Source organism: Vicia villosa, unplaced genomic scaffold (genome assembly GCF_029867415.1).
Source record: "Vicia villosa cultivar HV-30 ecotype Madison, WI unplaced genomic scaffold, Vvil1.0 ctg.002328F_1_1, whole genome shotgun sequence".
In the NCBI taxonomy this organism is placed as follows: Eukaryota; Viridiplantae; Streptophyta; class Magnoliopsida; order Fabales; family Fabaceae; genus Vicia; species Vicia villosa.
Genome location: NW_026705898.1, coordinates 242360 through 314448, shown reverse-complemented (window position 1 = coordinate 314448; position 72089 = coordinate 242360). Strand labels below are relative to the sequence as shown.

Sequence of the window (72089 nt, the reverse complement as noted above, 5' to 3'; positions counted from 1 at the left end):
CACCCTAAATCTCTTGTTGGTAGTAGATGGAATCATATAGAAGAGATAAGCTTGTTTTGTTACCTTAATGGTTTAAGATGTGATGAATACTAAGCCGTGAGAATAATCACTCACTATGTTGTGTGAACTTATGAAGAAGTGAATATGAAAGAGTGCAACATGGTGGATGACGACTTAAGACGGGTAATCAGAGTCGCGCAGCGAAAGTGTGATGTGGAGTAGTGTTATGAGTACCACTCGTGGGGAGTGAGGAATTAACATGTCAGGAGCTTACATAGAGAATATGTATTGATCTATATGTTGGATTTAGAATCCAGTGGATGTAAGGATGTCGTGTCGAAGAATTATAACTCTTTTGAATAATTGCCGAGATGATGAATATGTTATTACGGTTGTACGTAGTTAACGAGTATGTATTCGGCGAAATTAAAACGAAGAGTTGATGCTATATGATGTTGTAATAATTTTGCGCTGTTATTGAGGCGATGTTGTAGATTCCAGATATAATGAGGAATTACACTCTATGAAGGACGAAGTTGATTTGATTCTTAGTAGAGAGTGTGACTCAGTTTGAGCTATTTTGTAAGAGACAGTATATTGATGCTAATAAGTGTGACTATAATTACTTGTTTGTGTACTCGTTCTGATGGTTAAGATGTTTTAGTAGATGTAGTAACTCTGGAAATTGTTTTGAGTGCGAGTAAGTATTACTGAGTGGTAAATTGGTACCATGAATGATGAAGAATGATTCTTGAACGAATAAGTAAAGAGAGTCGGGATCGGGTAAAGCTCAGAAGTCTAATTGGTATAGATGATTGTGATGAGTAGTCATAGTAGTGCAGAAAAAACAGAATGTAAAGTGTTGGATAATCGATGGCTTGACTTAAGAGGAGTCAGATAATTGGAATTCAATGGTATAGGAATATGAGTATTGAGTTTCTTGAAGGAAGCGGTTGGTGAAAAGTGTAAGTATTATTTTATCGCTCAGATGGAAGAGTATGTCTAAGGTTGGTATGTTTGGTAGATGGTATGCATTACTGCAGTGTTGATCAGTGTGATCATACTATAGATTGTGTAATTGTATTACTCGGCTGTTGAGCGTATTGTATAGGTTGTACCTCAATGTTCTGTTGTTGTTAACCTTTTTGGAGCTATAGCGAGTGGTATACGTTTGGATAGTCAAATGCGACGTACGGATTGGGATTTGAATGTATGAAACATGTTTCCTGTTGGTTATGTCAGATGGATTTTGAGGATTGACCGTTGGTAATGTTAATTGGGAGCTGGAGAGTCAGGTGGAGGACTCTTATACGAGCTGGTTACTTGAGGTATGTTTTCGAGGACGAAAACTCTTTTAGTGGGGGAGAGTTGTAACACCCGTATATTTTAATTTTTAATTTAAATGGAAATTTAATTAATAATTAGAATTATATGTGGTTTGGGGGATTTAATTGGAAGAAAGATGGTTTATAGTATTGGGTCAAGTGTGGTATTAGTAAAGAGGGGGTGCTATGTTAGTAAAGCCCTTTACTAATTAAAATGTTATTTTTTATAAAATAATAAGGAATTGAGAATAAGAGAAAGGAACGTGAAAAGAGTTTGGAGCACGAAGAACGTGGAAGAGGAGCAATGGAGAGAGAGACCAATCAAGAACTCTTGGCTAAGGTAAGGGGGGACTCTCCGGTTATCATCTATTATCGTGTTCTTAGATAATAATATTGATTAGGGATGTTGTTGAGTCAATTGGATTATATGTTAGGTTTGAGGAGGTTATGAATTGATGAAAATTGCATGGATTATTGATTGATTTATGTGTTGTTTTGATGTGTGATGATGAATAATGATGCAATTGATGATTAATTGCCTGTATATGATGTTTAGAGTCAGTTTTGGACTCAAATTGGGTGAGATCGCAGAGTCTGAACGCAGACCCGTAATTCTGCAAAACCGCCAGGTCGCGCCGCGAACCTCTGTTTGCGCCGCGAACCGTTGGGCAGAATTCCAAGAAGTTGTGATACGCTCAGGTCGCGCCGCGTCCATGTGTTGGCGCCGCGAAGGCGTACTTGTTTTCTCGTATCGTGCCGCGTGCATATGTTGGCTCTGCGAACGTGTTTGTGTGGTTCGGGTCGCGCCGCGAGTCTTGGTTGCGCCGCGTGCTGTAGCGATAATTGTTTTTCTTGAAAAGTTAAATGATGTGTAACTTTCGAACCATAGGTCTGTTTTTAGTGCCGTTTCGAGCATGATGAATCTTATGAGATAACCTACGTGTTTAAATGATGAAATGAGGTGTGAATCCAATTATTTTTAAATATGATTTTATTTCTTGGTGTATGATGTATTGTACATATATGTGATGAGGTATGTAAAATACATGCTATGTTGAAATATTAATCATGTGACGATTTGTTTAATTGGATGATGTATTATCGACCTATATGATGAAATGTGACAATATAAGATGTTGTTTTTAAAAACATTATGATGTGATGATTTGTTAAGAGTTGTATGATGATGACTGATTTGCTTTGGAATGATGTGGATACATGTGTGTTCTTATTATTGATGATGATGATTGATTGTATTTGAATGATGCTAATGTATATGAACATACTCTGATGATGATGATGATGATGATGATGAAATGGGTATTAGATGATGTTACTCATTAGACATGACGATGGTATAAGTATGTTGTATGTGTTGCATTCATTCATGTTCATTGATGATACTGTATCCATAAGGGTGTGTTGGATCAGTGAAGGGCATGATTCCCATTGTGTGGAATCTGTGCTGGCAGGGCCGTATCTTGATGATGTTGGATCGGTCATGGGTTATTCCCATTTGATGATGTTGGTACCACATGCATAGTGTCAGTTCATACATATGCATACCTTTATAACATGATTGGAAGTATTCCAGTGTTATAAATATTGATGATGTGTTGATTGCGTGTTTTGTTGAATTAATGTTGAATATAATTGTCTGTGTGAGAGATGTGTCCTGTTGATGTTTGTGTAAACGATGGATGTTCCAGATAATCTGAATATGATGAAATTGGGTGAATAATATAACTATGATGTGTTGTTATTTAAGATGCAATAACATTTGTTAACTGTGATGAGACTCACCCTTACTGTTGACATTTTCAGATTGAGGATAGCTGCTTTCGACTTGGTGAGGATTAGCTCATAAGTCGGTTTAGTTGTTGTGTCGGTGTCATGCTCTGATAGATGTAACACTGGGGACGCGATGCTTTGAGTTTCGATTATAACTCTATTGTTTATTTTATTTGAAGTCTGATACATTAACGATGTAATGTTGACTCGATGATTTGATTCCGCTGTGTAAACATGATTTTTATCTAATGAGTTATAATTTCAGATGTTTCAGTGAATGCATGACATATGCCGAACGTGTGTTTTCTTTTATTTTTGAATTGTGACACCCTTTGCATGTTTACTCTGATTTAATTTTGTTAATTGCCATGGGGTATTAGAGGGGTGTTACAATAGTGGTATCAGAGCAGGTCGGTCCGTCCGGCCAATTGTTGAGTCAGTTGAGTTGCGCGACAGTTGTATATTGTCGGCATTTTATTCCTTGGTACACGACATGTGAGTGAATCACTGTCGGTACTTGGTTGTTTGTTGCAGGTGTTGGATTGAAACAAGTAGGGGAGAAGCTTCGCTTCTCAGTTATGTTTCAGTTGTAAGATGATTGATTCAGTAGGCTGTTGTTGGCAACAGTGCAAGCGTTGTTGGAGTTTGTTGTTTTCCGAATAGAAGGTGACTTGGAATTAAGACTTGACTGTTAATTGAGTTGAAACATCTTGAAGGAAGATGATTAGAGGTAATTGACAGTTATTGTAAGAGAAGGAAATTGGAGAGTTGCGATGTGTCAGCTCTACTGGTGTACTGCGAATATGTCAGTTGAGTAGCTTTACGTCTCGGAAGAGATTCAGCTGCAAGTTTGCAAAGAGGATTGCTGTCGTAATGTTCCAAAAATCGCACTTCGGCGATAGGATGTGTTGCTCAAGTCATAAGAATGTTTGGAAGTGAAGAGATATGATAAAGGGCTGTCTGGAATGTGATCGAATTGAAGAGAATGAGTTCTCGAGTGAGATTTTCGTAAGCGAAATGCAGGAAAATTGCTGAATAGCTGCGGAACTTCGAAAATTCATAACTGGAGTTCTGGACATCCGAATTGAGTTCCGTTTGAAGCGTCGGAAAGCTAACGAGATGAACTTGTTATAAAAATAGTTGCAGCAGCTGTAACGTATTTAATAGCGATTGAATGACGTTGGTAAGAGGTGAAGTTACGGTTACTCTTGTTCTTATAACTAGACTTGTTTATTGGTACTGCACGGGATGTCAGTGTCAGTGGTTAATGGATCAGAGGAATAATTAGAAGGTTTGTTGAGGAGTAATTTTAAGAATTGAATTTACCAATTGAGGAGTTTTGGATATATAGTATAGAGTGTCGCTGCATGATGTCAGTGTTGCATTTTTCGGGCAATGATTGGAAAATTCATATCTTGAGTTTCGAGTGTCGGATTAATGTGCCGTTTGAACCTACGAGGAGGAAGGATTGTGTTCTAATTTATGGAAGATTTATAAATACAGTGGAGTGACCCTATGAGGAGAGGTTCTGAAGTCGGTTATGGAAGCGTTAAACTTGTTGAATAAGAATGCCTACTACCGTGATTGTTTGAAACAAAAATTGAGTGGAACATGTTGTTGATGAATAGGTTGATGAGATGTTAGGTAATAAAGATGGTTTGAGTGCCGATGAATTTTAGTGAAGAGTGCATTAGTAGTAAAGGTGAAGTAAACTTTAGAACCCTTGGAATCGTATTTGTGATGGCAAAGTAACGATAAGTATAAAAGAAGAATTGTAGGGAATTTCTAACATTTGTTGACGTGAGGAAGACTTTGTTGAGATTCCGAGTGGGATGATATTAGACGTGAAGGATGTAATAGAATTTGGATTAAAACCACGAGTTATGAATGTTGTCTTGGTCTTGCAGGTTAATTGTATGGTTCAAAATTCGAAGTGTTTAGTGATCATAAGAGTTGAAGTACCTCTTTGATCAGAAAGGGCTTAATATGAGGCAGTAGAGATGATTAGAATATATTTTTTTTTAGCATTAGGATTTTGGTTTGAATTACCATCCTAATGAGGAAAATGTTGTGCTATTGTGTTGCGTAAGAAGTCTTTAAAATGTCGGTGCTAATGATGAATGAGTTGGATTTAATTGGACAATTTAGAGACTTGAGTTAGTATTTGAAGGCACTCCTAGTAGTGTTAGATTGAGTATGCTAGAAGATGACTAGTGGTATTCTTGACGAGATTAGGGAAGGTCAGAAAGATGATGTTGAGTTGATCGATAGGTTGACTTTGAATTACCAAAGTAAAGGCGGTGAATTCAGAATCGACGAAAATGATGTAATGAGGTTGAGTGATTGGATTTGTGTAACTGATGTTTTGAGCTTCAGAAGGATATTCTAGAAGGACACCATAGTGAATTATTGGACTATGACGATGTTAATGAGTTTGGGTGCAAACTCGGAAAGGGACACTATTATGTAGTAACGACGGTTATGCTTAAATATGATTTTCAACTAATATTGACAAATTTAGGACTTGATCACCCTAAATCTCTTGTTGGTAGTAGATGGAATCATATAGAAGAGATAAGCTTGTTTTGTTACCTTAATGGTTTAAGATGTGATGAATACTAAGCCGTGAGAATAATCACTCACTATGTTGTGTGAACTTATGAAGAAGTGAATATGAAAGAGTGCAACATGGTGGATGACGACTTAAGACGGGTAATCAGAGTCGCGCAGCGAAAGTGTGATGTGGAGTAGTGTTATGAGTACCACTCGTGGGGAGTGAGGAATTAACATGTCAGGAGCTTACATAGAGAATATGTATTGATCTATATGTTGGATTTAGAATCCAGTGGATGTAAGGATGTCGTGTCGAAGAATTATAACTCTTTTGAATAATTGCCGAGATGATGAATATGTTATTACGGTTGTACGTAGTTAACGAGTATGTATTCGGCGAAATTAAAACGAAGAGTTGATGCTATATGATGTTGTAATAATTTTGCGCTGTTATTGAGGCGATGTTGTAGATTCCAGATATAATGAGGAATTACACTCTATGAAGGACGAAGTTGATTTGATTCTTAGTAGAGAGTGTGACTCAGTTTGAGCTATTTTGTAAGAGACAGTATATTGATGCTAATAAGTGTGACTATAATTACTTGTTTGTGTACTCGTTCTGATGGTTAAGATGTTTTAGTAGATGTAGTAACTCTGGAAATTGTTTTGAGTGCGAGTAAGTATTACTGAGTGGTAAATTGGTACCATGAATGATGAAGAATGATTCTTGAACGAATAAGTAAAGAGAGTCGGGATCGGGTAAAGCTCAGAAGTCTAATTGGTATAGATGATTGTGATGAGTAGTCATAGTAGTGCGGAAAAAACAGAATGTAAAGTGTTGGATAATCGATGGCTTGACTTAAGAGGAGTCAGATAATTGGAATTCAATGGTATAGGAATATGAGTATTGAGTTTCTTGAAGGAAGCGGTTGGTGAAAAGTGTAAGTATTATTTTATCGCTCAGATGGAAGAGTATGTCTAAGGTTGGTATGTTTGGTAGATGGTATGCATTACTGCAGTGTTGATCAGTGTGATCATACTATAGATTGTGTAATTGTATTACTCGGCTGTTGAGCGTATTGTATAGGTTGTACCTCAATGTTCTGTTGTTGTTAACCTTTTTGGAGCTATAGCGAGTGGTATACGTTTGGATAGTCAAATGCGACGTACGGATTGGGATTTGAATGTATGAAACATGTTTCCTGTTGGTTATGTCAGATGGATTTTGAGGATTGACCGTTGGTAATGTTAATTGGGAGCTGGAGAGTCAGGTGGAGGACTCTTATACGAGCTGGTTACTTGAGGTATGTTTTCGAGGACGAAAACTCTTTTAGTGGGGGAGAGTTGTAACACCCGTATATTTTAATTTTTAATTTAAATGGAAATTTAATTAATAATTAGAATTATATGTGGTTTGGGGGATTTAATTGGAAGAAAGATGGTTTATAGTATTGGGTCAAGTGTGGTATTAGTAAAGAGGGGGTGCTATGTTAGTAAAGCCCTTTACTAATTAAAATGTTATTTTTTATAAAATAATAAGGAATTGAGAATAAGAGAAAGGAACGTGAAAAGAGTTTGGAGCACGAAGAACGTGGAAGAGGAGCAATGGAGAGAGAGACCAATCAAGAACTCTTGGCTAAGGTAAGGGGGGACTCTCCGGTTATCATCTATTATCGTGTTCTTAGATAATAATATTGATTAGGGATGTTGTTGAGTCAATTGGATTATATGTTAGGTTTGAGGAGGTTATGAATTGATGAAAATTGCATGGATTATTGATTGATTTATGTGTTGTTTTGATGTGTGATGATGAATAATGATGCAATTGATGATTAACTGCCTGTATATGATGTTTAGAGTCAGTTTTGGACTCAAATTGGGTGAGATCGCAGAGTCTAAACGCAGACCCGTAATTCTGCAAAACCGCCAGGTCGCGCCGCGAACCTCTGCTTGCGCCGCGAACCGTTGGGCAGAATTCCAAGAAGTTGTGATACGCTCAGGTCGCGCCGTGTCCATGTGTTGGCGCCGCGAAGGCGTACTTGTTTTCTCGTATCGCGCCGCGTGCATATGTTGGCGCCGCGAACGTGTTTGTGTGGTTCGGGTCGCGCCGCGAGTCTTGGTTGCGCCGCGTGCTGTAGCGATAATTGTCTTTCTTGAAAAGTTAAATGATGTGTAACTTTCGAACCGTAGGTCTGTTTTTAGTGCCGTTTCGAGCACGATGAATCTTATGAGATAACCTACGTGTTTAAATGATGAAATGAGGTGTGAATCCAATTATTTTTAAATATGATTTTATTTCTTGGTGTATGATGTATTGTACATATATGTGATGAGGTATGTAAAATACATGCTATGTTGAAATATTAATCATGTGACGATTTGTTTAATTGGATGATGTATTGTCGACCTATATGATGAAATGTGACAATATAAGATGTTGTTTTGAAAAACATTATAATGTGATGATTTGTTAAGAGTTGTATGATGATGACTGATTTGCTTTGGAATGATGTGGATACATGTGTGTTCTTATTATTGATGATGATGATTGATTGTATTTGAATGATGCTAATGTATATGAACATACTCTGATGATGATGATGATGATGATGAAATGGGTATTAGATGATGTTACTCATTAGACATGACGATGGTATAAGTATGTTGTATGTGTTGCATTCATTCATGTTCATTGATGATACTGTATCCATTAGGGTGTGTTGGATCATTGAAGGGCATGATTCCCATTGTGTGGAATCTGTGCTGGCAGGGCCGTATCTTGATGATGTTGGATCGGTCATGGGTTATTCCCATTTGATGATGTTGGTACCACATGCATAGTGTCAGTTCATACATATGCATACCTTTATAACATGATTGGAAGTATTCCAGTGTTATAAATATTGATGATGTGTTGATTGCGTGTTTTGTTGAATTAATGTTGAATATAATTGTCTGTGTGAGAGATGTGTCCTGTTGATGTTTGTGTAAACGATGGATGTTCCAGATAATCTGAATATGATGAAATTGGGTGAATAATATAACTATGATGTGTTGTTATTTAAGATGCAATAACATTTGTTAACTGTGATGAGACTCACCCTTACTGTTGACATTTTCAGATTGAGGATAGCTGCTTTCGACTTGGTGAGGATTAGCTCATAAGTCGGTTTAGTTGTTGTGTCGGTGTCATGCTCTGATAGATGTAACACTGGGGATGCGATGCTTTGAGTTTCGATTATAACTCTATTGTTTATTTTATTTGAAGTCTGATACATTAACGATGTAATGTTGACTCGATGATTTGATTCCGCTGTGTAAACATGATTTTTATCTAATGAGTTATAATTTTAGATGTTTCAGTGAATGCATGACATATGCCGAACGTGTGTTTTCTTTTATTTTTGAATTGTGACACCCTTTGCATGTTTACTCTGATTTAATTTTGTTAATTGCCATGGGGTATTAGAGGGGTGTTACACTACACTAATCTAATGCCACGTTGCTCGCAGAAAATCCAGGGATGCCATCTGTCTTCGTGCGGTTACATAAACTACTTCGAAATTCAAATCATCCCGCCTGAATCCTCCTTCGACGCGTGGCAACATAATTATAATCGAGAATGCCACGAAAATACGCTAAGCTTCAGTACTTTGCATATCTCGCAAAAACGTCTAAGTTTCAAAGATCATTCTTCTCGAAATTAGCTTCGGTGCTCACTATTTTGCTTCAACTTAAACATCATTCTCGAAGCATGGCCGTCAGTAGCCATTCTCTATCTTCAAGGATGTTCATCAGTAATCCATCTTCTTCGAACTTCGAACCTTCAAAGGACATTTCTTTCAAAACAAAATCTTCAACTAACAAATTGCCCCCAATAAATGCCTGTTTCGAAAGACAAGAGAAATAGGCGTTTCTTGCTGTAACAAGATTTCGTTTTAGAGTTCCAAGATCATTGACTGACGTCATAATCATTTATGACTCTGTTTCCAAAACGTCTTGTCATTTTCAAAGATGTCTACTCATAACTTACATTCCCACGTTCTGGTCTTACTTTATGATGATTACTCCTACATACTAGGAGTAAAGCTAATAACTATTCGACCGCCGTTGGATTAAATCAACGTATGCCGCGTGTCTCTTGGTTTTTACCCAAAAGACTTGAAAAGGCTTCCGTTAAACCTTTAAATACCTAAACTCATATGCTCAGATAACTTTCTTCATTCTTTCTACGGAAAAGAAACGTCTCTGGTTCCATTCAAACCCATTTCTCAGATCAAGCTTACTCATGGCATCTTCCTCAAATGTTCTCCAACCAGCTTTGAAACTTCAGAAATCTACACAGACGGGGGATCAAGAATACATACCAAACCCAAATACCGCAGAAGTGCGCGCCATTTATGCTTCTCAGGTAATCATTCCCTTTGAACTTTCTGGAAAAACTCATGCCTTCATGGGTCCTTTACTAGGAGAAACTAACTCCTCTCTGAATAAATTCTTTCCTGCTTATTATAAAACTAGGCCTTTAGTCAGTAAGAACAAAATAGATGAAGATGGCCGTCCTATCTTAGCAGATCCTGATAGTGCAGAAGACACTTCGACCGTAAACCCTTTAGCCCTAGAGAAAATTAGGTTAAACTATATAACCAATTTTTTGAGAGTTTTTAGGTCAATTCCTTTAGCAAAAGACCCTGAACTGTACTATGCCTGGCTAACAAGAGTAGAGAAACACAAGGCTTCTTTCTGGAAACAATTGGGTATTTATGATTTAATCCAACTGTCCAAAACTGGTTTAGAATACAACCAAACCATGTTAGTAGCATCAGTTCATTTCTGGGATGCTTCCCATAACACTTTTCATCTCCCGTGTGGAATGGTCACCCCCACTCTTTTCGACATAGCTGCTATCACGGGGCTTTGACCAACCGGAGAGACCTTTGACCCTAATGTCATGGATACTGATACCATTAATTTCAGCGAAGCAACAGTTACTTACACTGCGTTCATTCAACAATATCATGACGAAAACAATGAAGTAGTCTCGGACGAAGAGCATATTGCTTTCTTAGCCTTATGGCTTTCGAGGTGCGTTTTCTGCTCTAGGTCCATACAAGTAGCAAAGAGGTATCTTTGTATGGCCAATCAACTACATGCTGGAACGCAACTGAACCTAAGCCATTTAATTCTAGGGTTTCTCTATGAGAACCTAGGTTAAGCAACAGGCCTTGTTAAGAATTATGAATCAGGATCTCTACTCTTTGCTGGTCCTTTCTGTTTTTTGCAACTGTGGCTTAATGCTACTTTCGAAGCTCACCTCCCATTTCGAGGCACTGTCAACGAAGAAGATCCAAACATCAAAAATCGAGCTGTAGAAGGAACCAGGATGGCTTCGCTAACTCCTAAAGAAGATACTGGGAAGCTTCGTGAACACTTTCTAGCATATATCATGATGTTTGCTCAGTGTGATCTGTCATACCCTAATTTTTGACCCCCCTGAGATGACATATCTTCAGGCTTTTCATCAGGTCAAAGCAAGTGCCCAAAGCAGTCACTTCTTCATCTGGCATTTAATCGAGGATGTTCAAAGACAAGAAAACTCAGGCAAAGGATCAATCAATAGAAGGATTGGTCTCTAACACAATCATAGGACTCAAAATCTTCATTTTTATATTCACCTATGATTGATTAGACACCCAGTCATCTGAGTACAGGTTTACTCAGGTCACCAGACTAGGGTTTTTGAGCCTATCAAGGACTGAAATCAGGGATCACCTTTGGGAAATCCTAAAAAGCTCCAGGACATCTATTAAAGACTTCAATCATCTTCAAATGATACATACAATAAGATCCATTGGACATCACACCTCAATTCAAGATCCACAGTCACCAATTTCATCTGGTCGACAATTAGGGTTTTTGACCTAATTCATCTGGATAGTTGACTTTTAATCAGGGCATGGATCCAAAACTCAAGACATGATTCAAGAACCTCTACTACCTCAATATAACCCATTTACATCACTCATTTGAGGAGAAGATCTTGATTCCACACAAAAATCCAAAATCTCACTTTATTTGGAAAAAGTCAACTGTATGGGATCACCTTTGACTTTTAAGATTTTTGGTCAAACCATGACTTTCAAAGATCAATATCATCAATATATGGATATTAAAGTCATTTGACCAAAGAAATTCAAGAAGAATCATCAAGGAGCAAAAAGTCGGGAATTAAGGTTTTTAAGGGCATTGTGGGAACTCAAAATTTCACCTACACAACTCAAAAAACTTCCAACATGAAAGTTGTAGATCTTGCAAAATAAAACAACATCTTACAATGCAACTTTTTTCAAGAAATCAATCATTTAAGAGATTTGGAATTTTCAAGCTTTAGGTTATAAAAACTTAGAAATTTTTCTAAGTGCTTTTAACCTAGTTTTCATCCAACTTTGAGCTCATTTTTCACAAATTTCCCAAATGATTCTGAAGAAACTCCAAACTAATGATTTGAAGTAGATTTTTAGGGCTTTCCAAATTGTGCTCAACCTTCCCCAAATTCATTTTGAGCTAGGAGTTATGCTTGTTCAAAGTTGGCCTCATGAAGTAAAATTATAGGTCATGCATCATTTTTGAACTTTGCAATTTTGTGCACATGACCTCACTTATGGATGCTACACGACCCATAACACATTTGAAAACATGCCATGCATTCATTTTCACCATGACATGAGAATTGAGGAAGATTCCCAAAACAAGAACATGTGATTATGTAATGATTACATTTGGGAATTTATGGCAAATTGATGAATCACCTAAGGAATCTTCTCACCAACCAATTAGAGCTCACTCTGCATCAGAAATGTTCCCTAAGATCAGATAGGATCAATGGATGGGGAGCTGGCTCGAAAATGCAATGATCACTCTTGGATATTCCTTGAAATTTCTTCATGGCTAAGAAACCAAACTCACTTCACTGAGCAAGCTCACTATACACAATTGCTCTGAATCAATTGCCTATAAATAGAGGGCTCTTTCTCATTCAGAAAACACACCAAAGCAACCATAATCCTTGCTTTCTCTTTCTCTTCTCATGCTTATGGTTTTTCAAAGTTCTTTGGCAAGAAGAATCGTTTTCTTCAAACCAGAGCTTCTCTTTGGAAAGTAAGCATTCTAACATCTCAAGGGGGTTCATTTGAGGTGATCCAAGCACCTAGATCACTTCTGTAAGTGGAGGAACGCCATTGTTGCTTTCACTTTGGAGCATTTGCAGTTGGAGGACCACAGAGCAATTCAGAAGGTTCCAAGCAAGGCCAAGCATCCAGGCACATTCCTTAGGGTGTAGTGAAGCTAGGGCTGGCAATGAACCAAACTAACTTGAAAATAGTTCGAAACTCGATTCGAAAATTAAATCGTTGAACTAGGTTCATGAACCAAAGTAGCTGAGTATGAGCTAAAAACTAAGTTCGTTAAATAAATGAGTTGAACTTGAACTATACATGGTTCGACTCGTTAGGTTCATGAGTCAACTCGATTGTATATTTGCTCTAAATCTTAGTATCATATTTTATCTTAATCTAACAGTTTTAATTGATAATTTATATTCTTTAGTGAGTAAAATATTTCTACAAATAATTATACAAATAAAATTAACATCGTATAAATTCTAATCTTATAACTTTTATTTTATTTCTATATTTTTTAATTAAAAAATATTAATTTAAAATGTCATATATATATATAAATAGACTTTAAAAAATTACTTTTAAGTTCGTGAAATAAGCGAGTTGAACCTAACAAGTTGAATCGAGATTTTCGTGAACTTCTAACAAGTCGAGTTTAACCTGAAAAAAAAGTTCGAGATAAACTCGAACTCAAACTCAAATTCGGCCAATTCTTAGCGAGTCGAGTTTGAGCTGAAAAAAAAGTTCGTCATGAACTCAAGCTCGGACTCGAACTCGGCCAATTCTTAACGAGTCGAACTGAGCTGAGGCGAGTTCGACTCAACTCGACTCATTTCCAGCCCTAAGTGAAGCTATTCAGATGGTCGCAGCTCATCTGTAACTGCAGATTCGTCATCCTCCATGTTCACTTGAAGCTCAAATTGAAGGAGTCGGGTAGAGCAATTCAGAAGGTTTGAGGTCACAACAAGCATCCAGTTAGCATCAGTGAGTCCCAAGGAAGCTTTTAGGATCAGTCATACAAGCCCAGGTGCTCTCTAACATCCTCACGATCTCCATTTTCAGAGGTAAGTTTCTCAACTCCACCTCTTTAATTTGTGTATCTTTTTGGTTAAAACTCAACACCATTTCATTCAGCATCATAAGAGGATTAAAAACCCTCTATCATCAGTCATTTATGCTTTAGTATAGCCATTTAATTTAAATTTCAAATTTTAGGGTTCTTCACGTATTTTAGATAATTCAGTAGATGTAGTTAATATAAATTCATATTAGTTACATATTTGGAATCGTGAGTGAATTTAGAGCAAGTTTGGTCTTTACATCTTTGCAAATGGTTGAGAGTTGAGAGAGTTCAGAATTTCAAAATATAGAAGCTTGAGGTTGAAGATGACCATGGTGGTGGCGCGCAAAATTCAAATCCAAGGCTAGAGTTTATTTTATTTTGAATGGTAGTTGTTTCATAAACGACTAAAACGTGATAGCCCAGTGGTAAAGAGTGTTTGTGTCTTGCGCGTGCCCGAGGTCTGGGGTTCGAATCCCCCTCGCCCCAGACCTTTTGATTTTATTTTCTTTTTTGTTCTATGCACTTGAATAACATATGTATTGCATTGGAGTCATTCCTTTGACACCAAGCGCGCGTTGGCCCAGTGGTGTTGTTTTGAGTAATTGATTGCAAGGGCGTGGGTTCAAGCCATGGTGAGACCAAAACATTTTTTTACCACTATTTTCTTTAATTTCTCTTCACAATTTTAACTAATTCATTCACATATCAAATTAAATCATTTTCACTTCATTTTTCATACACTTGTTAATTAATATATATATTTTATGAATAATCAAAAAAATCACAAAAATATTATTTATTTTATATATTTTTATTAGGTTAAAAATAGTGTTATTTTAAGTGTTTTAAATATATTCATATATATGTTTTTTATTAAAATTTCAAAACCTAATATCTCATAAATATTTTAGTGGTAAAACCCTAATTATTTAGGTCTTAATTAGGTATAGATTTTTATCTTTACCTTAATTAAGTTGACTTTTGTCAATTTTCAAAACTGTTTTCAATCTCCGATTAAACAGATGATTAAGGTTTTCAAACAACAAAGCCTTATATCATTCCAATCTTCTTCCAACTGTTTTCATAAACAGTAAATCATTTTTAAGTGGGCCTCTAATAGAGTGTAAGTCCCAACACCTTTTTCTTTTCATAGTTTGTTTTTCAAAACTGTATTTACAAAATCTTCTTTCTGTTTTCAAAATATTCTTCTGGTATTTGAAGGGCATTATTCCCGGTGAAACTCTTCAGATACCTATGTGACCTATGTCCATCTTCACTTCTTCTGTTTTCAAAAAAAACATTAACTGTTTATCATATATATTCAACTGTTATCCATCAACTGCTGGTGAGGCTCTGTACATACTTCTTCAAAGGCCTCCACTCCATCCAGGTTAGGCTTTACAAGCTTTCAATTTACAGTCTTCGTTTAAATTACTGTCAAATATAAACTGTGCATATATTTGTTTAGAACTATGTTTGAGTGTAAACCTTAGGACAGTTAAACTATATATATATATATATATATATATATATATATATATATATATATATATATATATATATATATATATATATATATATATATATATATATATTATAGGAATATGGCCTAGGATTGAGAATGTCTTCCCGGTGAAGGCTCTTTCCTAATTAGAGATTTGTAGTTCAAACCCCCAAGATGAATTATTCCCGGTGAAACATCTTGGCAAAAACCTTAGAATCCAAAAAAATAGGACACATCCACCCAAGAGGAATTATTCCCGGTGAAACCTCTTACCCATTTGCTTAGAGCCAAAATAAGTTCAAAACCACGTAGCTTTCTCTTGTGCTATAACAAGGACCCTCGATTAGCCTCCTCTTGGGCTTTGTACAAGGACCCACAGGCTTCTTAAAAGCATTTCCAGCTTCCTCTTGAGCTTGTATACAAGGACCCATCAGGTTTCTTATAAACATAGGAACAGGTCTTTAGTCACCTTTTAACATACCCTGGTGAGTTTCTTCCAATTTAAACCAGACTTTAAACAAGCTAAGTTTGTCTCAATTTTACATTGAGTACACCTTTTGGAATGAGAGACATGGACAGTCTTTGTCACCCTTATCTTCATTAATCTTCCTTAGCAGAGTCTAGGATCCATACTTGTTTACCCTCAATAAGTGTCAGCCTTCATCTTGGGCTTTAAACAAGAAGTCTCATTAGATAATCTTTCTGCCATCATTTTAACAAATCCCCTGGAAAGGGTTAGCCTCCAAAGTCAATTAATAAAAATCTGTTTAAAAGAACAAAACCCCTGGAAAGGGTTAGCCTCCAAGTTCAGTCAATAAACAGTTAAAACCCCTGGAAAGGGTTAGCTTCCAAAAATCATTCTTTTCAAAAGATAAATTCTCCAGCAGTTAAAACCCCTGGAAAGGGTTAGCTTCCAAAAAACCTCATTCTTAAAAAAGATAAACTCACCAGCTGAGTCAAAATCCCTGGAAAGGGTTAGCTTCCAAAAAAAAATCAGTCTTTTAATAAATAAATCCTTCAGTAGAGTCAGAACCCAACAAAAATAGTTAGCCTCAACCTTGGGCTTCATACAAGGCACCAAAACAATAAAACTCCCCTGTTAATAGTCAGCCTCAACCTTGGGCATTGTACAAGGCAGATAATAGAGTCTCCCCAGTGAGTCCTTCATCATTCAGGTAGCCACAACCTTGGGCTTTGTACAAGGCAGATAAACCATACTTCATGTGTCAAAGATTCCTAACATCTAGAATCTTTTCCCTATTAGAGTCATTCATACTCAGTCAGCCACAACCTTGGGCCTTGTACAAGGCAGAAAAATAATATTTTTCCTAGCTAGAGTCAGCCTCAATTCTGGGCTTTGTACAGAATACAAAAATTCCTTGTAATTAACCCCCAGTGGAGTCATCTCCCAGAGTCAATAAATAATACATTTAATCAAAAAGCCTCAAGCTTGGGCCTCATACAAGCCAGTTAAAAATCAAATCTTTTATACAATAGATAGACATAGCTTATCTCTATAGAGAGATCTTTCTCCTATCTCACCACATTCAAACAAACAAACATTACATTTCATTTTAATTTAATTTTAATCAAGTCTCCCACTTAGGATTTTGAAAGGCATGAGCTGGCAGTAAAACCCAGACATGTGGTAACTTTCCCTAATTTGGATGAGCATCTTTCTTTCATTTAAGAGGCATTTGACTGTTATACTTGCACATACACAAGTAAGGTCCCCCTCTTGAATGAAATGAATTCAGTTATTCTGTCACTCTTTTAATGTTTGTGGTGGAATAGTAGAAATACCTCTCTGTAAAGATAAATTCATGTCTCTTTACTGTAAACAGAGATTTAATTCAAGCTTCAACCTTGAGCTTCAAGCAAGGCACCCAAAAATAATTAATAATTAATTAGTTCCCCGAACTACATTAAGCTCTGACTTCCATTAGGGATATGTAGACATGAGGTTCACAAGGAATCTCAACGAGCTAATAAAACACCAAAAAATAGTCTGTCTGTCTGTCTGTCTTTCTTTTATTCAATTCAATTCCTTCTCCTAATACAAAGGAGAAACTCTCCCAATAATCATTAGCAGCACAAACACATTTAGACACAGAGAAGGTTCCTGTAGAGTACTACAGATATGTAGGGTGCTTAAACTCTTCCCTATGTATAACCGACCCCCCGGACTCCAGAATTTCTAGTCTAGGTGAATCCCCACACTTAGCAAACTCCTAGGGTTTAGTTGAGATCTTTTTTCCCCTTTCCTAATCGTAGGACAAATAAGAAAGTTCGTGTGATATCGTAGGAAGAACTGAAACAAAATTCATCCCACCACGGGCGCATTCTCCTTCCAAATTTCGCGTGAAGGGTCTAGCGTGCCATCCTCCCAAGTGAAACGGGGAGGTAAAAAAAACGACAACCACATGATCAATTCAGCCCTTCAATGGCTCCATTCGTACAAAGGACAGTGGGTCCTGAATGGTTCACTCGAAGGTTTCCAGCGACGTCCCCAGACCAACAGACTGAATCTGTAATTATTTGGGAAGCTTTTCTTACCCCAAGGCTGTTCTATCACCGTCTTCGACCCTCCAAAAGCCAATGTGTTCTTCTCTGCTACCAACCAAATTTGGTGTCGAGACAATTTGGATTGGTTCAAATAAAACCCAAATGTCTATATGAGAAAAGGAACCATATGTGCTTACACACTTTGTATCTAACTGAAGATGAGTGTGAATCAAAAATCGCCAGATACACCGGTGTTACCAATCTCTCTCCTATTCCTTTCGAACCTGCCTTTTATTCTACTCCAGATTTTCAAAAATGGTGGACAGATTACTACACCATGCAAATCTTCGATGCTGAGAGCCTTACTCGCGAACTAACTGAAGCTTTTGATGATGTGCAGGAAAAATTTCACAAAGGTACTTCAACTCATATTAAAGAAATACAAGCCTTTCAAAAATTCTTTGAAACCATTTACAGGCCTGATGATCTTAGTCGGACCGTTCGTGAAGCTGCAATCATTTTGCGCGAAAAGTTTTCTACTAAACTGGATAAGTTGAAACTGCCCTCGTCTGTTCGACCAAAACTGCATTATGAAGTGGCTTTCAAACTTAATCCTCCGAAATTCCCTCCACTGCCAAGTGCTGATTTTGGTGTGGCTTTAAGCCCTCCTTTCCCAGACTAGTTCGTGTGTGGGAATGCTTTTAAAATTCTTCAGGAAAGCACTAAAAAACGCGCTGAATGAGTGGTCCCGACTAAGCATACCCTGGATACTTTCAAAGGACACCTTCATATAGATCTTGAACATGTTCGTGTCTTGACTCCAATACCTGAAGGTTTGGGTTTAGACAACTTTCGACTAACTTTTCTTTCTTTTGGCTGAAATACTGATTCCAGTTTCAACTACAGTCGTAGCTCGAAAGAGAAAGATCAAAGAAGCCGCTGCACAAAAGGATTCTGGAGTTTCGAAGAGAAACAAGGCAAGTAGGAGTGATTCTACCACGACCGGCAAGAAACCCACGGTATACACTCATTTTATATTCCAATTGGTATATTTCTGTGGATGGTACTTACTTTGCTCAATTCATATTCTTCAGACTTCGAAACCTCCGGTGCACTCGAAGCGAAAAGATCCTCAAACCGTTGTTTCAGATGATGAAGACAAATCTCCTCCTCGCACCAGGCAAGGACACAAGAAAAGACAGAAGACTGTCACTCCTTCAGGCAAAGAAAAGGGGTCTGGTTCTTCGAAAATTCCTTCACCGGTTGATAAGGTATCTTCTGAAGAATCACCTTTGAAAGGTGGTAGTAACGTTCTTGTTGTAGAGAGTCACAACTCGAGTCCAGATAACATCCCAACCAAGGTATTTGAATCTCATAACATAATCATTTCTATAAATTTTAACTTAAACAATTAAACATTTTACCTTATGATTGTAGGATGATGCTGGCACAGCCACTTCTAATCTCAAATCCTTCAACCTTACCATCGACCTTGATAGTCTCCAAGGTAAGTGTACATTTTTTCTTACGACAAACAGATTTCTTGCAATCTACCCATCATAATGTGTCCTAATTACTTAATGCAGCCAAATCTCACGTGCTTTCACTAGTTGTCGAAGATGCTCAGCCTTTAGCGACCATCATTCCTAATATGCTAGTCGAAGAAAGCCACTCAACTGATGATTCTCCACCTACTCACCAGAGCGAAAAAGCAGATCAACAATATTCAGGTAGCCACAATGCAGCTGGTCATCTACCTGGTAGTGAGGATTCTTTATCTGAACAAGATGTTATGGAAGAAACCTCCAAGCTAGCCACAGTAGTTCCTCATGAAACTACACCTTTTGGGACCATAATTTCTCATGAAACTATTTCGACGGCTACCCCAGCAAAGCCCACTCCTTCAGAATTGGAGCAGCTTAAACAAACTAATCCTCTCAACTTCCTCAAGGCTATGATGAATACTGATAACATTTCGCCTTCTGAGCTCGAAACTTCTCCAGCTGTCCAGCCAGAATCTGGTGACAAAGAGGATACTTCTGTACTTCTTCATCAGATAAAGGAAAAGTTCTTCGAAACCAACCTCGTCGAAATTCTTAGCAAGGATCCTACCAAAAGTCATGGCTTGAATCAACTTCTAAAAAAGGTGGATCTGCTTCTGGTTTCGAAAGAAGTCTCAGAGGTGATTGTTTTGCTGGGTTCTCTGATCGAACAACTTCAATCAAACATTCTTCGACGTCGCAATATTGAGGAGCAACTTACTACGAAGGTGTCTTCTCATAATTCATCTTGGAAAGCCGCCACTGATGCGTCGAAGAAAGGTGATGCTCTCAAACTTAAACGCTCAGAGAAACAACAAGAGTACGATGAATGTGAGCGGAATATCCAATCCTGGAAACAAGAGATTGTCCAGCTTGAAGAAAAGATAAAGGAGGCTGAATCTCGTAAGGCAACCATTCAACAGTCCAGTGTGCAGGAATTGACTGAAGTTGCGCGTTTAGGAATCCAGCATTTCGAAGCTGCACAAAAACTAGTTCCCGAAATTGACGAACCGAAGAAACAACGGGCCTTGATTGAACTTCGCATGTCTTCCTTGGAGATTCAGTATTCGAAGATAAAAGACACTCTTCCTAGAGATTTTAATTAGTCCTTTTGAATCTTATAATGACTTTTCTGTAATGCACATTGATTTGTCTTGTAATCGAATTCCACTAGGAATATATCTATGTAGACCTTTTGTTTGCCAGTTTACATATTCTATTCCACTTTGCAACGATTATGTGTAACACTTTAGCAATTCTTCAAATCTTGCCAAAATATATTTAATTGTCACAGTAATCTTAATAAATTCCAGCACGTGACCTGACTATCCTTCGCACTCCTTCTAGTCTAGACTTGACGTTTCCACTCCCTTAACCGTAACCATCATTTAAGTGATGACGTCACTTCCTTCAAAATGTCTCTTTTAAGACGTACGTGCACCAGTTTCTCATGATTACATTTCAACTTCCTAGGGCAGGAAACGGCGGAAGCCATAACTCCTCTTTGGAATACCAAACGCAGTCCAATCAATCATTATAATTAAACCGTCCCTCTATTGCCCCAGGTCTATATAAAGGATTAACATCACACTTCTTCTTTCACACTTGCTTGAAACCTTGTTTCTCTTCCTCTATTTCTCAAAACACAGAGTCTAAAAGACAACTCTTTTCAACTTTTTCTTCTCCTCATGGCGCAACCTCTTACTTATAACAACATTAGAGCTTGCATAAAGAAAGAGTTCAAACTTTCCGAAGAAGAAAAATTCATCAGCATCAGCGCTCTCTTTCCCAATCAAGAACTTGATTTCTATTATGAAATCCTGGAGGGACCAGTTTATCCCAACATGCTGGCTGATTTCTGGATGTTTGCGTCCCTACGCATAGATCCAAAAGGCAGAACTACTATAGTCTCTGAAGTTCGACGTGCCCAAATCAGAATCACTCCTTCCACCATCTCTAACTTGATGAGATGCAACAATTCTGGTGAAACCTTTGATGATAATAGCTTCAACATGACGACTCATCTTCTGTTGAGGACTCTGATGGACAACGACCCTTATAGTGCCAAGGTCATCAGGGTTTGGCATCAACTTCTCGTGGGTAACTTTCAACCACGAAACCATGATCAAAACAACATCATGGTGGAGGACTTGGAGTTTATCCTCTGTGCCCTTCGTGGGAAGAAAATCAACTTCCCTTTAATGATTTTCAAAGGGCTTGTCGAAGCCGTTTCCATGGCTGTTGCCCGTCAAGGGGTTGTGACCTGTCTTCCATATGGAAGGCTCTTGTCTTACATATTCCTTAAAAAGGGAATAGTGAGAAGGATGCGCAACTCCGGATCCATGAACATGTTCGAGGCAGAGAGCTTGCCCCTGTTACCTTTGGAAGGTTTGGACCAGAGGATCAACTAGGAGGTAGTTTAGTCTAGGTTTTTATTTGCTTTAGTTTCTTTTTGTAACCTTCCATGTTTTGGAAACCAAATCTCTTGTAACGAATGTACTCCCTTAATTATTAATGGAAGATGTTAAGTTGATTTCTTCGTCTCTTCTTTTATTTGGCCATACATATTTGTTTAGACAACAAAGCCATTTTGGTGTTAATTCAACCATTTTGGCTTACGTAGTATACTTCAATATCTACGTTTTTGCAATCTTTACTTCGTGCATGCTTGGTTTGTATCTCTTTAGATACTTCCCGTTTACTCTTAGGATCCTGCGATCTTCTGCTAACTCTTCTATCTCGTAAGCATTATTCGAAAATACTTTCAAGATTCGAAAGGGTCCCTCCCAGTGAGGGGACCATTTACCAAGTGCTTGATTCCTTCGATCTATGGGTAATATAACTTTCCAGACTAAGTCATTATTGCTAAAAGTTTTACCTTTCGCCTTCTTGTTGTATGCTCTGGACACTCTTTCTTTTTGTCTTTGTATCATCTCCAATGCTCGAAGTCTGTCTTCGTCCAGGTCTACTAATTCATTCATCATCAATTCCCAATACATGTTAGGAGGGATTTCTGCCTGTCTTTGTATCTGAACTGACTGCAAATATATCTCAACTGGGAGTACTGCGTCATGCCCAAATGTCAATTGGAATGGCGTAGTGTTTGTAGCTTCTTTTGGAGATGTTCGACAAGCCCAAAGCGCTTGGTCTAAGGTTTTGTGCCAACTCTTAGGCTTTTTCCCCACATGTTTCTTTATGAGACAGATTATTATTTTGTTTGCTACTTCGACTTGTCCATTTGCTTGAGCATAGTAAGGTGTAGAAGTGAACAATTTGAAACCCATCTCTTTGGCGAAGTCTTGCATTTTCCGCCCAGTGAACACTGATCCTTGATCTGTGGTTATACTTTCTGGGATTCCAAATCTGTATATGATGTGTTTTTGAATAAACTCAATCACAGCCTCTTGGTCCACATTCGCTAGTGGTATCGCTTCGACCCATTTTGTGAAGTAGTCTATTCCTACTAGTATGTATCTTTGACCCTTAGAGGATTTAGGGTGAATTTCTCCAATTAAGTCTAGTGCCCAACCTCTGAAAGGCCATGGTTTTATTATTGGACTTAACTCATTTGCTGGAGCGTGTTGAATACCTGCATGTTCTTGACATTCTTGACACCCTTTTGCGAATTCTATGCAATCTTTTAACATAGAAGGCCAATACATTCCATATCTAAACAAAAGCCATTTCATTTTGTGCCCTGCTTGATGTGCCCCACATGCTTCACTATGTACATTTGAGAGAGCCAAATATGCTTCTGCTTCACCCAAGCATTTTAACAAGACCCCTTCAGGAGTTTTCTTGAACAATTCGTTCCCCATCAGAAAATATGACAAGGCTCTATATTTCACCTTTCTATCTGTGTCTGTCGAAGGATTTTTTAGATAGTTCATAATTGGACTCCTCCAATCTGTGTCTGCTAAAGAGTCTATATTTAACACTTCGAATTCTTCTTTGCTGGCAAAGCCTAATTGTGAATTCTCCAGGTCACTTGGGGAAAGTTTGGTAGCCATTGCTTTCCCTCTGACTTCAATCAGTTCTTCTAGTTTTTCTTTCGATACCCTATATCCTGAGGCTAACTGTGCCAAATCATTTGCTTCTTGATTCTTGGTTTTCGAAACGTGATTTAACTCCACATATTCGAATTTTTTAAGCAGCCTATTTGCTATGACAAAGTACATGATCAAGTTTTCTTTGATGCATTTGTACTCCTTTGTTAGTTGCTTAATCACTAGTTCGGAGTCTCCTTTAATTTGGACTCTGGTTGCCCCCAATTCTAACAAAGCTTCAAGTCCAGCAATCAGTGCTTCATATTCAGCTTCGTTGTTGGAGCATAGAGGACCTTCAATCTTGTACTTAAGCTTTGTTGGAATTCCATCAGGAGAAATTATCAATATTCCAACACCAGTTCCCTCTCTATGAGTCGAACCATCGAAGTATAGCTTCCAAGGCTTCAAATCTACATATTGTTGAGGGTTCTCAACCACTGCATGGTCAACAATGAAATCTGATACAATCTGGCCTTTCATTGCCTTGAGAGGTTGAAATATCAATGAGTACTCAGTAAGGGCTAAAGCCCATTTGCCAATTCGACTATGCAATATTGGCTTTGATAACATATGTTTGATAACATCACAATGAGACGAAACATAAACATCAACTGGCTTTATATAATACTTGAGTTTGATACAAGAGAAATATAAACAAAGGCAAAGTTTTTCTATTGCTCTATACCTAGTCTCTGCATCATTGAGTACTCTACTTAAATAATAAATGGCTCTTTCGATGCCATTTTCATCTTCTTGTGCTTACATACTGCCTATTGTACTATCTGAAGCTGAAATATACAGGCGCGTGTGCTTCTTCCCATTTGGGGGAGATAAGATTGGTGGATAGATCAAGTATTGCTTGATTTTATCAAAAGCTTCTTGATGTTCAGCACGCCATTCAAATTTTCCTTCTCTGAGACGAAGTAGAGGGGAGAAAGCTTGCGTGCGTCCACTCAAATTAGAGATGAATCTTCTCAAGAAATTTATTTTCCCCAGCAAGGACTGCAGTTCTTTCTTCGTGGATGGAGGCTTAGTTTCCATAATTGCCTTCGTTTTATTCTGGTTAATTTCTATTCCCTTTTTATGAACCACAAAGCCCAGGAAATCTCCAGCCTGCACAAAGAAAGCACACTTAAGGGGATTCATCTTTAAGCCATGTTTTCGCATTCTCTCGAATGATTGGCTTAGATGATCGAGATGATCGTAATCTGAGACAGATTTCACAACGATATCATCTATGTATACTTGCATGAATGTTTCTATAAAATCATGAAATATTGAATTCATTGCTCTCTGGTAGGTTGCCCCAGCATTCTTTGAACCGAAAGGCATTACAACCCACTCATAGGTGCCTATTGCCCATGGGCAACGAAAAGCTGTTTTAGACACATCTTCTTCTGCAATGAAAATCTGATTATAACCAGAGTATCCATCCAACATACTTAGATATTCGAAGTCTGCGGCTGAATCTACTAACATTTCTGCCACAGGCATGGGATATTCATCCTTAGGAGTTGCTGCATTCAGATCACGAAAATCTATGTATACTCTTAGTGAACCATTCTTTTTAATAACTGGTACAATCCATTCGACATACCTTGTGGTTCTGATGAACTTACACCGTAGGAGTCTTTCGACTTCTGCTTTAATCTTCGAATGAATTTCTGGTGCGAACCTTCTAGGAGTTTGCTTGATGGGCTTTTTTCCTTCCTTTATGGGTAACTTCAATCGACCAAATCGCGCCCTAAACCAGGCATCTCATCGTAATCCCATGCAAAGCAATCTTTGTTCTCCTTCAACAACGCGACCACTTTTGACTTCAGCGTTGGCGCTAGTTTCGCACTGACGTATGTTACCCTCTTTTGATCTCCATCTCCGAGATTTACTTCTTCGAGTGGATCTTGGGCTAACATTTTGATATTTGATCCCATTGGGTCCTTCTCGAAACCCAAAGGCTCTTCGTCGTAGATTGCATCCAATCTTTGACCTATCTCTTCTCCTGAAATCTCTTCGACTCGGACTAAATCTTCAGGCAGGTGAGGGATCGTATCTATCCCCAAATCTGGGGTTTCTTCCTTTTTTAGACCTTCATTAAACAACATGTTTGACAATTCGGCTTCAAGAGCCGTCTTTCTTTTATTCTCGGCTACGTAAGCCGAAATCTTTTCGAAAAATGATGACTCAGACATCATCAACTTCGTCATCCCAGCCTGTTGGCCGTATTGTTGGATCATGCTCTGTTGGTGGGGTATCTTCTGGGCCATCCATTATTTCTCTATTCCACTGGAATCCATTTGGGTGCAAAGATAAGTAATACAATGCGTTCTTATTCGGGGTATATATATCTTCCGCAGCATGGCAAGGCCCTATGTTTGCCAAATTCCTATCGAAGTTAGTCTTATTAACCTGGTTAACTTCAGCCATGTAGTAACTTTGGTCTCCCTCAATATTCTCCACTATGCCATCTTCTCTCCAAATAGTTAACCTTTGATGCATTGTCGAAGGCACAGCAGCAACCCCATGGATCCATTCCCTTCCGAGCAAGAGATTGTAATTTGCTTTTGCAGGTATGACCATAAACATAGTTGGCCTTGTAACTGATCCCACCGTGAGATTTACTTGGACAACTCCCAAGGTTTGCCCTATTTTGCCTTCATAGTTAGACAAAACCATATTATGTGGCCTTATATCAGTATCAAACATACCAATTCTTTTCAGCATGTATTGGGGCATTAGATTCACTGCTGCTCCTCCATCTACCAGGACTTTATTAATTCCAACATTCTCAATCTTAGCCCTTATGTAGAGTGGCTTCAAATGGTTTCGCATACCTTCATCTGGCCTTTCGAAGAAGGCATTCTGCTCCTCAACTGCACCGTTGTTCAGAACATAGTAACACACAGGTCTGTGTTTTGCCATCTCCTCGACGTCAGCCTCCTCACAATCTTCAACTTCAGTTTCTTGATTAAACTCGTGAGGGAGTACAGATACAACATTGCAGTTGAGGTTTATAGATGATACTCCATCAGAGTCAAAATCATTTGTCATTCTATCATCCTCTTTCCAAAGGCTTGAATGCATCCTCTCCTATTCTTTCTCGTTCTCAGAATCGAACAGCTTGCGCTCCAACGGAGGTTTGCTTGACTTTGCCCCCTGCATTGGGATTTGATTGCTACTTGTCTCTCCAGCCTCTCTTGGTTTGAACTCCCTTTGGGCTTTCTTCATCCTCTGGTGTCTTCTCCATTGGGATCTGGACATAGGATTTTTGCCCTTGTAATTTTTCAACCTGTACATCTCTCGATTAGAAGTCTGGAATTGTTTTCTATATGCCGTTGCAGTTCTTCCACCCTGGTCCCAACTTCGCCATTTGTTGGTTCTGGCACCAGCTTGCATCCATCCATCCCTAGGTATGTCTGCAGGAACCTTGAATGTAACCCTTCGAGCTCTAGGATGTGGGCTGTCAGGCCTTCTCGATGGGGTTCGATCATCGAACCCAAACAAGTTAGGACGCAGTCCCTGGGTCTCCCGACCCATATAAAGATACCCCCTTTCGAATGATCCTGCTAGCAGTTCGTCATAGACTGCACCACATCTAGGGCATAGTGCAACTTCCGAATTGTCGCTGTGACACCTGACCAAAAAACCAACCAAGCTTTCTTCAAACCTTGGGTACACTTTCAACAGCAGGTTTCCTCCTCTCCAAGGTTGCTCTAACCTTTCTCGCAAAGCCCTCTCGAAATTGGCATGGATCCTCCGATTTGTCATAATTGAACATCTTGGGCACATCACCCTTTTTCCTCCATTATTTATATGACAATTCCAAAGATAATCCTTCAAACTGTTTCCCCTTGGCGGAATCTCAAGGTTTGCTTTCTCCCACACCAACCATTTTTCTAGTTCTTCGATTTCAGATAAGGGACGTCTAGCATTGACCATGTTAACAACCGCCGGAGGGACTTCAGAAATCTGTATCTGTTGAAGCTTCATCGTGAGGTCTTCAGTGGCCTCACTTGTTTCTCCTTTCGGATCTTCAGTCATTTCAACATCGAAGGATTCTTCAACATCAGTATTGAGGATCGGATTGTCACTTAGGCTTTCAGTAGCCTGCTTTCCATCTGGAATTGTCTTTGATCCAGCAGCATGAATTTCAGATACTTCCACCATGTTGACGTCAAATGGTTCACATAAGTTAGTGTCAGCCACGTTCAAAGGATCGGCGTCAACCTTCACAGGGTTCTTGCTCTTGTCAGTGAATTTCAAACGTCCATCCTTGATAGCATTCTGGATTAGATCCCTGAAAATAAAACATTGTGAGGTTTTATGGCCTAAGAAACCATGATATTTACAAAAACCTCTCTTCTTTCGTTGTTCTAACGGAGGAATTTTAGAATTTGGAGGCACTATCATTTGGCCATCTTTTACTAGTAAATCAAATATTTCGTCACACTTAGTGACATCAAACGTGTAAGTTTTCTTGGGAAATCTATCACTTTTATCATTATCTACTGGATTTCTTCCATTAGAAGGGGTGAGTAATTTGCAAGCATAGGGTGGCGCTTCCTTTAACTCGGCGAGATCTATTTCGACCTCTTCCATGTCGCATGAGTCTTCGAAAGGTTCGCCATCAACTTCGTCTGCTTCGACGTATGCTACTCTTTCCTTCTTATAACTCTTACTAGCTCTGGCCTTTTCTGCCTTTAACCGTTCGACTTGTCGAACTCTATCTGCCAACTGGGCCATATCTCTCAGGTATTCAGTATCCAGTTTCTTTCGAATTGAATAATCTAGGCCACCTGCAGCCATTTCAACTAATTCATGCTCCGGGACAGTCGTGAAGCATCTTGATTTCAACAAACGGAACCTGTTTAAGTAATCGTCAATAGACTCCAAGAATTTCATCTTGATGCTAGCCAGTTCTTTCAAACTTATCTTGGTTTGACCCATGTAAAATTGTTCATGGAATAATCTCTCCAAGTGGGCCCATGCATCTATAGAATTTGGAGGTAAGGTGGTAAACCACACAAACGCATTTTTTGTCAGCGAACTAAGGAAGTATTTAATCCTTAAATCCTCATTCCCTGCTAAGTCTCCGGCTTCTGTCAGATACCTGGCAATATGTTCCACCGTTGATTCATTCGTGTCCCCTGAAAACTTAGTAAATTTTGGCACTTTGGTGCCCCTTGGCAACTCTGTTTGCATGATATAATCTGCTATGGGAGATGTATAATTTGGACGTCGAAGTCCAGTACTGAGGCCATTATTGGCCATAACTCTCTCTATCATAGCAGTTAAGTTATTTTCTGTGGCTAGGTTTTCTCTCCTGACTCTCTGAACTACTTCGTCTGGGTGTTCGTTCCTACCTACTACCCTTAATCTGGGTCTCTCCTCCTCGAACTCTTGTTGAGCAGGGATAATTCTTCGGTTCGAAGCTTCTAGATCTATTACCCGATCCCTTTCGACCGTTGTTGTTCTCTGTGGAGGGATTACGCCAGCAGTGGTTGCACTAGGTGGAGGCACTGCATTTTGGACACGTTCTAGAATGGGGTCTCCTTCTCGATAAGAGAATTGGTTATTTCTCCGCCTGGGTTGTGGAACACCCATGAATTCTGCCATTCGATTCATTTGGGATGATATATTTTGAAAGGTTTCCACATTCTCCCGATTTGTATTAGCAATATTTGTTGCTAAAGGATTTAAGATTGACGATAATTCTCTGGCCAGGGTTCCTAACATATCGTGATTACTTGCATCCATCTCTTGTCGGAATGCTGCTTGATTACTTGTGGTAAAATTGGGTATTTGGGCAGAGAAGCTAGTATTTTGTGCGCTACGACCTACTGAACCAGCATTTGGCGAAAATTTCGCGGGGTTAGTTGTAGTGTATGTAGGTCCTGCTCCTCGTGTACCTGTCATGTATGGATATGGCATGCCATATTGACTGTTTGGTCTCCATTCGAACGCAGATGATCCAGGGGAGAATAATTGGTTTGCAGCATTCGTCGAAGCAAGTTGCATCTCGCTTGCACTTGAGGATGGAGGTGCGGTAGTCGATACTGAAACTGGAATAGTCCCTGTCGTTGTTGTATTGTTTTCAGGTATAGCCTGGGAACTATCCATGGGTCTTGATCCATTTGGACCTGGTATGTTCCGCGCTCCTTGAGTAGAAGTCGAAACATGCGCAGAATTTGCCGCTCCTGTTCCTGACCCTTGTGGGGGATCTTGATCTCCCCCCGTACTGGTCGTAACAACCATTTTCTTGTTGTACCTTCGTTTGGGAATCGGTTGTGCACTGTTTGTTAATTTACCGTTCCTAAGGTTCATACAAGGTCTTGATATTTTCTAGACAAAACAAAACAATCGATTAATAACAATCTGTTTGACACCGTCCCACTGGGCGTGCCAATTTGTTTACGGTGATTTTCGGTAAACAACCGCTAGTCTTCCAAACTATAATAAATATGATTTGGTTACTCGCAGGATCGACTAGATTGATCCTAGGACATAGTCAAATAGGTTGTTATTCATGATAGTTTGAATTATGTCTATGATTGGTGTGTCTCGAAATAAGAAATACTTAATCAAATAAATAAAGATTAGCAATCACCTTGTTATACACGTAAATATAACACCAGCGAAAGTTAAAGATAAAACATAAGACAAAACTTGTAAAAATGCAAGAATCTTAAAGTGCAGAAAAGTTAAGTGCTTCGAAGATAAATGACATGAAAATAAAGAGTGCAGGAATTTAAATGACAGAAAGTAAAAAGAAAGCGTAATAATATCGAAAGATACTTAAATAAAGGAAATACACATGTATTTAAATTGGTGTTGGTGTCATACGTACATTTCTCAGCGAACTCTTTCTCTTAACACTTGATACTTGAGCAATATGTGAGTGATTTGTACAAAATGAACACACGGAATCCTAACATTAAGATCCTTATTTATACTAGTTTCGACCCTAACGGTCCTACGCTAATCTAATGCCACGTTGTTCGCAGAAAATCAAATCATCCCGCGGTTACATAAACTACTTCGAAATTCAAATCATCCCGCCTGAATCCTCCTTCGACGCGTGGCAACATAATTATAATCGAGAATGCCACGAAAATACACTAAGCTTCAGTACTTTGCATATCTCGCAAAAACGTCTAAGTTCCAAAGATCATTCTTCTCGAAATTAGCTTCGGTGCTCACTATTTTGCTTTAACTTAAACATCATTCTCGAAGCATGGCCATCAGTAGCCATTCTCTATCTTCAAGGATGATCATCAGTAATCCATCTTCTTCGAACTTCGAACCTTCGAAGGACATTTCTTTCAAAACGAAATCTTCAGCTAACAATTTCATTGAATAACAAGGTTGTTGTGGCAACATTTCTGGCAAAAAGGGGGAGTAGTGTATGTCATAGTGTATGTTGGTGTATGTCATAGTATATGTCACCCAAGAACAAGTAAATTTTTTGTGGATGGTGTTGTTGAATGAAGTCTAATTTTGCAGTTTATTTCTGTTAGTAGTGCTGATACATGATGGAAGTATTGAGCTGTGTGTGTGATGGTATGGTAGTTGTAGCAGTAAAAAGTACTAAAATTTTACAATGTGTTTCATGTTTGAGTCCTTCATCATCATTTGCAGCTTTTGATGTGAAAAAATTACCATTTTAAACTTTATCCAAATGATTTTGTAGATGTGCCTGAAGTGGTGGTGCGACATCAACTTCAAAATTATGTTAGAAATGTTCGAAGTGACCCAAAATTTGCAAAGTTAAAAGGGCTTTCAGATCTTTGTGCAAAACTTGTGGAAAAAAATAAGTGCAACACATTTGTTATGGTTTATAAGCTTCTGAAGTTGGCTTTAGTCTTGCTGGTAGCAACTGCAAGCGTGGAACGTGTTTTTTCAGCCATGAAATTTTTGAAGAGTCAGTTATGTAATAAAATGAGTGATCAATGGTTAAATGATCGTCTTGTAACTTTTATAGAAAGAGGTGTTCTTGGAACAATTAACAATGATGTTATTTTAGCTCATTTTCAAGAAATGGATGGTAGACGATTTTCATTGTAATGTATTGCGTTTAACAATATTATTTTTTATTCTTAATATGATTTAGTTTGTAGTTTCTTTCTTGTTTAGCCCCACCAATATGTAATGTCTGGATCCGCCCCTGAGTGAAACATAGTTGGTTTAAAATATAACACAATGTTCCGTAGGTATATCTACGAAACATTCTGCTTTTAAGATTTTTCGGAGATATATCTACAGGAGATTCCCTGAACTGAATTAATTTGAATTTTTCCAACGTTTACCATTTTAAACTACTTCTGTAGATGTAGCTCCGAAAAAAACCAAATTTTGACAAAAAAAAGGTACTTCCTGATGTGTATCTCAGGAAGCAGAGGCGTTAATGTAATTGCGCCAAGTGCCTAAGAGGATCAAGGGGTGGATTGAGATATTTTCAAAATGAATTAAGTGTGTGTTTGGTTCTACGGTGAAAAAATTGATTTTGAGTGAATTGATTATGTAAAATTGATTCTGGATAAAAGTGAGTTAAAGGTAAAGTGATTTATGTTTGGAGAAAATTTTGCAAAAGTGAGTTGAATAATAAATTCCAGTGTAAAAACCACGTTTGATCAAAAGCTACAAATCCAAGTTTCAAGTAGAATCAATTCAGAAAAATATAATCAATTTTACTCGAGATCAACTAAACACGTCAAAATCAATTCTAGACGTCCAGAATCAATTCTAGATGCCTCAAACGTGAAAAGAAACATAGACTACTCTATTTTAACATTTATGTTCTTGAATCTTAATAGATGGTTATGAATGGTTCAATTTTAACATGGTGAAGAAAATTCTAAATATTCTATGTTCATGTTGTTTTAAAATTTCTTTAGATTATGAACCAATCAATATTAATAAATCAACATACATGTTATAAAAATATTATAATACAATAGTAATGTTAATATTTCATTCAAATAAACTATAAATGATATTTTTCAATAAATTTAGAAGAAATGTTTAAAGTAGATATGTGTCTTCCCTTACTTGACAAGAAATCCAAGTATAGTATTTTTAAACCATTCGACAAAGTTTAAGAAAATTATACCAAATTGTTATTGCAAACCGGTACCTAGGAGTCTAGGACTGTTGAAACAAAATGCAAAGTGTTATGAACATATTTATGAGGCTAGAGAAATAGAGAGAAACTACACTAAAAAAAATTAACAAATTTAAAATTAATTTTTTTATTCATATCATATTTATCGATCACATATTTATGACATAATTATAAACTAATTTTATTATTTAGATCTTTCTAAAAGGTAGTGACTTATTACTATTACTTATAATGGATTTATAGACTCGGACCTAACTCATTACAAAAAGCTAAACCAAATTGAATATTAGGATGATTTAAAAAGAAATAAACAATACTTGCAAGATTGTCGAAAAAAAAAACAAGGAAAAGAAAATATAAAAACTAAAAAGATCTTTGGAGAAACAAAAGCAAACAAACAATTTAGAATCCGTTTGTTTTAAATTATAGGAAAATAGTTTTTATATTCATCAACATGCCTATATAAAGCTAACCACACAGACAAATACAACCTTAATCTATAACAAAGTCATACATACATAAGCAAACAAACAAACCACACAGAATGTCTATAGCATCTTTGTGTTCTAACATCAAATTATCAATGGCAGTCAACAAATTTGCAAAACTCTTGATCAATAAAGTTTTTGCAGAGAGTGGGAACTTTATAATTAAAAGAATAATTCACCATTGAGTTCACACATTTCAATATTAGGCCATTGGTAAGTTCCATATGTCACTATTCAAAACATCAACCCACTCTTCAATATCTACTTTTGAACGCAATAGTCTTCCAACTCTTTTCACATCTATTGGTAATCCTCCACACTTTCTTGCAATCTCTCTGCCAACTGCTTCAAAGTTTGGGATTGTAGTTTCACAAAAGTTTCCACCTCCAAATGCATGTTTGGAAAGTAAACACCAACTATCTTCATCTGATAGAAGATCTAACTTAAAAATAGGAAATGTGGTTCCAGCAGCTGCCACTCTTTTGTTGCGTGTTGTGATGATCACTCTGCTTCCAATTTTTCCACTATACAATGGAGATACAAGTTCATCCCAATCAGAATATTTGTCATTACATAAGTCATCTAACACAATAAAAAACCTCTTGTCCCTTAAATTTTTCTGTAACTCAACTCGAAGTAAGTCAAGATTATTGGTTTCCCATGGTGTTTTAGTGACTGATTCAAGGAGAGTTTTGGTTACTCTAAGGATATTGAAGTCCTCTGATACACAGGCCCATGCTCTGCAATCAAAGTGTTGTTGAACTTTTTCATCATTGTAAACAAGTTGTGCAAGTGTTGTTTTTCCAATACCTCCCATGCCTACAATTGCAACTACCCCCATATTAGTATTGCTTTCTGCTAGCAACATGTTCATTACTTTCTCTTGGTCATCTTTTCTACCAACCATGACAGATTCATTGAATATACGACTTGTAGATGTTCTATGAGAAACTATGACACTTTTAGTTTGCAAACTAATAATATCTTTGTGTTGTGCAAACAGTTTCAGGATTTCACACATGTCTTTTAATTGTGAATTGATCTCACCATAGATATTTTTAAAAGGAGAAGAAAGGATGTTCCACACCTGATTAGTTTTGCTTGCAGCTTGTGTGTTCTCCATCTTGCATCGAAGGGAATCATAGGTTATTTGGTTGAGCAAATCTTCAGCACCGTAGACAGCATCTTTCAAGCTCTCAAGCCATTCTTTGACAGAAGGAGTGTTGATCTGCTTCTCCTCTGCAACCTCTAGCACAGGTTGAAGAATGAGTAGTGTTACTCTTAATTTTTTCATGAGTGAGGCATCGAGTTTGGTGTTTGTGACGTAATCAAGAAACTCTTTGGAAGCAAGTTTGTCAACTAAGGTTTGAACAATTGCAGAGAGGAAAGCAGTTCCTATTGCAGCCATGTTGTATTAGCAAAAGTTTGAAGGAAATGAAGATCTATGCAAATTGATAGCAAAGAGTGGTATGTGAATGGTTGACAGTGGTAATAGTAAAGCGAGACTCACATGTGATTAGTGATTCAATAATTGATGGAAAGCAATAATTGGTATTAGTACGTACAATGCATGGTCCATGCAATAATGTAGTGACAAGTGAGCATTAAAGCAATGCATATGGTGTAGCTACCAGAGGTACTGAAATAATTATGTTGTTATTTTCACCAACTTCTTTGCTTCAAAACTGATGGGAGCTTAGTCACACTGTTCTCAATTGGGTACTTAAGCATTTATTAGGAATTTGTTTGACTCAATATTATAATACAAATAATTGAATATTTCTTTCTTACGCATATCAATGATATCATATGGTTTAGTTTAGTTTATAATGAAAATGGATAGCACCTTTTTTATGAATGGTTGGCAATGCATATAGTAAAGAGAGATTAAGATGTGAATAAATAGTACTCACGACAAGATTGTAAGAGGTATTGAAGATATTAGTGTGAAAATAATATGGCAAATGAAAAAAACATGTATAGTGACATAATGAAAGTAAATGTGAGATAGTTGGAATAGTATGAAAACAAGTTGCCACAATAATTCAAATATGGACAAATGAATTATGTTGAGTCACATGATGAGGCCCACTCCTTATTGACTCAAGAAGACCAAATGCAAGCCATGTTGATTCCAGGAAATTCGTATTTTCTAATGTGGAGTTAGGCTAGCAATATAAAAGATAACATTGATAAAACATATTAAATGCTAATTTTGAGAACAGATAATAACAAAATTCAAGCTTAGGAAGATTCTTCACATAGTGACAACTCGAGCTTAGGAAGATCTTTGAGAGACAATTTGTGTGTGACTGCAATGAGTATAGGCCATTGCAGAAAAGATTTACTATAATTGCACATGATTAAAATAGAAAGCAATATTTACATGGTGAAGTCAAATAAATTATGCACTGCATTCATTAGAAGAAAAACAAGGTTCATAATTTTATAGATCAAAACATGGTAACAAAACAATGGTCATTATGCATCTTGCCAATATCCTAACAGAGCCAGACTCCACTTCTCCATGAGTATTTTCTCCCGATAAATCAAATCTTAAAGGTTTAAAGGGCTGACAAGTTGTTTTGATTAGAAACCGTTAACTTTATTCTTCTTAGGACTTAAGTTAAAAAAGAGTTGACATCCCAAATATATTTTTAATTTTGGAACATGTATTGAAAATGTTCAATATATGATATGAATAAAAAGGTGAAAGCAGAATGAACATAATAGAAGAAATTAGTACTTGGGTTTTGTATTCCATGACAACAGCAACTGCAGAATAAAGGAACACGTTGTATCTTGAATGTGTTTTATTCCAACAATCACACTTCAAGAAAGAATTGTTGCCATAACTTCTGAGAGTTAACATGTATCATTGATAAAGAGTACAGATGCAAATTTGAGTCATTGTTTTCTCAGTATGATAATCATTACATGAAAATAAAAAAAAAAACTCATACATCACTGTGGAACTTGAACATATTAAGGATCTCTTAGATTGTGCATACAACGAACCACACACCTTATAATTTGAAAACTGTAAACATGATCCAAAAATAGAACAAATAGGAATCCCCAAAGAAAACCTCAAATGACAAACAATTTATTGAATGAGGAGGTTAGAAGCTTTTTTAATTGATACTCCCTCCGTCTCATAATAAGTGTCTCATTTGCATTTTTTCTTTGTCTCAAATTAATTGTCCATTTACAATTCCAATACATCAATCATTAATATTTTTCCACTATTATACCCCTATTTATTAACTTTCACGTTATTCAACTACAATTTATAGGGGTATTCTAGTAAATGACATTAACTTTTTTACTAAACCCAACACATCCAATCATTTTCTTAAAAACCGCGCATTGCTCAAATAGGACATTTATTATGAGACGGAGGGAGTAAGAACATGAAGCACCAGTGGTCTAGTGGTAGAATAGTACCCTGCCACGGTACAGACCCGGGTTCGATTCCCGGCTGGTGCAAATATGAAGGGAGCTGTGTTATAAACATCACTCTAAGGTTTAATTATCCTATCATAAGAGTCGATACGGGACTCCCAAAATGATGTCATACAACATTGTTCCACTCCTCCAATTGTTGTCTCAACTCAGTCTTATGGACTTCAGTTTCTTATTGTTAACCTTACTTTTCTTCATTTTGTTGGTGTTGTTTCACATTTTGCTATTGGAACTCACGTGCTACCTCTAGAAGTTGAGCTAATTGTGAGTTGAAATTTTTATGAAGTGTAGAACCAGAAGAGGTTTAGGTTGGTCTACGTGATACCATAGTAGTGAGTTGTTTGAAAATGGAGTTAGGTTGTAGGAAATTTACAGTGTTGCTCCACGGTGAATGTCGATGTTCACGTATGTACGTAAGCATAACTTAAAAAGTCAAATTAGTATCAAGGTAGGATCTAATTAGTTAAGTTGAAATATTATGAGCTTTGTGGTCTTTCATATCAGTTCACAATCTACCAAACGTCGAGCCAAATTTACAAAACTCTTGATCAAGATGAATCACCACAAGTGTCATCCTCAACCAAATCAAGACTTCATGCAATAAAGTTTTCCAAACTCATTGATCAATTAGCACTGGAATTGAAACCAGAGTTAGAGTCAGAAACTCGGTCTTTATCATGGTTTCAAAGCTGTTTTGGCCTCTTCCACTTCACCAACAAAGCTTTTGAAAAACTTTTAGTGGACAGTGAATATCCAATGAGTCAATTGAAGGTTAATTCCATTGAAGAGTATCTAAACTATACCATGAGTTTGTTGGAGCTTTTGAATTCCATTTCATATTCTCTTTCTCATCTTGGCCAAGCTATGCTTTTTCTAACTAATGTATTTGAAAGCAATTAAATTGGGAGATGCACAAAACTAACTGAATGCGTAGATAAAAATGAAACGGTCATTTTCTTCTCTGAAATAACAACCTGTATCAATGAGTAAGAGCACAAGAACGGAATAACTACTAACTAGATTACATAATAGTATATAGTCATGTTCAAAGTAATACTCACTGTAGTATGATTCAAATGATAAATTCAAAAATACTGATACATGAATGTCTTCACATGGTTATTATTGCACATGGTTCAGATTGAAAGAAAACATATAAATATTTGTATGGTACATTAAGATAAAATTAACCACTGCATTCATCAGAAAATGTAAGTGCAACAGAATGATAAAACAGATAGATACACAATAGATTGCAGTGTCGGAGAAGAGGACAGACAATAACTTTCTTGAGCAATCAAATGTTGTTCTTCTTTTCATCTCAGTCTTCTAGCAATCTATGTCAAATCATTGCATGAAGAATTAAAAATCTCATTTGATAACTGTGGAACTTGACAATATTAATGAACACAAGTATATATACCTTATAAAACAAATACAGTAAAAAGTAATATTCATACCTGAAACAGGAATGGAATTCTTCATTCTCTTAGCTTCTCAATGGCCATGACTCATATTGTGACTTGCTCATTTATTCTTATGACTGGGATGTGAGAAATTTTGGACCAATGTTCCTTCCTTTTATACCTTTGTTCTAACAATGGGCAATTAGAAATGCACAGTACCTCAAGAGAGGTAGGAAGACTGTTTTCTGGGAATGACTTTAGTCTTGTACACTCATAAAAATCAAGTGATTTCAGCGAGGAGGGGAAGGCTTTTTCTGGCAATGATACAAGCCCTGGACAATCAGCAAAGAGATTACGGATATATAGAGACACAAGGGAAATGGGCAACAACGGCTCTTTGAGCAATATGTTCACAATATCATCACCCATAATTTGCAATGATGAAAGAGCAGTGAGACATTGGAAACCCCACTCTGTTACCGGCTTTGTTATCCTCACAGAATCTACCACAATTGATTGTAAATTGGGAGGTAGGAAAACTCCTTCACATAATGATAAATTCAATTTTGGAAGATTGCGGAGAAATATCTTTTCAAGAGCAGTGAGGGTGCCCATCCGTTGAGGTAGTGATCTAAGTTCCTCGCAATCACGGACATGAAAAGATTGGAGGGTTGAAGAGCTACAGGAAGAAGTTTCTGAAATAAAAATAGATTCCAAACTGTTACAATCATAGATGGAAAAATTCTGGAGCATAGGAAAACAATTCAATGGGACGGAGGTAAGTGCATTGCAGTCTTCTAATGTAAGAGTCCCAAGGGATGTGTAATTGCTCCACATTTCAGGAGGAAAGAATGCTAAGTTCTCACAATTTGTAATAGAAAGTGATTGCAAAGAAGTGGGTAAGCCATTCGTTGGAATCGTAGTGAGAGAACTAATACCATTGAGATCCAATTCTCGAAGAGAGGTGCTGTTTATAATCATTTTAGGTACAGATTTTAGCATATGACGGCTCCATATGTCTATTGTTTGCAGCAGACATGGAGAATCACTCTCGAGCAATGAGTATTGGTTCCTTTCAGTATTGCTTATTGAGTCTGAATCTTCCACAATACGAATCTTTTTTATTGAGGAGAGCCAATGTGGAGTAGGTGGTGTTGCCAAGAGATGATCACAATCATATATTTCAATCTCTTCTAAGGAAGGAAGATGACTAGGTAAATGTCCTTTCAATTTGGGACACCTTACTAACCTCAGAGTTTTGAGACGAGGAAAAGGAAACATGTTGTCTGGAAAAGGACACCACTCCTTCCAATTTCCCATGAACGAAAATTCCAAATTCTCAAGGGATTGAAATGGTTGGAACGAAGAATTGGAACCTCCTGCTGCCATGCCATAGAGCTCTTGCCCAATTGCCACAATAGATGTCATTCTAGCAATCTTCAAGTCCTTGAGAGAAGGTAGCTGCCCTAGTGGTGGAAGTGTCATGCAATTCACACAAGTACTAATGCTGAGAGACACCATGTTAGAAAACGAAGGATCTCCAAACCAACTTGGAAAACTTGTCCCACCATATGATCCAATGCGCAGTTTTTCTAGGTTTGTAGATGGTTCTAACATATCAAGCACATTTTTTTCATTAAGTGTGTCATCGGTTTCCTTGCCCCACTGTAGCGTCAGTTCATCAATATGTTCTTTGCTCTTCAAGTTGGTACCACTTACCTCCATGACATCATTGACATTTTGCAGGTTCTTGATGAGTAACTTTCCCCGTAGCTTAGGAAACTTCCCAAGCTCTCTAACACTTAAACCAATATTTTTCTTGCCTACTACAAAAACAGTTAGAGTTTGAAGGTTTTCTAGTTCAGCAATTTGCTTCGGCATCTCTATTATGCTTGTCATATCAATATAAAGATGACGCAAATTACTTAATTTTCCAACATTTTTAGGAAATTCTGTGAGTTTTGAGCAGCAAGATAAAATCAAGGTTTGCAAGTAGTAGAGGTTGCATATGGTGTCAGGCAAGCTTGCGATATTCGTGTAAGAGAGATCTAGATAGCGCAACTGCACTAAGTTGCCAATTGTAACGGGTAGCATGGTGATGTTTCTATATCTTGATAACGATAACACCCGCAACCTTCCAAATGTGGGTAGCAAATAATTGACCGTATTTCTTGATAAATTATATTCTAACCATCCAAAGTCAATGGCAAGGAAGCTTCTCAAGCGTTTGAATTTGTCGAAAGTCTTAAACTTCTTTACAATATCATATGTTTCTTTATTATATGACAAGTGGCGAACATTTTCATAGCTCTTAGCACCAAATTCAAGTCTGTAACAACTTTTTTCAGATACGACCGTAGCTAAATCATTAACAAGGTCATGCAAGACAAATTTATGTCCTCTAGAATCATCATGCAATTGTTGAATCAATGATCTGGATAACAATTCAGTAAAACACTCATCACCTACTTCTTCCATAGTTTTTTTGTCATGAGAATGATCAAGGAAGCCTTCTGCCATCCACAACAAAACCAATTGCTTCCTATCAAGTGGATAGTCCTTTGGAAAAATAGAGCAATAGGAAAAACATCTTTTCAATTGAGAGGAAAGGTATTGATAACTCAGGCGCAATGCAGGCAGAATATTATCATCCTTTAAGTTCCATATGTCGTTGTTCAGAACTTCAATCCACTCTTCAGTATCTACTTTTGAACGCAACAGTCCTCCAAGTGATTTCGCAACTATTGGCAATCCACCACACTTTTTTGCAATCTTCCTGCCAATTGGTTCTAGGTTTCGGCATTGAGTTTCAGAAAAGTCACCACTTCCAAATGCACGTTTGGAGAGTAAAGACCAAATGTCTTCTTCTGATAGAGGATCTAACTCAAAAATAGGAAATGTGCGTGCAGCATCTGCCACTTTTTTGTGGCGTGTTGTGATGATCACCCTGCTTCCATTTTTTCCATAAATCAACGGAGATACAAGTTCATCCCAATCAGAACAACTGTCATTCCATAAGTCATCCAACACAATGAAAAATCTCCTATCCCTTAAATTTTTCTTTAACTCAACTCGAAGTAAATCAAGATTGTCGGTTCCTGATGGTGTTTTAGTGACAGATTCAAGGAGAGTTTTGGTTACATTAAGGATATCAAAATCCTCTGATACACAAGCCCATGCTGTGAGATCAAAGTGGTTTTGAACTTTTTCATCATTACAAACAAGTTGTGCAAGTGTTGTTTTTCCGAGGCCTCCCATGCCTACAATTGCAACTATGCCCATATTAGTATTGCTTTCTGATAGCAACATGTTTATTACTTTATCTAGGTCATCTTTCCTACCAACCATGACAGATTCATCGAACATAGGATTTGAAGGTGTTCTATGAAAAACTCTGACACTTTTAGTTTGCAAACTAAGTATATCTTTGTTATCAGCAAAAAGTTTGAGGGTTTCACACATATCTTTCATCTGGGAATTGATCTCTCCATAGATGTTTTTAAAAGGAGAAGAAAGGAAGTTCCACACCTGATTAGTTTTGCTTGCAGGTTGCGTGTTCTCCATCTTGCATCGAAGGGAATCATAGCTAATTTGGTTAAGCAGATCTTCAGCATCATAGACAGCATCTTTCAAGCCATCAAGCCAGTCTTTGACAGAAGGAGTGTTGATCTGCTTCTCCTCCGCAGCATCTAGCACAGGTTGAAGAGTGAGTAGTGTTAGCCTTAACTGTTTCAAGAGTGAGACATCGAGCTTGGTGCTTTTTATGTAATCAAGAAACTCTTTGGAAACAAGTTTGTCAAGTAAGGTCTGAACAGTTGCAGAGAGGAAAGCACTTCCTATCATAGTTGCAGCCATATTGTATTAGCAAAAGTTCGAAGGAAATGAAGATCTGTTAGCTACAAGAAAAGAGTAAAGACTCGTGTGTGAATGGGTAGCACCTCTTTTTTGAGTGGTTGGCAATGCATATAGTATGGAAACAAGTTGCAGCAATAATTCAAATATGGACAAATGAATTATGTTGAGTCACAAGATGAGGCCCACTTTTGTTGACTAAACTCCTTGGATGAGTCAAGAAAACCAAATGCAAGCCATGGTGATTCCAGGAAATTGGAGTTAGGCTTGCAATATAAAAGATAACATTGATTTCATGCAATTAATAACCAATCAGAGCCTAATAAAATAAATCAATTTAAAAAATATATATAAGCAAAAAGATTTGTACTTGCATGCATATTATAATAAGCATTGGATACCTAACAGCAAGTTTCATCTTTGATAAAATCTGGTGAGTTGATAAAATCTGATGAATAGTGCAGACTGTGCTTAAAAATAATACAAACTTATTACTTTCTTATTTTAGTCTTTGTTCAAAACGTATTAAATGCTACTTTTGAGAACAACAGATAATAAGAAAATTCATATGATTAAGTAACAGAGGAAATATAAACTGGCTTGGACGACTGCACAGACTTATAGGATATTATCGATGCATTGAATATCATATAAGTCAGAAACAACTGGATGAGGGATGCTTGAATAGAAAGTCACAAAATAGCACATGACAAAGAAAATCTTGATTTGGATGGTGGAATGGTGAGGGAAGATGATTTGAACAAAGGTCGAGAGACAGCACTGTTGAGTTATTGTAGTGCGATGACGATGAGTGACTGCGAAGGGAGTGAATATTGTTAACATTCTCTCTGTTACTTGTTTAAGAGATTTGAAATCTGTGCATGCTCCACGAGGGCCTTATCATTGACATACCTTTGATGTTTGATATGTAGATGTAAGGTTCAAGAATCAGTCTTTTTTTCCATAAAAGTCATGAGTTTTTGTCCTAAATTGTTAGATGTTAATAGGCACAAGGGTGATGGGAAGCAACATGTTAACAATATTATCATTAACGATCAATTCTCAAGCTTGAAATAGTAGTGAGCCTTTCGAGATTCAGGTATAGGATGCATAGTTATTTTCATCGATCTAAAATAAATTGATTGTAATTTTGGAGCAGGGAAAGATTCTATACATAGTGACAACTCAAATATATTTTTACTTTAGGAACATGTATTGAAAATGTTCAACCATATGATATGAATAAAAAGGTGAAACCAGAATGAACAATTATAGAAGAAATTAGTACTTGGGTTTTGTATTCCATGACAATCACACTACAAGAAAGAATTGTTGCCATAACTTCTGAGAGTTAACATGTATCATTGATAAAAAGTACATATGCAAGTTTGAGTCATGGTTTTCTCAGTATGATAATCATTGCATGAAAATAAAAAAATCTCATACATCACTGTGGAACTTGATCATATTAAGGATCTCTTAGATTGTGCATACAACGAACCACACACCTTATAATTTGAAAACGGTAAACATCAAGCACCAGTGGTCTAGTGGTAGAATAGTACCCTGCCACGGTACAGACCCGGGTTCGATTTGTGGTGTTTGGTAACATCAACTTTCCTATCTTGGGATGAAAAATGGGTCTGAGCTCCTTTCATTTTGTGCAAAACATGTTATGCCATAGAACTCTAAGATGAGCAAAATTCTTATTTAACATTTACTCCGCAGGTCTTTGAGAGAAGGTAATAGTCCAACAATATGCATTGGCATCTCCATTATCTTCATAGCTGCTATCAAGGTGATGTTAATTAATTAGCTTTCCAATATGGATCAGTAATTCAACGAGAATCCCGCAGTCGCACAAAATGAAGGTTTGCAAATAGTAAATGTCACATATTGTGTCAGTAAATATTTGAACTCAAAAGCCCTATTGGAAATGTCAAATGTGGCACACTTTTTTGTAATATTCTTCCCAATTGCTTCTAGGTTTGGGCCACTAGTTCCAAATTGAACTCAACTTACAGTTTTCAAACCAAGAATGTGTATAAGTTGTAATTCCAATTTGAACTCAAAATAGTCTTCTTCTCCACCTTGCATTTCTCACAACTGTAACCGACTAGCAAATTTTCAGCAGCAGAGATTGTTTGAATTTGGGATTGAAAAACTAGTTCAATTCAACATCATCAAGAACCGACTGAAGAGTGAAGAGTATCTTCAACACTGTTGTTATGTAATCGGTGAATCAACACTTTTATTCATTTTTATTTGTTTCAAAAACATTTTTAGTTTCAATATGTTCTCCTAAATTTATTTATTTTATTTCTCACTCATCTCCTCTATCATATAAGAACATATTTTTCCAATAATACTATTAGAGAATTTCTTATTGCACATATAGGGGCGAACAACATCCTATGAAATTTCAAAAATGACCTGGAAAATCGGAAATGTATTTCCAGTACGCATATTTTTTTTGTTAAATTTTAGTTAGTTCCGAAGATACATTAACTATTAGCAAATACAATTTTTGCAAGTTACAAATTAATCAATTACAATAAATTTTGAATACAATCAGGGCCGGTCCTTTGAATTTGGGTGCCATGGGCGAATTAAAAGAGTGGTGTCCCAAAAATTGTTTTTAACAATAAATACATAAGGATAAAAGAAATGATTTGATAAAAACACATTTTCATTTGACATTGTGCAAAATGAATACAAGTATGAATCTTTGAATCAATGTTTATACTACATCAAAATATAAATCACTATAAAGAGACTTATTCTTCTTCTTGATCCGATCTTTTTTTCTATAAAAATTTTTACCAAACTTTTAAAATTATTTAAATATCGTCCTCTTAGTATTTTTTATTGCAAAATCATTAATAATTTGCTCATACTCAAGGTTCTTCAAAAAATTATTTTCAATTGAAATCAACGCGGCACTATTTAATTTATCTTGTGACATAGTAGATCTCAAATAAGATTTTAATAATTTTAATTCAGAAAAACTTCTTTCAGCAGATGCAACACTGATAGGAATAGTCAATATTATTCTATAAGTTATGCGTGCATTAGGAAAACAATTAAAAGTATTTAAAGAACTCAATATCATATAGCTTGATTTTGATTCAATTGTTAAAACTTTTCTAATAACTTTAAATCTTCAAACAAAATTCCACCATCAAGATCAAGAGAATCGTCATGTTTTAAACAAGTTTCACGATGTTTACAACATGCTTTCAAGTCCCTACTAGATAATGATCTAAGTCTTTCAATACTAAACAAGAATTCAAAAATATTTTCATATGTGCTATACTGCTCAAATCGTCTATCAAGTGAATCAATTGTTTGATCTACAATATATAAGAAATAGTTATTTCGGAAAGACTCTTCAGCAGACTCAAGATTCAGTTGCGTGACCTGAGATGGATTTTCATCATAGTGTTGTTTTTAGGGGATTTTCATCATAATATTAATTGATTTTATTTTAGGGGAATAGATTGATTTTATTCTACTTTATATTTTATTTATGGGAAATTACATTTTTTTATTAATTTTGACATTGTAGTGCCCCTATAATTTTGTTATTCAGTATTTTTCAAATATAAAATTCTAGCAAGTATTTTTATATTAGGGATAAAAAAAATTTTGGTGCCCTAAAATTATGGGGCCCTGGGCTCCCGCCCCACGAGCCCGTGCTCAGGGCCACCTCTGAATACAATCAGTAACCAAAATCAAAGGGAATCTACTATCAAGCCTTTACTAATCAATTGGCCAAACATCTCAATATACCCTTTTCTCAACATTTTATTACACACACAAAAGAGCAAATGATGTTATATTAAGTAACCGAGTTCTTAGGATAAACTTTAACACAGGATAAGCACATTTGACCACAGCCAAATTTCTATCATGTTTTAAATATGAAATTTCAATGTTGTTTGTTGTTCTATACATCAACATGCCTATAAAAGCCAACCACACACACAACTTTCTATCCTTATTCTCACTCTTTCTCTCTTCCCACAAACAAAAAAAAAATATTTTTTTCCTACTTTTCCTTCTTCAGGGTTGCAATTCCGGTTGCAGCACAGTAATAAATTTTCCATCCTATCAGTCGAATTCTGAAACTACTGTTTTGATTAGCTCCGAATTTTTTCCAGAAGTTCTGAAAAAAATCGTAGATTCCTCAAAATCGCAAATTCCTCTTTTTTCTATTTTATTTGATTTAATTTCTATTTTCATATTTTCAAAAAAATCTAAAAAAATTTGTAGTTTAGTGTTCTTATTTTATTTGATTTATAATCCGGTTTTTATATATTTTTTATTTTATTTTAATCACTTTTCTATTTTTTCATTTGTTTTCTTAACCGTAACATTGCGTTGGTTTATGAACAGATTTTCTATGGATTGACCAAGTGGATGGTACCCCAATTGTTTTTTTGGCCAAAAACCTTTTGGTATTTGGCCAAATCAAGATTATTCATATTTGACCAAAAATCTTATGGTATTTGGTCAAATCAAGGTTATTCGTAATTTTGTCCATAATTTAATTTTCTAAACCACAATTCTTTTCTTATGTTATTATTAGTACTATTACTAATATTTTTTATTCTTATTATTATCTTATTTTTGCAGGTACCTTCTTTGGCCAAAGGGGAGTAGGTGTCAATTCTTCCCTACACTTATTTGTTTGCTTCATTGCCCTTGAAAACCTTGGTAAAATCTTTTTTTTTCAACCATTAACCCTAAAATATATATAATAGGTAGATGTTGTCCATTTTCATGAATTAGGGTTAGGAGTTTATCACATAATTATTTTTAGGCTAATTTATTTATTTTTAGGCTAATTAATTTATTTTTAGGTTAATTAATTTATTTTTAAGCTAATAATTATTTTTAGGCTAATTAATTTATTTTTAGACTAATAATTATTTTAGGTTTATTAATTTAATTTTAGGTTTATTAATTTTTAACCTCGTTTTCATTTTTAGGTTATAATTTATTTCGCCTTAAACTAATTTTAGGCTAACCTTTAAGATTTAGGATTTATCACCATTAACACCGTGTTTGCCTTCAAACATTGAATTTCTTTGCGATTCTCTTCTCACCTCATACTCCCTTGATTGTCACATGCCTTTAATTTTAATTATCTATTTTATTTAAATTTCATGTTTTATTTAAATTATTTGCTTTTATTTTAATTTATTTTATTTAAATTATCTACCTTTATTTAATTTTTGCTTTTATTTAATTTCTGCCTTTATTTAATTTTTGCTTTTATTTAATTTCTGCTTTAATTTCTGCCTTTATTTTATGCTATTTATTTAATTATTTATTTTTCTGCCATTTAAATTCTAGAAAATGTGTATAGGTTTGCAAAAGGTTTTTTTGTAATAGTTAGGTTTTATTTTCGCACTCCATTCTTTCTCTATTATGTATCTGCCCCAAAGTCTTGTAATAGTTGTAAGTTTATTTTCTGCCTTTAAATTCTCGTATGATATAACTATTATTTAACTGCATGGTTAGTAATCCTAGGGAGTGAAAACTATGAATTGAATGTAGAATCACTAACTTATACAAGATAAAATATCCGAATGTAACCACATGATTGTGCCACACACACACCTTTAGGGTTACTCCTCTTGTTGCCATATTTTTGCATGTTGCCTCTAATTATACTAAAAATAGTTAAGTCCCTCGGATATAGGGATACCTTAGCTTGCTGCCTTCGATTCAAAATCACCATGTCCCTCCGATAAAAGATCATGGTCCCTTCGAGTTGCTTACGATAAATACGATCTCGTCCCTCGATTAAATGGTGATAGTCCCTTCGATTGCTAAGGTATCCTTACCGTTGCTGATATCATCCTTATCCTTAGAAGTACCTTTGGGGAAGGGTAGTTACCTAGTCAAACTCCATGCAAGCCTTTAAACCTAAGGACATTTGCGTGACTTGCTTGTGTGTGCTACTAACCCTTCTATTTCCTTGCAGGATTTGCTTGTAGGACATTTCGTCCTTATTACCTTATGCTTTACTTAATGCATTGCATCTGCATGACATCATGGCATCATAACATTGCATGTTAACCAACCCTTTCAAGGATCTTAGGAATTTAGGGCGCACAATTTCAGGTGCCCTTGTCAAAGGACTAAATTCTCATCAAGGGGCAAGAGGATTTATTTTCCTCTGGCCATATGTCTTCCAATTCAGAGACTCTACACCTATCAAGGGACAAGAGGATTTATTTTCCTCTTGCCGTATGCCTTCCAGTTCAGAGACATCATACCTATCAAGGGGCAAGAGGATTTATTTTCCTATAACCATGTACCTTCAAATTCAGAGATATCCCGAATCAGAGGCTATGACCCACTCGATATGGTGAGCTTGATTCCCATAGAAGAACATCCAAGAATCAAAATTCTTCAAACAAAGATGCGATCAAATCATTTTCTGATGTTGCTAACTAAAATCCTAAAGATCCTTGAAAACGCTGCATTTGCATTCATAACATTGCATAGCAGGTTTCTCACAACAGGTATCACATCCTCTCTTGTTGTTTACTTCAGCACAAATGGATTTCGAGCAATCAGTCAAACACCTTCAGGCTCAGAACATCCGATCCCAAACTTTGATTCTGAACTCAGCCAAGGGGCAAGAAAAACTGAAGGCACTCCTATTCCTGGGTTCAATTACAATGCGAGATGTGCTTGTTATTCGAACAATCATGATCATGATACAAAGGATTGTGGACCATTGAAGCACATGATTCAAGACTTAATCGATGACAAGATCATCGATTACAATTCACCTGGGGAACCTGATATGGCTGATGTTGTGCACAACCAGAAAGGTCATAATGAACACAATCTATTGGGGCAGTTCTGATCTCTACACCAGTTCCACAACAACAACGTAAGCCAGATGTACCTAAGAGTCAATTCACCAAGATTAATATGTCGTCGGCTCAAGCGTTACAACATCTGTTGAAGATCAAATTGATTACTCTGAGGGGTGCTCCTAAGAATTCTAACACCTCCACTCCTGGCTATAAACTCAACGCGAGGTGCGCGTACCATTCCAACAGCCCTGGACATTACACAAACAATTGCTGGACATTGAAGAATAAGATTCAAGATCTGATCAATGACGGAGAAATCAAATTCAACCCTCCTGAAACTCCTGTGGTGATCACCGCTCCTATGCCTAGTCATGACAAGACTGATTGACGTCTAGACGGACGAACTTTTGGATCATTAGATCTACTTTCATTTACAAGTTTCTTTTCTGTTTGTTTAAACATTTGACTCATGATAGACATTATTTGTTTTAATAATCATCATCAGTGCATTGCATATGTTTGTCTTGAATAAATTATTTCGCTATCACTCATTTTAAATTATGTCTTTACTTTGCATATGTTTTGCGATATTCAACTCCTGCTAAGCTGTAAGCCTCTTGAGGGAGGATGACGAAAACGATACCGCAACCTCATACAATATGCTTTTGAACAGACTATGTTGACGATGTACAGGCATTGTTTCAATTCCTAAACAGTGGAGATATAAGGATGTTAATCCCTCGTCAACCCCTTTGAGCCTAAGAAGTAGAAGTTTTTTCTCATACAAATTAAACCCTTAATCACAACCTGGGGCAGGGTAGTTACTCAGTTAAATCAATTGTACTAGCTGTTGTTTATACAAATAATGATGGGTTCCCGCAACCAGTAAGTCATGCAGTCAATATCCACCAAAAAGAAAAAGCTGTTAAGTCAAAACCTACGAAGGAGACTTATCGAAAAGTCGAAATATCCCGCTGACTGTAATCACAAAATAAATAGTTCAAGCAAAAGTTAGGGATAACAAAAATCAAAGTAAAAAAAGAGGTCACTACAAATCCTCCACAAAAGCAAAAATAATTACAAAGAAGTACGACTGACTGCCCAAATAAACTTTTGGTGCTTCAACCATCATCAAATATCAATGTTACAACCTCAAGCTTTGCTAAGGCTTAAACGCAGAGTTAACCGAGCATAGGATCGAAGAACATCACGAAGATTGGGATGGGTATAAATAAATCTTTGAGCCATTATCCTTTGCTTCTTAAACCGTGAACCAAGCCACGTTACAACCCTTGAAAGTCCTAACTGAAGCGTGGTTAGTTCGAAAGCATACTATCACCAAAAAGGTATCCTGACTACTTAAGGTTTGCCATAACTGCTAAGTTGATATCTTGTTTTTACAAAAATCACGTTTTATAGACATCACGCTTTTACATCTCCTGTTTTAATGTTTTTCAAAAAAACTCAAGATAGGCGTATGCATTGCATCTCATGAATTCATTATTAAACATATTCTGCTACTAATTTCAAATGTTAGCATCAAAAATAATTTGCGCAGGGTATGACTAATGACTCAAAGTTATCCCGACCAACAAAGATTACTCCAAGAAGCAATGTCTCCTACGTATACAAAGGGGCATGGCATGTTTTGCCCAATCAATCTGGGGCAATCAAGTCAAGATTCCAAGAATCTCTCAAATGCCAAACAGTCAAAGGCATACATCCCTAGTGGGTTTCAAACTATTTCCCGATCAATCTGGGGCAATCAAGTCAAGATTCCGAGAATCTCTTAAGGATGCCAAAACAATCAGGGGCATGCATCCAAGTAGATCTGAAGCTACTTCCCAATCAACATGGGACATTGTCCTGGGCCTATGATTACTAGGGGCATGTCGCCCATAGTGCACATCTCATAAAGTCCTCGCGAGGCGAATCTTTCTAAAGTCCCTACTAGCAGGGGCAAATCTATGCAAGTCCAGTTTGACATCTTGATCAATACTCAGTGGTGTGTCCTACTCATTATAAGTCCAGGAATAGCAAGAGCTATAAATCACTGGGGGCAATATTCGAAGCATTCATGCCTTCCCACAAAGTCGATTTCATAGGATCATATCCCCACAGAGTAATCATTAAGAAGATATCTTCAAATGTTCTCGTCCCAACAAAGACTTAGTTCCTCAACTAAGTTTACATCTTTGACACTGCTGGTTCTCCGATACCTTTCTCTTCTTCAAACAGGGTTATTCATATCTCTTATCCCCGGTTAGGGTGCATCAAGATCAATCATTCAAATGGCTCTCATCCCCATGCTGAAATCATAAATCCCCAGCTGAGCATCCTCGAGCATGAAGCGGGAGTTCCTACTCAAACAGAAGACTCGTACTCTGTATTCTCAACAACAATCAGGGATTTATTTCTCCCGCCAGACGACGCTACGATCTACTGTTATCATCGACAATATGTTGCATACATACATCATTCATAATCAATCATTACACAAATACATACCTTGCATCATGACATTGCATGCTTCTAACTTTATTTTACAGGTAAGCTCCCAAGCGGACGAATATCATCAAACAACTTATCAACTCTAACAATCAAATTTTCTTCTCCAAAATAAATCTAGACGAATAGTCATTCTGATAATCATTCCTATCAAACTCTCATCACATTAGTCCTCTGGCAGTGAAATATCACATTAGTCCCCCGACAATGATATATCTACATCAGTCCCCTGGAAGTAATCAAAATCCTTCTCATCATGTTAGTCCCCTGGCGGTGATCAGTTGACCCTTATCATATTAGTCCCCTGGCAATGATATCTACATCAGTCCCCTGGCAGTAATCAAAATTTTTTCAAGATCTAATTCAGTTACTACGAACAGTGCTGACACGATCAACATTCAAAAGATCTAATTCTATCATCACGAACGGTGTAGACACGATCATCTTCCAAGATCTAATTTAGTTACTACGAACGGTGCTGACATGGTCAACTCTCAGAGATCTAATTCTATCATCACGAACGGTGTAGACACGATCATCTTCCAAGATCTAATTCAGTTACTACAAACGGTACTGACACGGCCAACTCTCAGAGATCTAATTCTATCATCACGAACGGTGTAGACACGATCATCTTCCAAGATCTAATTCAGTTACTACGAACGGTACTGACACGGTCAACTCTCAGAGATCTTATTCTATCATCACAAACAGTTTAAACACGATCATCTTCCAAGATCTAATTCAGTTACTACGAACGGGACTGACACGGTCAACTCTCAGAGATCTAATTCTATCATCACGAACGGTGTAAACACGATCATCTTCCAAAATCTAATTCAGTTACTACGAACGGGACTGACACGGTCAACTCTCAGAGATCTAATTCTATCATCACGAACGGTGTAGACACGATCATCTTCCAAGATCTAATTCACTTACTACGAACGATGCTGACACGGTCAACCTTCAAAGATCTAATTCTATCATCACGAATGGTGTAGACACGATCATCTTTCCAAAATCTAATTCAGTTATTACGAACGGTGCTGACACGATCAACCTTCAAAGATCTAATTCTATCATCACAAACGGTGTAGACACGATCAACCTCCAACAAACACTTCTCAATACATCGAGCTCAGATACGGCCTAACGTACGGCTTATCCAGACATTTATCAATGCAATCGGACCCAGTCTAACGTATGACTCATCCTGAAGTACAGCCTAACATACGACTTACTTATCCAGACATTTATCAATGCAAATTGGATCCGGTCTAACGTACGACCCATCCTTCAGCCAAACGTACGGCTTTCCATACATTTAATAATGCAAATTGGATCCGGTCTAACGTACGACCCATCCTTTAGCCTAACGAACGACTTTTCCAGACATTTAACAATGCAAACTGGACCCAGTCTAGCGTATGACTCGTTGTTGAAAGTATTTTGGGTAAATATTTTCTAATATATTGTATCCACAGAGACTGAGTTAATATTGCTGCCGTTCTATAGTTAATTTATAATGAGTAGTGAAAAGTATTGGTTTTGATTATGTAGTCTCAAATAGCAATTGACAGAATAAGAATTAAATGAGTAAAAGCTTAAAGATTTAATAACAATGGTGATGAATATGTTGATTTCTAGGGTTCATCAACCTATTCATATGCAATCGATCAATTAATCCACAAGTGAACATTATCTAAGTTATTATCTTCATTCATCCTCAAAAGAGATATTTTGTTTAATGATCACTTTAGAAACACCTCTACCGGTATGATATTCGATCTCTCAGAATAACTATAAAGATAAAGGGAATTAACCGCGATGATTTATGAAAACTTCTTCAAAATTTCATCTCTGAGTATTAATCAACAAGTCAATGTAAAAACCTAGGGCAAAAGTATAAACCCTATCTCTCGATTGATAGTTCAACAATGATATAAAATAAAATCAAGGTTTTTCATTGATAATAAAACTTAAACAATTATTCACAGGAATTAATCAAAGTAATTGCATCTTCATAGGTTAACTACTACCTTAAACTCAACACAATGGGGTTTAGCTCTCCATAGACATGAAGAACACACAAAGCTTCATAGATGGATTCATCTTCATCAAGGGAATGTCTTCAATTGATGTTGAATTCTCCGTCGGATGTTGTTTTCAGCCCTGGATTAGGAATGCTCTCTGAATTTCGCTCACCAAAGATCTTCCTCTTATGAGGATTAGGGCTTCTATTTATAACAATTTATCCTTGTAACGCAGCCACCGCGCCTCAGCACGTATTGGCGCGGCGCGAACCCAAGTCAGAGGTGATGGTGCGTCTCGACCATGATTGGCGCGGCTCGACCTTTGCTTTATCCCACTTCTTTGTAATTTCTCTTCTCCAGAGTCTCTACGCCTGCGTGTTTCTTCGTCTTTACTTCTCAACTTCAATATCTGCACAAATAACACCCAAAGTGACGCAAATTGTTCTACAATTAGCATCGAACCTCTAGAGTTCAATTCTAACCATAAAATCCTCAAAACTCCTAAGATGTATTCAATTTCAGCTCAAAAGGTAGTTAATTTGACACATGAAAACACTACTAATTCACTCCTAACAAACTCTCCCCAACTTAGAGTTTTGTTTGTCCCTAAACAAAATTACTTACCTCAATAAATACAACAAAACATACCAACAATCATGCAACAAGTTTTCCAAAAAGTTTTCTCAAATGGTTCAATTCAATGATTAAATCAAATACTCTTCTTCTTCCTGCAAACTCAGAACATACACATGAAACAGATTCTGAAAGAAAATTACCTCCAGAAGTTCAAAACACTACACAATTGCAATTGAATCAGCACTAATCACTCTCATCAAAAATTATGATGAATAACAGAGGGGTTAAAAACTAATCCAATCAATTAAATCAACAAAGTCCATATCATACGTTCACCATATTGTTAGCATCAAGTCCTGTGGAATCTGAGAATCAGAAGGTCTTTATAGGGTTGTAATGTGGTTTAGATTCAAAGAAAAGAAGATATTCTAGGGAAGCATCCGAATCATACTTCATTCCTTTTTCTCTATACACTTAGCTTTCTCACCCGTTCATCTTTTTCATTCGTAGCTCGAAGTTTCTCCGTTTTTTTTCCAACAACTGTCTAAGTCCAAACGTTGTTTTTCTTTTGTTTCTTCTGTTTTTTTTTCGAACAACGAATTTCTTTTGTTCTTTACAAATCACCACTTGTACTTACTCTTCTTTTGATTATGATTCTCCCCAACTTGGAGATCAACCTGTATCTAGATTCTATGAATGCTCCCCTACTTTCTATAAAGGTAAAAGAGAAAACACATCACCAAATTTTATGGTTGATGGTTCAAAACAAAACTTTTTATTGAGATCAAAACTCACCAGGTGTTTTTCTTGGTGCATATTACGAAGTTTATCTTGACCTCAGTCTCAAAGAATGGTTAGCAAGGGATCACACTCTCACAGAAGAAAATAAGTTTTAAGATGGAATCGGCTCAAAGAAACTCTCAGATTCAAAAAAGTGCCTAAATCACTTTCACAGATTTTCACAAAACGATGCGACAATTGGTTTAGCAAAATACAAGCATGTCAAAATAATCGATGGTCTCCTGCATATAGTAAACAATGGAAGCTTTCCTCACAATGGTTAAGGCTAAGCTGATCCAACAAAAATTGAGTACCATAAAGAACTTCTGTTAGTATTTACTAACAACTTGTGTTTCATGCACACACTAAGAGTTTGAATTCGAAAAGTCATACCTGCCTTGTCGCTTTTATTGAAAAAGAAAGGAAAACACATCATTAAAGTTTCAAGATGGAACTGGGCCACCATGGCAAACAACATTCGAATGGATCTATGCTTCACAACAGGAGAAAACACATCATTGATGTTGACACCTTCTTTCTGAGTGAAACCCCTTGCAACTAACCTTGCCTTGTATCTTTTCGACGTCACTCCTTCGATTCCTTCCTTAACTTTGAAAATCCATTTACAGCTGACTAACCTTGCCCCAACAGGTTTCTTGATCAGTTCCCAAGTATGATTATCATGAAGAGATTTCATCTCATCATCCATGGCCTTTAGCCATTCATTCTTATTTCGACTCCTCATAACTTCCTTGTAGTCTCTAGGTTCTTCGTCTAGAACCTCACTTGCAGAGATTAAGGCATAAGCTATAAGATCTGCATATCCAAGTCTTTGAGGTGGTTTGATGGCTCTTCTCGACCTATCTCTTGACAGTAGGTAGTCATCGACAGTTTCCTCAATTTCCTCAGCATCTTCGGCTTCTTCTTCGACTTCATCAGGGATATGCAATTCAGCATCAACATGCTCCACCTCAACAGGAATCTCTGTCTGTTCCAGCTCTTCTGCACTTCGACCATCATCATTAGTTTTCTTGAAAGCCATTTCAGCTTCATTGAAAACTACATCTCGACTGGTGATACATCTCCTGTGACCTGGCTCTAGGCACTATAGCTTATAAGCTTTGACTCCTTCAGGGTATCCCATGAACATGCATTTCAGAGCTCTAGGTTCGACCTTGTCTTGACTAATATGAGCATAGGCTACGCAGCCAAATACTCTCAGTTTTTCGAGATCTGGTGGATGTCACGACCAAACTTCTTCAGGTGTCTTCATATCTAACGATGTCGAAGGACATCTGTTTATCAGATATGTTGCTGTCGAAACAGCCTAGCCCAAAACACCTTCTTTAACCACGCACTAGTCAACATGCATCTGACTCTCTCCAAAATAGTTCGATTAAACCTTTCAGCCAAACCATTTTGCTGTGGAGTATCTGCAGTAGTTCTGTGCCTTGCAATACTAGAGGCCGCAAAAAAACTGTCGAACACCTCATTGCAAAATTTAAGGCCATTGTCGGTTCTCAACCTCTTGACCTTTCTGCCAGTCTGATTTTCAACCAGAGTCTTCCAAATTTTGAAATTCTCACAAGTTTCATCCTTAGTCTTCTGGATGAATACCCATAATTTTCTAGAATAATCATCTACTATGGATAGAAAATACCTTGCCCCTGAACGTGACGCACACCTTGCAGGGCCCCAAAGATCAGCATGGATGTAATCAAGGGATCCATGTGTTCTTTGTTTGCCTTTGTTGAACTTCACTCTGCAAGATTTTCCAAATACACAGGGTTCACAAAACTTCAGCTTTTCGACTTTGTCTCCACCAAGCAGATTTTGTTTCCCTAATTCGACCAGACCCCTTTTACTGACATGGCCCAATCTCATGTGCTAGATTTCAGTCTTCGACAAAGGTTTCATGGATGCAACATTTGTCGAACCACTTACAACTTCAGCCTCAAGGGTATACAAGCCTTGTTTCTTCACGCCGATCAAGACTTCCTTCGAACCCTTCATGACTCTTAGGATAATTTTCTCTCCTTGGAAAACATATCCTTTCTTGTCGAATTCACCAAGAGAAAGCAGATTTCTCTTCAAATCAGGAACATACCTGACTTCAGTCAACAACCTTATTGACTTATCATGGAGCTTGAATCTCACAGATCCAACACCTGCAATCTTGCAAGCCTTGTTGTTTCCCAGCAATACTGATCCACCATCTTGATCACATAATTCCTCGAACAAGTCTTTGTTTGGAGTCATGTGCCAAGTGCAACCTGAATCCATAATCCACTCTCTTCTCGAGTCATTGCTTAAAACCACAAGAACATCAGATGATTCAAAATCATCTTGAACAATGGCTGCATTGCCATTATCCTTACATCCATGATCTTTCAGGTGTTCAGGGCACACCTTTCTTGTGTGACCCACCTTTTTACAATGATAGCATCGAATACCAGATGCTTCACCATTATAAGACTTCAACTGGCTTTTGCCCTTCTTCTTGTCAAACTTACCATCCTTTCGTAAGAGTTTTCCTTTAACGGCCAAACCTTCGCCAACAGTCGAAGGTTTATGCTCATTTCGTTCGTTCAGGTCCTTTTAATATAGGGCTGATTGAACTTCTTCAAAGGTCAGGGACTCCCTTCCATACAGGAGAGTTTCTTTGAAGTGAGCATGTGATCGAGGCAAAGCGCACAATAGTAACAGCGCTTGATCTTCATAATCGATCTTTACATCAATATTTTCAAGATCAAGAATCAGCTTGTTGAACATATCCAACTGCTTAGACAACACTTTGTCTTCAACCATCTTAAATGAATACAAAGCCTGCTTCAGGTAGAGTCGATTTACCAACAATTTGGTCATATACAAACTTTCAAGTTTCGCCCATAACCCTGATGCCGTCGTCTCCTTTGATACCTGTCTGAGAACCTTATCACCAAGGCTCAAAAAAATTGTGTTGTGTGCCTTCTCGATCATAGTCGTCTTCTCCGCTGCCGTTAATGCAGCATTCATGGCTGCCTCACCCTTCAACGCTTCCAAACAACCCTGCTGAACCAGTAGGGCTTTCATCTTTAAGCGCCACAGACCGAAATCATTCACTCCGATGAACTTTTCAATCTCATACTTTGTTGACGACATCTTCTCCATGCTCACCGCACCAATTTGTTGTGAAAAACAATGTCAAGAACAAAATATAATAGGAAATTAGGGAAGAAAAGAAGAACATAAGAATTGGTTATAACTGCTATTCTTTTACTTTCTCTTAGAAAACAAGATTACAAGTTTACAAGAATAACAAATAACCTCTCTTACCCTAAATTAAGATTTGCAGCTTAGCAATGATGAGAGACTAGTATGCTATTTATAATAAAACCTAACATACTAACTAATGGGCTTTTTCCACAAGGCCCATTACACAAGCCAACTTAATAAACAAGCTAACTTAACAAATTAGGGTTTAAACAGTAAAACCTAATTTAACATGCTAGCAACCCTATCATCTTCGACACAAGCATGTGAACAACCTTCGACTTCATGCTTAATTCTGTCAAACCAAGAAGCTACCCTTCGGCCATACTAGAGTTCGATCCAATATCTCACACCCTCCCTACCCAGGTTTACTTTGGTATGCTTGATGCATTGTTGGCTAATGAGTAACTTCTTGAAGAGTACAGTGACCGCTCTCCGATATTACCTCTACTAGTTACTTCAATATTTATATGGTCCCTGTTAAATTAATCGTCATTTTAGGATATATGATACTCTAAGATCAGAAACTAACCTTAGTAGATAAACCTAAACTAAGATATTCCAACAATTCCTAATACTAATCCAACGCTAAATGGGATGTAGCACGTTATTTATTAATACTTGCCATTAAATTATATATCCTTTATTAACTGTTGTACTTTAAAAAAAAGAAGTTCACTTATAGTTTTCCTTTCAAATCTATTTTTATCCTTTAAAAGATACTTACAGAATGACAACTTCACTTCCATTGCACAAGTTGATAGAATTGTTGCTTATAAAGAAGTAATTGTTCAAAATGTGTGTTCTTTATGATTATTTATACATGCATGTGATTGATGTTGGAATTAAACTCTCAAACCTTTGAGTAATTCCTTATCTCAAGTCTTGTTGGAACTCGTTAGCCCCAATTAAAATCCAGATTTTCTTGTGGGGGGTGTGCATAAATAGACTTCCCACAAAAATCTCCTTGAGTGAAAGAGGAGCTATTGATTCTTCTGTTTTTCTCTGTTGCGAAATTTGCAGAAATCATTTAGAGACCTCCTCTCATCTGTTTTTTCAGTGTGGTGTGGCGAAATATTTGTGGAAGCGGATTTATATTTGGCTAGGGGAGGATCTCCCTTTTTCGTTAGAAGAATTTCTGAAGCTTGATACTATGGTGGAGTAGGTGAAAACGGTGAGTTCTAGGAAGAAGATCATTTCTATTTGGATCGCTTCGGTTTGGAGTTTGTGGAATATGAGGAACGCAATGATTTTTGACAAAATTGCGTATAGTTTCGAAAACAAATATGTGTGTAATAAACTGTTTCCACACTTCTAAACAAAATCAAATCTTTTCCGACACAAAGAATTATAATTTAACACACCACCTAATTCATTGTGTCTAAGCTATCTATTATTCATCATAGCTCTTAGTCTTCTGAACACTTTGACTTGCACTCCCTTCATCATGATATCTGTAATCTGATTCTTTGATCTGTAATGTTCCAACTTCATCTTCTGTTGTGACCATCAGCAACATCTCTTCTTCTTCTTCTTCTTGTTTTGCAAAGTTTGCATCACTTTCTTGATTCTTATTCTTTTCTGGACACTTTGTAGAATAGTGACCATACTTCTGACAATTAAAACATTGTTGCTTATAAAGAAGTAATTGTTCAAAATGTGTTTTCTTTGTGATTATTTCTACATGCATGTGATTGATACACATTTTTTCATTTTGATCTGTTTTCATCTAATGCTCGTAAACTGCTCTGCTGACATTGCATTTGTTTGGTGTAAAGTGAAGTTATTGATTTAATACTCTAAGCTAAAATAATTGACTATAAGTTCTTTGACATTCTATAGAGTTCCAATGATATTAAGGTAGAACATTCACAGGATGCTGGCACTTCCAATTTTGGAGTTGGAGAATTGCATGACGACTTACAGTTTTGGAGTCAATGACATACCAATTCTTAACGCAAGATCGCTTGAAGATATTGACATAGATTTTAAGCAACTTCAAGAAAGAGTTGAGGTTAACGATGTCATCTGGACAAAGTACGATAAAAGATCGGCTTGGTAGTGAAGAATGTAAAGATCATGTTAAAGTAATTATTTTGTTATTTTGATATGTTTGTAAGACTTGCTATTTTGATAATATAATTGAAAATTTATTTGATATTGCTTTAAACTTTTTGTGGTGTGTTATAACCCAAAATTTGCCCGTACTTTTCAAGCTATTCAAAATTATTTTTAATATTGGATTTTATAAAATATTGGGTCCATTTACAGTGATATCCTAAATTTTATAAATATTCGATTTAAAGTCTATTTTAAAATATAATGCTTAACTCTTAAATTATTTATATTTTAAATAAATAGCAAAACTGGTAAGGAAGTAAGACTTTTTATTTCGAACAAATAACATACCACAATGATTTTCATATGAGGCCCTATTTTTATATTTTCAATATTAATCGTTTAACCAAATGATGAACACCTCATGGTTCTTTTATTTTCTTTCTACTATTTCACTAACGATTTTACCTTTCATTTATTCTCAATTTCTTTAGATTTTGATGTTTTTATATTCTAACCAAATGATTAACATACCTTTTAAAATTATATTTTTCTAAACTATTTGTAACTATTATGTACACGCATTCATAGATTTTCATAACCACAAAAAATTAACATTATGACTTTTTTTCGTACAAAACATTCACACTTTTTTTTTATATACCCTATCATTCAACAATTCTACATTATACAACAACCTACATAACCATAAAGCCAGGTTACCAAATTATCATCACAAAATTAAAAAACTGCAGAAGTACTTGTTAGAACAAGATTTGTTCTGATCAATTATCTTAGTTTTGATGATAACAATAATATGAATTTTGCTTAAGATAATATGGTACTCTAATCCAATGCAATTTCCCTTTCAGGAAATATATAAAGAGTACGCATAATTCAGCGCTCAGAAGCTTTGTCTCAAAGGGTTCAGCATGCAACATCAGAACATGGTCTGGCAAGACATCAGAAGATGGTCGAAGCAGAATCAGAACATGGGTCTATGGAAGCATCAGAAGAACAAGAGAACAGAAGCACTGAAGTTCTGATGGTATCACGCTCAGAAGCACTTCAAGGTCAGAAGATCAGAAGATGCTATGCACCAAGCTGTTTGACTCTGATGATATTCAAACATTGTATTCACAAACATCAGATCAGAAGGAAGTACAAGTGGCAAGCTACGCTGACTGACAAAAGGAACGTTAAAAGCTATTCTAGGCTACGTCAGTAGACACAGCGTGAACAAGGCTCGAGGTAGTTGACAAAAGCGTATAACATTAAATGCGATGCTGTACGGAACACGCAAAGCATTAAATGCATTCAACGGTCATCTTCTCCAACGCCTATAAATATGAAGTTCTGATGAGAAGCAAGGTTAACGATTCTGCACCAAAACAACTCATATCAAACTTGCTGAAACGCTGTTCAAATCTAAACTCAGAATCTTCATCTTCATCAAAGCTCACTACATTGCTGTTGTAATATATTAGTGAGATTAAGCTTAAACGTTAAGAGAAATATCACAGTTGTGATTATCGCTTTTAAGAAGCAATTGTAATACTCTTAGATTGATTACATTAAGTTGTAAGGAACTAGAGTGATCGTGTGGATCAGAATACTCTAGGAAGTCTTAGAAGTGAACTAAGCAGATTGTAACTAGAGTGATCGTGTGGATCAGTAGACTCTAGAAAAGTCTTAGAGGGTATCTAAGCAGTTGTTCCTGGAGTGATCAGTGTGTGATCAGAAGGCTCTGGAAGACTTAGTTGCTGACTAAGTGGAAAACCATTGTAATCCGTGCGATTAGTGGATTAAATCCTCAGTTGAGGTAAATCATCTCTGCGGGGGTGGACTGGAGTAGTTTAGTTAACAACGAACCAGGATAAAAATAACTGTGCAATTTATTTTTATCTGTCTAGTTTTTTAAAGCTACGCTTATTCAAACCCCCCCCTTTCTAAGTGTTTTTCTATCCTTCAATTGGCATCAGAGCGCCGGTTCTAAGGTGCAAGCACTTAACCGTGTTTAGAAAAGATTCAGGAAGAGAAAAACGCTTCAGTAAAAGATGGTTGATGAAAGTGAAAAGTCTACACCTGCATCTACATCTGGCTCTGCTGAGCAATACAACGGTAACAATGGGTATACTAGACCGCCGGTATTTGATGGTGAAAACTTTGAATACTGGAAAGATAAACTGGAAAGTTACTTTCTTGGTCTAGATGGTGATCTATGGGATCTTCTGATGGATGGTTACAAACATCCAGTAAATGCCAGAGGCGTAAAGCTGACAAGGCAAGAAATGGATGATGATCAGAAAAAGCTTTTCAGGAATCATCATAAATGCAGAACTGTGTTGCTGAATGCTATCTCTCATGCTGAGTATGAGAAGATATCTAACAGGGAAACGGCCTATGACATATATGAGTCCTTGAAAATGACTCATGAAGGAAATGCTCAAGTCAAGGAGACTAAAGCTCTAGCTTTAATCCAGAAGTATGAAGCCTTCAAGATGGAGGATGATGAAGACATTGAAAAGATGTTTTCAAGATTTCAAACTCTTACTGCTGGATTGAGAGTTCTTGACAAGGGATACACCAAGGCTGATCACGTAAAGAAGATCATCAGAAGCTTACCCAGAAGATGGGGTCCTATGGTGACTGCATTCAAGATTGCAAAGAATCTGAATGAAGTTTCTCTGGAAGAGCTCATCAGTGCCTTGAGAAGTCATGAAATAGAGCTGGACGCAAATGAGCCTCAAAAGAAAGGTAAGTCTATTGCATTAAAATCAAATATCAAGAAATGCACTAACGCTTTTCAGGCTAGAGAAGAAGATCCTGAAGAATCAGAATCTGAAGAAGAAGATGAACTGTCCCTGATCTCCAGAAGGCTAAATCAACTCTGGAAGACCAAGCAAAGGAAGTTCAGAGGCTTCAGAAGTTCAAAGAAATTTGAACGTGGAGAATCTTCTGATGACAGAAGATTTGACAAGAAGAAAGTCATGTGCTATGAATGCAATGAGCCTGGACACTACAAGAACGAATGTCCAAATCTTCAGAAGGAAAATCCCAAGAAGAAGTTTCATAAGAAGAAAAGTCTTATGGCAACCTGGGATGAGTCAGAAGATGATTCAGACTCTGAAGATGAGCAGGCTAACTGTGCGCTGATGGCGACAGAAGATGACGAATCAGAATCTACATCAGAATCAGATTCTGAAGAGGTATTTTCTGAACTTACTAGAGATGAGTTAGTTTCCGGTCTAACTGAACTTCTGGAACTCAAGTCTCAGATTAGTCTCAAATACAAAAAGCTGAAAAAGCTATTTGAATTTGAAACAAAGAAGCTTGAGTTGGAAAATTCTGAATTAAAAGAAAAACTTTTAAAATTATCCAATAATGTTGGATCTCCTTCTGATTCAGAAAAATCCACTCCTAGTCTAAACCATATTCTGAAAGAATATGATTTAAGTTTCAGGAAGTTCTTATCTAGAAGTATTGGCAGAAGTCAGCTAGCTTCTATGATATATGCTGTGTCTGGAAACAAAAGAGTAGGCATTGGTTTTGAGGGTGAAACCCCATACAAACTTGAACCTGTTGATGAAATGAAATTCACATACAAGCCATTGTATGATCAGTTCAAGTATGGCCACTCCCATGATATTAGGCACACTTCACATGCTCAAAGCTTTCACATAACACACACCAAAAAGCATGTGACACAACCTAGGAAATATCATGAAACTCACATTAAGAATTATCATGCTGTTCCTCCTATTGCTTACAACGTTAAACCCAAGTTCAATCAGAACTTGAGAAAATCTAACAAGAAAGGACCCAAGAAAATGTGGGTACCTAAGGATAAGATTATTCCTATTGCAGATATCCTTGACTGCAAAAAGGACAAAGCACAACATGTCATGGTACCTGGACTCTGGATGCTCGCGACACATGACAGGAAGAAGGTCTATGTTCCAAGACCTGGTGCTTAAGTCTGGAGGAGAAGTCAAGTTTGGAGGAGATCAGAAGGGCAAGATAATTGGCTCTGGAACTATAAAGTCTGGTAACTCTCCTTCCATTTCTAATGTACTTCTTGTAGAAGGATTAACACATAACCTCTTATCTATCAGTCAATTGAGTGACAATGGTTATGATATAATCTTTAATCAAGAGTCTTGCAAGGCTGTAAATCAGAAGGATGGCTCAATCCTATTTACAGGCAAAAGGAAGAACAACATTTATAAGACAGATCTGCAAGATCTTATGAGTCAGAAGGTGACTTGTCTTATGTCTGTTTCTGAAGAGCAGTGGGTCTGGCACAGAAGATTAGGTCATGCTAGTTTGAGAAAGATTTCTCAGATTAACAAACTGAATCTGGTCAGAGGACTCCCTAATCTGAAATTCAAATCAGATGCTCTTTGTGAAGCATGTCAGAAGGGCAAGTTCTCCAAACCTGCATTCAAGTCCAAGAATGTTGTTTCTACCTCAAGGCCATTAGAACTCTTGCACATTGATCTGTTTGGCCCAGTCAAAACAGCATCTGTCAGAGGGAAGAAATATGGATTAGTCATCGTAGATGATTATAGCCGCTGGACATGGGTAAAATTCTTGAAACACAAGGATGAGACTCATTCAGTGTTCTTTGATTTCTGCATTCAGATTCAATCTGAAAAAGAGTGTAAAATCATAAAGGTCAGAAGTGATCATGGTGGTGAATTTGAGAACAGATCCTTTGAGGAATTCTTCAAAGAAAATGGTATTGCCCATGATTTCTCTTGTCCTAGAACTCCACAGCAAAATGGGGTTGTAGAACGAAAGAATAGGACTCTGCAAGAAATGGCCAGAACCATGATCAATGAAACCAATATGGCTAAGCATTTCTGGGCAGAAGCAATAAACACTGCATGCTATATTCAGAATAGAATCTCTATCAGACCTATTCTAAATAAGACTCCTTATGAATTGTGGAAGAATAGAAAGCCCAACATTTCATATTTCCATCCTTTTGGATGTGTATGCTTTATTCTGAACACCAAAGATCATCTTGGTAAGTTTGATTCCAAAGCACAAAAATGTTTCCTTCTTGGATATTCTGAACGCTCAAAAGGCTACAGAGTATACAATACTGAAACATTGATTGTAGAAGAATCAATCAATATCAGGTTTGATGATAAGCTTGGTTCTGAAAAACCAAAGCAGTTTGATAATTTTGCAGATTGTGATATTGATATATCAGAAGTTGTTGAGCCAAGAAGCAACGCATCAGAAGCAGAGCTTCTCAGAAGAAAAGAATCGGAAGATCAAGTATCAGCTTCTCTGGAAGATCTAAGCATTTCTGAAGAACCATCTGTCAGAAGATCATCCAGACTCATCTCTGGTCATTCAGAAGATGTCACTCTTGGAAAGAAGGATGATCCAATCAGAACAAGAGCATTCCTTAAGAACAATGCAGACTGTCAATTAGGTCTTGTATCTTTGATCGAGCCAACTTCTGTTGATCATGCTCTAGAAGATCCAGACTGGATAATTGCTATGCAAGAAGAACTGAATCAGTTTACAAGGAATGATGTTTGGGATCTTGTTCCTAGACCAGATGGATTCAATATAATCGGCACAAAATGGGTCTTCAGAAACAAGCTCAGTGAGAAAGGAGAAGTGGTAAGGAACAAAGCCAGACTGGTGGCTCAGGGTTATAGTCAGCAAGAAGGGATTGATTATACAGAAACCTTTGCACCAGTGGCCAGGTTAGAATCTATTCGTCTATTAATTTCATTTGCCACTCAACATAACATCACTCTTTATCAGATGGATGTTAAGAGTGCCTTCTTAAATGGTTATATAGATGAAGAAGTTTATGTCCATCAACCTCCTGGTTTTGAAGACTCTATGTCTCCTAATCATGTTTTTAAACTTAAGAAATCATTGTATGGATTGAAACAGGCTCCCAGAGCTTGGTATGAACGCTTAAGTTCTTTCCTTCTGGATAATGGTTTCACTAGAGGAAAAGTGGACACTACTCTCTTTTGTAAAACCTTTAAAAGGGATATTTTAATTTGTCAAATATATGTAGATGATATTATTTTTGGAACATCTAATGCTACACTTGGAAAGGAGTTTGCTGAGTCTATGCAGGCTGAGTTTGAAATGAGCATGATGGGAGAACTCAAGTATTTCCTTGGAATACAAATAAATCAAACATCAGAAGGAACGTATGTTCACCAAACCAAGTATGTGAAGGAACTTCTGAAGAAGTTTAATCTTCTAGACTGCAAAGAAGCCAAAACTCCTATGCATCCAACATGCATTCTAGGTAAGGATGAGGTAAGTAGGAAGGTAGATCAGAAGTTATACAGAGGTATGATTGGATCTCTTCTATATTTGACTGCTTCTAGACCTGACATTCTGTTCAGTGTTTGTTTGTGTGCTAGATTCCAATCAGATCCTAGAGAATCTCATTTAACTGCTGTTAAGAGAATTCTAAGGTATCTGAAAGGTACTACTAATGTTGGCTTAGTTTACAGAAAATCTAAAGAATACAACTTAGTAGGATTCTGCGATGCTGACTATGCTGGAGACAGAATTGAAAGAAAAAGTACTTCAGGAAGTTGCCAATTTCTTGGAAGTCATTTGATCTCTTGGTATAGCAAGAAGCAAGCAACTATTGCTCTATCAACAACAGAAGCAGAATATGTCGCTGCTGCTGGTTGTAGTACACAGATGCTCTGGATGAAGAGTCAGCTGGAAGATTATCAGATATTTGAGAGTAACATTCCTATATTCTGTGATAATACTTCTGCTATATGTTTATCTAAGAATCCTATTCTTCATTCAAAAGCTAAACATATTGAGATTAAACATCATTTCATAAGGGACTATGTTCAGAAGGGTGTTATATCTTTAAACTTTGTTGATACAGACCATCAATGGGCTGATATCTTTACAAAACCCCTGGCTGAAGATAGGTTTAAGTTCATTCTGAAGAACATCAGTATGGATTTATGCCCAGAATGAGAAGATGAGAAGTTCTTATGTATGAGTATCTTCTGAAATGAAAATGGATTATTTCTTATCAGAAGTTCTGATTGAAATCTTTTAGAAATTATGATTCGGTTATTACTAACGTTTCATTGTCTAAGTTGATTCAGAACCTCTTTTAAAGCAAAACAGCTGTTACGTTTTATCTCGGGATGGTAAACCTGTCGTTACTATTCATGGATAAACGTGCGTGCAGTTGAAGGGACGCCGACCATAGGTAACTGTGCTAGTCACCTCATTCGTCTTTATTACCTCTCCTCACGTCACGTAACATTAAATGCTATTCATCATTCGTTTCATTTTATTTTCTTCTAAATACTCTTCAAACTCTTCTCTTTCCCTCTCATCTTTCTCTATCTCTTTGCATTCCTCATCAAGTTTTTCTCTCTCTCTCTCTCATCCGTTTTCGTCTCTTGCTCAAACAAATTTTTTTTTTAAAAAAATAAAATAAAATTCTAGCTCAAACCTAGCGTTCACCCTAAGCCTGTTGAAGATCTATGACTCAAAGGCGACAGATCTCTGCATATCTCGGGATGGCTCTCCTAATACCTCTCAAGTCAGACCTCTTCTTTGATGTTGTTATCAACTTTCACCCAAAGACAGAAGACTTTCTTGAGTTATGGGAGGAGGTTAAGAATGATATTCTTAACTTCTATGTTAAGGGAAAGCCCCGTTTGCAACATTAGCTCTCTGTCTGTGAACTGTCCCTCTCTTCCTCTTTGGTCACTTGGATCTCTCCTACAGTGGAGGTTCTAGTCTGGAAGACAAGAGTCCACAGGGATTCTTGATGGGTTGACACAGAGCGTGTCCTGCTAGGGTGCTGTTTTTAATTTTTGTAGTCATTTCCTCTTGGGATGACTTTTTATGTATTTGCTAGGAATGTTTTCTCATCTTGTTAAACATAGGAACCTTTTGTAATATCTTTTGATTATCAATGAAAAGTTTCTTTGCTTTTACATTCCAGTAATTTTATTTGTCGTTTTATGCATCTGAATCTTTTGAAATATTGCTTTTTGATGTTATGACAAAAAGGGGGAGAAGATAAATGATAAATGATTTGATTAATCTATCAGTTGCTGGGTAAAGCTCCCACACATTCACTAACAAGAACTGCAAGTTCTGTATGGTTTAAGTGTTTTGCAGGTATAGAGAAGTGAAGAGAATCTTCAAAGCAAACACAAGAAGCAAAACCATGGAAACTGAAGCAAGCTGAGTGCTGTCAAGCTTCAGAGATCAGAAGCAAGAAAGAAGAATGAATCAGAAGCACTGATAATAGAATTTGATCCATATTTGTCTATTTGTTCTGACAAAATTCTATTTGCTCTGATACACTATTTTTAGCCTATATGGCTCTGATACATATAATGTTATAGCTCTGATACATATAATGTGTTAGAATATACATTTTATGTTATGACTCGTTCATGCTGACTTTTGTCATTTAGTGTTTGTTCTGTAACATTTCAGGATGTAGAGATGCTCTGATGATGCTCTGGTACATTCAACAATGTTCTGATACAAATCTAGCATGAAGTGATGTTGGTAGAAATTCAAAGCTCTGAAGCTATCCGAGGGAAGCAGAAATCAGAAGCTGCGAATGTTCTAAAGATCCAGAAAACTCAAGTTCTGAAGCTGTCCTAAATGGAAGCAGAAATCAGAAGCTGTGAATGTTCTGAAGATCAAAGAAATTCAAGTTCTGAAGCTGTCCTGAATGGAAGCAGAAATCAGAAGCTGTGAATGTTCAGAAGATCAAAGAAATTCAAGTTCTGAAGCTGTCCTAGATGGAAGCAGGAATCAGAAGCTATGAGTGTTCTAGGGATCTAAAGAAATTCTAGTTCTGAAGCTGTCCTATAGAAGTAGAAGTCAGAAGCTATGAATTCTCTAAAGACAGAAGCTTATATGATCGTCTCTACCGAAATAATCAGGGAAGTCTTTTATTAAAGTTCTTCGAGTATTTATTTCAAGGGGAGATTATTTATCTCAGGGGGAGATTGTTAATCTCAGGGGGAGACATATTCATATGCTTATGCTATAGCTGTGTAATTTGTCTCTTGCCGTCTGTTCTTTCTGATCGCAAATTCATATCATTTATATATGTTTTTGTCATCATCAAAAAGGGGGAGATTGTTAGAACAAGATTTGTTCTGATCAATTATCTTAGTTTTGATGATAACAATAATATGAATTTTGCTTAAGATAATATGGTACTCTAATCCAATGCAATTTCCCTTTCAGGAAATATATAAAGAGTACGCATAATTCAGCGCTCAGAAGCTTTGTCTCAAAGGGTTCAGCATGCAACATCAGAACATGGTCTGGCAAGACATCAGAAGATGGTCGAAGCAGAATCAGAACATGGGTCTATGGAAGCATCAGAAGAACAAGAGAACAGAAGCACTGAAGTTCTGATGGTATCACGCTCAGAAGCACTTCAAGGTCAGAAGATCAGAAGATGCTATGCACCAAGCTGTTTGACTCTGATGATATTCAAACGTTGTATTCACAAACATCAGATCAGAAGGAAGTACAAGTGGCAAGCTACGCTGACTGACAAAAGGAACGTTAAAAGCTATTCTAGGCTACGTCAGTAGACACAGCGTGAACAAGGCTCGAGGTAGTTGACAAAAGCGTATAACATTAAATGCGATGCTGTACGGAACACGCAAAGCATTAAATGCATTCAACGGTCATCTTCTCCAACGCCTATAAATATGAAGTTCTGATGAGAAGCAAGGTTAACGATTCTGCACCAAAACAACTCATATCAAACTTGTTGAAACGCTGTTCAAATCTAAACTCAGAATCTTCATCTTCATCAAAGCTCACTACATTGCTGTTGTAATATATTAGTGAGATTAAGCTTAAACGTTAAGAGAAATATCACAGTTGTGATTATCGCTTTTAAGAAGCAATTGTAATACTCTTAGATTGATTACATTAAGTTGTAAGGAACTAGAGTGATCGTGTGGATCAGAATACTCTAGGAAGTCTTAGAAGTGAACTAAGCAGATTGTAACTAGAGTGATCGTGTGGATCAGTAGACTCTAGAAAAGTCTTAGAGGGTATCTAAGCAGTTGTTCCTGGAGTGATCAGTGTGTGATCAGAAGACTCTGGAAGACTTAGTTGCTGACTAAGTGGAAAACCATTGTAATCCGTGCGATTAGTGGATTAAATCCTCAGTTGAGGTAAATCATCTCTGCGGGGGTGGACTGGAGTAGTTTAGTTAACAACGAACCAGGATAAAAATAACTGTGCAATTTATTTTTATCTGTCTAGTTTTTTAAAGCTACACTTATTCAAACCCCCCCTTTCTAAGTGTTTTTCTATCCTTCAGTACTAACATCATACTTTCATCATCAAGCCCACCTTTAAACCTTCAGATCTGTAAATACAAGTTTCACACTCAGAATTACCTCACAATTCTATCTATCATACGCTCTAATCATCATCTTCATTCAACATTCATTAATACCATTACCATCATAATTTTCAGTTAGAATTTAATATGGTTTGTATTTTAAATTTCTTTTAGTCATTATTTGTTCATATTTGTTCCGTTATTCAGACATCATTTTATGCACTGTTACTTCGCTAACATTTTCTTGTTTATGTGAGGTATTATCATCTTTGAGCAATTGGACTACTCCTTAAGGATATTTAACTTGTTAATGTTGTATATATTTTTGCTTTAATTTTTTTATTTGTAATAGTTAATTAGGGCTTTACTTTCCGCATTCCCGCTAGGTTTTTATTGTAATGCCCTCCCCCAAAGCCATGTAATAGCGTAAGACAATTTATTTTCCACACTTTACTTTATGCACCCTTTAAACTGCTATTTAACTGCTAGATGTATGTTAATAGGATTGTATGGCAAGATAATAACTGGACATAGCTCACTTACTCAGGAATAAATATCTGAATTGAACACACTCCTCACACACACACACACACACACACACATACACACACACTTTGACCTCCAAACAGAACAAATGAGCTAAGCAAACTAAGAGCCCGTAGATAACTACGGATGAAAAAGGTGCTAACACCTTCCTTTTTCATAACTTACCCCCCGAGCCCGTTTCTTCTAAAAAAAGGTCTTTTTCTGTTCTTTTTTACCTTTTTTAATAAAATTGGACAAAATAAAAGTCGGTGGCGACTCTTGCTCACCGCAACATTGTTTGCGAAATAAAAAGTCAGTTCTCCCACCGAGTTACATGGTGCATATAAAAATTATTGCCAAAATTTGACTATAAACAATATTAATTATAGAATAAAATATTTGTAAACAAAAAAATAGACATATACCAACGACTAATTTCACCATATACCAACGAAAATACGTGGTGGATACTGTTATTAATTAGTGTAATGAGTCGTTGCTATAGTTTGAAAATTGTCGTTGGTATAAGATATTGGGACGGCAATTTGTCGTTGGTATAGCGAATTATAGTTGACGGAAGGAAACGTCCGTTGGTATAGGTTTTTTAACCTTTACCATTGGTTTTAGACCTTTACCAACGGTTTTTTGCCGTAGGTAAATGTCAAATTTCTTGTAGTGCCCCTTCGGAGACTGATCTTCAGGTTCTGATCCATTTGGTTCTAGTTCTTTCAGCTTCTCTTTAATGTTCAATTTTCAGTGCTGAACTTAGTTTCTATCACAAATACACTTGAACATACATCTGTATACCCGATTGTTCTTTAAATTCTTTGTTATCATCAAAACCTTATGAATATCTTTAAACACTAATTTATATTTTTTATTAAGTGGAGTGAATTTTAAATGGATTGAGTCTTAGTCAAATGAGCCTTTGTCCTGTCTAGAACAAATTGTAAAAAAAAGGAATATTTTAAATAGTTACCCACTTTCTTTTTTATATTTTTGTAAGCAAGTTATATTGAAGAAGAACGAAAGTTCTTGGAACTCGGTTACAAAGAGGCATGAGCCAGAAGAAAAATTACAAACCAAATAGAACCTAACTTAAGTAAAACAAAGAGTTTTTGCTAAACTCATAAAAGTTACAATTGGGATGTGTAATTTCCCGACGAACGACTGAAGGATAGAAAAACACTTAGAAAGGGGGGTTTGAATAAGTGTAGTCTAAAAACTTGAACGATAAAAACAAATTGCACAGTTATTTTTATCCTGGTTCGTTGTTAACTAAACTACTCCAGTCCACCC

The 72089-nt window shown here is 36.8% G+C and overlaps 2 protein-coding genes and 1 non-coding gene across 3 annotated transcripts; 1 reads left to right on the top strand and 2 right to left on the bottom strand.

Moving 5' to 3' along the window:
- Nucleotides 1-33016: 33016 nt before the first annotated feature.
- Nucleotides 33017-34647, bottom strand: LOC131638580 (putative disease resistance RPP13-like protein 1). Its single transcript, XM_058909148.1, has one exon. It carries the CDS (start codon nucleotides 34518-34520, stop codon nucleotides 33315-33317), a length of 1206 nt encoding a protein of 401 aa, XP_058765131.1. The 5' UTR covers nucleotides 34521-34647; the 3' UTR covers nucleotides 33017-33314.
- Nucleotides 34648-36530: 1883 nt separating this feature from the next.
- On the top strand, nucleotides 36531-36601 carry TRNAG-GCC (transfer RNA glycine (anticodon GCC)). Its single transcript has one exon. It is a non-coding gene; the product is annotated as a tRNA-Gly (tRNA).
- A 155-nt stretch (nucleotides 36602-36756) lies between these two features.
- On the bottom strand, nucleotides 36757-41958 carry LOC131638583 (putative disease resistance RPP13-like protein 1). Its single transcript, XM_058909151.1, has 2 exons — nucleotides 38038-41958; nucleotides 36757-37914 (listed from the first exon to the last, which is right to left on the bottom strand). The coding sequence occupies exon 1, from the start codon at nucleotides 41836-41838 to the stop codon at nucleotides 38089-38091; it is 3750 nt and encodes a 1249-aa protein (XP_058765134.1). The 5' UTR covers nucleotides 41839-41958; the 3' UTR covers nucleotides 36757-37914; nucleotides 38038-38088.
- Nucleotides 41959-72089: the final 30131 nt, after the last annotated feature.

Excerpts from the sequence above, each read along its gene's own strand:
- LOC131638580 (XM_058909148.1), bottom strand. The coding sequence starts at position 34,520 with ATGGCTGCAATAGGAACTGCTTTCCTCTCTGCAATTGTTCAAACCTTA.
- LOC131638583 (XM_058909151.1), bottom strand. The coding sequence starts at position 41,838 with ATGGCTGCAACTATGATAGGAAGTGCTTTCCTCTCTGCAACTGTTCAG.